Here is a 60,948-nt window from a genome sequence, read left to right on the forward strand (position 1 = left end):
TGTTGGCACTTGTACATGACAGGAGTGCAAAGTATTTGAAATACAAATAAACTAAGTATGAGGCTGGCACTTTAACTTCTTCATTTGTACCAAAAGACATAAGATTTGAGAGCTGAATCCTAAGTCTTCACTAACCCAATCAATGGCTACTGAACTGAAGAGAGACAATATTTCTTGTAATACATTCCGAGTTTACTACTCTGTGAAGAAAAATAGAATGTTGTCTCAGAAATTCTGTTAGTTTCTAAGGTCTGTTCTTATGTAAAATTATGTCTTGGACACATTGTTCAATTACAAAAAGATGCCATTTCCTTTGTAGCTTTCTTTCAGTCCCATTTTGCTTAATTTTAGATGATATGATTTTTATCTTGTCTACTGAGTAAACAATTCCAAAAATGTACAATCTTTCTGATTAATAAATCATTTCACCCTGATAATGAAAGTAATACCTTCGTTCAAGAAACAAAATAAGCAAATGAACCAAGTCTTTTCAAAGTCCTTAGGAAAGTAACATAGCTCCTCTTTTAACTCCCATCTCATTATATTAGTACGTTTTATTTCCTCTAATAGTATGCAGAAACCAGTAATACGGTAGGAAGTCATTAATACAATATAATCACAGCAGAAGATCAAGCTCATCTCTTTCTCTTTACATTGTCAAGTGTTTCAATATTTTATTTTATAATGTGATGACCAGAACTGATCATGGTAATCTAAGTGTGGATCTGACTAATGTATTGTATAATCAAAGATTTCCTCTCAGAGGAAAATTTGCTTGCATTCCCTAGCTTGTCCCATAGCAGCATTCTCAGGCCTATTAGAACAGCCACACTACAATGTTATTGATACAGAAAATCTGGTAAGTGAGCAATCAAAATAGCTCACACTACATATTCACGTACCTCAATTTCCTTGGTGTGCAAATGTCGTTGTGTATTACAAACTCAAATGATTGAAGACTGGTAATAAAAATGATCGAGTGTAAGATTTAGAAGAGGTACTAGAAACTGTTTCTGCTCTGTATAGAAAGGTAGTGAGTGGCCTCTTACTTACCTTCAGATCACTAATGACACATTAGAATGTATGTCCAACCTACTCAGAATAATCTATATCTCTAGAAGCACAGAATTTTATAGGAAATTTTTCTTCCATTTTATTGGTTTGTTTGTTTAGTTTGTTAGTTATTGTCAGTTGTAGAGCTTGAACCTAGAGTCTGGCACTGTCCTTGAATCTCTATATGCTCAAGGTTAGTGCTCTACCATTTGAGACACAGTGCCACTTCCAAGTTTTGAGTGTTTTATTGCAGATAAAAGTGTCATGTAGACTTTTTTCCTCCAGCTGGCTTCAAACTATGATCCTCAGATTCAGCCTCCTGAGAACCTAGGATTATAGGTATGAGCCACTTGCACCCAGCTATTTTTATTTTTTTATTGCATTTTAACAGTACTTTATTTATCTAGGTGCTATTGGCATGTACCTGTAATTCTAGCTACTCAGCAGTTTGAGATCTGAGAATCGTGGTTTGAAGCCAGCCAAGCAGAAAATCATGAGACTCATATGTAATCAACTACCAAAACTATTTTTTAATAAAAGGAAAAAACAGAGCTGTGGCTCAAGTAGCAAAGCACTATCCTTGAGCTCAAAATCTCAGACAGTACCTATGCCCTGAGTTTAAGCTCCAGGACTGGCACCACACACACACACACACACACACACACACACACACACACACACAAATACTTTAATGACTTGTTGAGATCGTACCATTTGAATCTATTAAAAGAGCATTTCTAGTATTACTATAATGAATATTTTATATAGTCTCATCAGCCAGCCTTAACTCTCATCCTCTTACTTCCATTTCCTCATGCTGGGATTACAGTCATTCTATACCATGCCTGGCCATTATTTATTTTAATATAGAAACTATATCAAAATTCTGAAACATTGGAGTCTACAGAACAAACAAAGCAGCCTGCAAGCAAATTCTTCACAAGGTCTGCTTTTGACTACCTTATTAGAAGTTCTCCAAGGAACCTTCCAACACTATCTTTTTGTGTTTAAAGATTGTAGGTCAGTATGGTTTTTTTAAAAGGATCAGCTGAATTAATTGTTTTTTCCAAGACCATTTACAGAAGCCACAGCAGCCTTTATCCAAAGGTACTAATTAAGTGTCAAATCTTAGAGAACAATGTTAAGGATATTTTAGAAGTTAAAAGGAATAGTCTTCTCTTTCAGGAACACACAAGTTATTCATTGGCTCAACAAATATTTATTGAGTAATGAAAGGTCAATATGAATGAAATAATTCAATTTGCTTTTCATTCTTCTTCAAACTTCTCTGTATTTTTCCACACATTGGTGCTCTAAGACCTCTGAAGAATGAGCTCTACATTTATAATTCTTCAGTCTATATTTTCAGCCTCCACTGGGGCATCTATTAGAATTCTCTATTAATTACGATCTTGGTTTGTAAAGACTTTAATTTCCACTTGCTCTTCCCCCTCCCCCAATTCAAACTATTTATAATTTGCTCTACCTGAAATCATGTCATACTCTGCACTGACCTTGTTCCCTTTCTCCCTGTCCATTTTCTCAGATAAATGAATAAGTATATTATAGGGCATTCACACTAGCAATGCTACGCAGTCTGTTGCAAGCCGTTTCCACTCTCCCGAAGATATTGAGAAGGATGGAAGGAGGGTGATTCCTGATTTCAGTGGATGAATGGAGCTCATAAAACAACCACTCTACAAAAATCAATAGGTGTGTGGTGGAACAGACACACTAGGTAAGAGCAGTAGATTTGCACTTCCTGGATTTGAAATCTTACACTGTCTTTTTCTAGTTGTGTATTTTTGTGCAGGTTACTTTACCACTCTATCTCACTTGACTTATCTAGAGAATAGTATTCATTGCATACAATTGCTATGAGGATCAAGTATATTAAAATTTACAAAGTATTTCCCTAGAATATACTGCAGCAAGCTGGACATAAATGTTCTGACAAAAATAATAACCATTTTTATTGACAAACAAAAACCTGAGGTATGCAAAGATTAAGGAACTTTCCCAGGACCCTCACAGCTAATGAGAAACAGAGCTTGAGAATGAAACCCATGTGGCAAACCCCAGCACTTTAGTCCCCCTACGTTTTTCTTCTCAATCATGTTTTGTGGCTCCAAACAAAGTAAAAAGCAATACTGTAAAAAATAAAGGTCATATCAATGACATTTTACACATCCCAAGTTAGTTATAATGAGCACAATATGATTAATTTCCAGTCTCTACCCCTTGCTCAATAGAAACTCTTTTCATGATTTCCCTCCCCAGCAGTTTCAATAAGATGCTGGAAAATTTGTTTTGGTTTGTTGCAGATAATATGCTTACTAAGAGGCATTGTTTTCTTTATGGGGCCAGTTCTCCCTCTAAATGTTCAATGCCTTTCTGATTTTATGACTCTGAGTGGCTGATTGTTGACTCTAAACTCTTCCCTCCCACTCTCTAGGTTCTGCCTTCTGCTATACAGATTTCAATATATTTATTCCCATAAAGGCAAACTTGAATCCTTAAGATAGAAAATGCTTTCAGAAACCTGTACTTAATGTACTTAGAGTGCCCTCCTACCCTTCTAAATTCCCATTTTATGTAATATTCTGTTTTTTACACAATAATATTATTTCTCCAGCAGTTTTCAGTAGCTTTGGTATAGGCAAAGGATTGAATTGGCATAAGATTTGGAATTGGCAGAAGAAAAAGGGATATGTGGGGCTGTGGTATTAAGGTGGTTAATGATACTCTGCACTAGCTCTGGTCTCAATTGACAAAGAAATGATAAATGAAATCATGAGAGATGTAGAGTTGGAAGAAGTGAAGAAGTTGAGAATGTGTTGGGTCCATTCAGGGGAAGAACTATTCAAAGGAGAATAGTGATAAATAGGAAGGCTGCAGGAACCAGGAATCAAGCTATCCAGGGTGGCTAAATGTGATTTAGGAAGTACATTGTGGGTGTGGCCCCAGCCAACCTTCATTTGCACGTGACCTCAGGGTCTTTTCATTCCAGACAGAAGAAGACTACAATTAGATGAAGTAACTTTCTCAAGTTTTGTCTTTCACTTTCTCTTTTCACTTCATTTTTACTTTTGTTTAACCTTGGATTTGGGGGCAGCGGGTTGAAGGCATTCTAGTTTAATTTTTATAGTCTCTGAAGAGTCACCTGCCATGAAGCTTGCTCATCCTGCTTCTTGCTAATATTTTGATTTATCTACTATCCTACTACTATTTACAAACTTGGTCCACACCTCCTGGTCTGAAAGGAGACATTAGACTAATGTGTGTCTTTATGTCAGTGATACACACTGGAGTTTATGACACAGAAGACATGGGAAAACAGAGGCCTCCACTGTACACAAGTGTTTTGGTTGTTTTCTGTGATAAGGTAGAGTATTGAGGAAGGTTTGAATTAAGTACCAAATGGTCAATGAATATGGATAACTAAAAAAGAGCTCTTTAGGCAGAAATAAATAAATTGGTTCAGAGTGGCTAATCTTCAAAGGAGGATGATTCATTTTTTTGGTAACTTTTTTGAATATAACTGAAGGACCATCAGCGTGTACATATAATTTCAGGATTTCATTGGAAAACATCAACACTGCCTGCTTGGGTTCTCCCTATTCATAAAGAATATTTCTCTAGTCTCCCGAAGTATCCATTGAGCATATATGTGTGTGTGTATACATATATATATAAATATATATGAACAGCATATGCCTAGCATATACTGCTAGGCTTTGAATCTGAAGAACCAACTGAAGGTTCAGTTCTCAATGAAGCAGTATTCACATCTGAATCATTTGGAAAGTGGTTAATAATAGAATCATGAGAGATTTGTCCAGTGGAACACTCCACTGAAAGGTTCATAATTTGAAATTTTGATATATTATTGGGAGGAGTTAAAAACTTATGTGGTAAGATCTATTTGAGGGAAAAAGTCCTTTAGGGTACACCCTTGGGGATCATATGTTGCTCTGACCCTAGAATTCTCACTCTCTCGGTCTTTGTCATGGTAGCTCTCTGTTTCTCTGTCTCTCGCTGTCTCTCTGTCTCTCTGTCTCTCTCTCTGTCTCTGTTTCTGTTTGTCTGTCTCTCAGTCTTTCTGTGTGTTTCCCTCTCTATCTCTCTGTCTCTGTCTCTGTCTCTCTCTCCTTCCTAAGCCATTTACAGCACCTCCTGCTACAGAATCCAAAGGAAAGTCAACCTTTCTCTCTGTGTATCATTTGTATTTCACATCTCTCATTATTGCCATGACTAGGCTTTTCTGTATTCTTTCAACCCCAAACTTCTTTTCTGCTTTTTTCTGAAATCTCACCCGTTTCTGAGCAAATATTCTTCCATATTCAGCATAGTCACTGAATCTTTATACATTTTTCAATTCCAATGAGATCCTTCCAATAATCACATCTCCCAAATATTCCTAGAAGGTGACTCACTCACCTGACATTGATAGAGCTTATTGTCTCTATAGTTCCTAAGATAATTAGTTTCCATTGATATTAAAAAATACCTGAGTGGAGCAAGGAGAAAGATTCCTGTGGGGTCATTATTTCAGAGAGATTTCTTTCCTTGATTGAATATGTCTATCACTGAGTCTGTGTTAAGGCAGAGGTCATGGTGGCTGGAGCATGAGATAGAGGCCCCAAAATATGGTCTAATGGAGTATCCATTCCTAGTGAGCAAAATAGTACTCCTTTTCAATCCACAGAAACAGACGTGACCCACAAAGAAACACTACACACAAATCAAACAGCAATTTATCAGTAGTCCCCTAAATGGCTTGAATGAATAAATGATCTTTTTGCTACCAAAGAGATTTCCTTTCCTTCTACTCTTTAAAGAGAATCCTGTATAACAAGGTGTAAATGCATTTCTGTAGGGACTGTATTCTCCATCAAATATAGTGAAACATCTACTTGGTTTTCAAACTAATATAAAGAGTTATTCTCCCAGGTTCTGGTGGGCTGTGAAAAAAGTTTCAGGCTTGATATCACCAAGCTAAGATAATGATATATATGGAAAGGCCTAAAAGAAAGCAAGAATGCCTTGAGCCAGGAAACTTTCAACAGCTATGTTCCTGGGTATGCTGCTTGAAACTTCTGAAACTCTCTTTTAATAAAATAGGATTGTCTTGCCTGTTCTGAAATTACCCTTTTAATAGCTCCCAGACTTATTTGCTGCTTTTTCACCATCCACTTCTGCAGTGTCTACTTTTGCTAGTTTCAAGAAAGTGTCCTGTTGAGGAAAGCCTAGTACCCAATTTCTTGCACCTGGACTCCCACTATAGAATGACTATTGGCCTGGTAGGGAAGCTATAGGGACCGCCTCAGCTTTCAAGCTAGCACACACCCCAAAAGTTCAGAGAAGTTAATTCCTTCTAGTATAAACTATGAACAATAAAATACACAAATATGTAAGGCAGAAAATTATTTCCTTTATTTGATCCCAGAAAAAGAGTTCTGAAATATTCCTTCCTATAATTGAGTGCCCAGTTGTCTCTGAAACAGCCAGCTGGAAGAGCATCTTTGTAATCAGCTCTTCCCGTGTCTTATGCTCTCTATCATCCTTTCTTTTTGATTCATTAGAATCATATTATCAACTGCCACAATCACATACAGACTTTTGTCTCAGGCTCTACTTCCAGGAAATCTAGGTTAACAAAAACACTGATGATATAACTTGGACAGAAAAGTCTGCAAGCTAATTAATTGAAATCTCTAATATTTTTTTTCAGGTAGGTAAATATGGAGAGGTGAAATAGTCTGATATCATCTTTAAGAGATTTGAAAGTTACAATGGATTTTATTTGATGACACCTTCTCACCAAATGAGCCAGTAGTTCTAAAGACATTTGTTTGTAATCCCCATGGCTTCATATTCCCCTAGGAGGCTGGCCTGGTCATATGGATAGAACTGCCTAAAAAGTCACAAAGGGAATTGCAATCACAATAGCTAAATTAACCCAAGTTTAACACATTGCTCTATGCCCTAAGAAAGGCTCTGAAAGCTAGGAGAGAAATGCCCACTAATGGAAAATAACCAAGAGGCTAAGGAGAGAGTTGTTATTTTTGAACTTTTAAAGAGAACATTATAAATAGCAAAGAAAATGGAAAAGCAGAAATTAAAAACAATAAAAACAAAAGCCAGTTGACAGTGCCCCTTTTAATATGACAATTTGGGTATTTCTAAAGCCCAGGCTCATGGACGTAATAGCTGAGTTCCAGCAAAATAGCCCAGGACCATAGGGTTTGAGCACTTAGTCACAATGGCATTTTAGGTTAAACAATCATTGACTCAGCAGTGAAAAATGAGATAAATTAAAATTATTTTCTTCACAACGGCCGAGGGGCTTGGCAAGTAATATATTGAAGAAATTTCCTGGACATAATAGGTTACATTAATTTTGAACTGCAAAACAATTCCTTCAGCATTATTTTTCAAGGAGAAAGAAAAAGAGGGGGGGGGAAGCCACCCTATTACTTGTACTATTTACTTCTGGCCTAAATGAGAAAGCATGTTTCAAAGGGAAGATTAAGAAAGATGTATCAAGACACAGAGCAAAATCCTGACTGTAAAGAATTCAGGTTAATTGCCTATCCATTTCTCTGTTTGATTGTGGTCAATATGAAGTCTGAAACAATAGAAGCAAACCTTATGAAAATCATCGAGAAGAAAGATGTTAAGTCTCTGGTAGCTAAAGCCCCTTTGTTTGTTTTAGTTATAAAGCTATAGTGGGAGTAATCTTTCCATCCAAATGTTTCCGGGGTTATGATACAAGAGCTCAGTGCTGGAGATTGGGGGCTTATTGTCCCTGAGAGTGAAGAAACAAGATGAATACATCAGGTTCCTACCTCTCCCGCATGTAGGACCAAGCAATCAGACTTGTTTCAGGTTGTGAGAATATCTTGCCACCAGCTAGTAACAAATAGGAAGAGAAGCCCTTCTTGCTTTTCCTGTAAATACTACAGAACTTATGGCTGCACGACTCCTGTCACAAAAACTCACTTTTGCAGTCATCTTATGTAAAGAACTGTGCTTTCTGTGTTGGTTAGTAATCATGGTAGTCTTTCAATAAAATTGTATTTATAGGCACCGAACTTTAGATTCATTATATTTTTCTCAGACTCTGGAATAGTCTTTTCATTTCTTTTAACTTCATTCTCTACCATATAAAAATATAGAAATTGTTCCAGGCTTTCAAAATATAAGAAAATATCCAGCATGTTGAATGTGGCCTGGATTCTGCTGTTTGACATTATAATTTAGGGGAAACATTCACATCATAGGAAGAAGCTACAGGAATTGAAATATCTATGTATTTGTCTTTAGATAACAAAATAGTGAAAAAAAATTATTAGCCACACTTACATGTTTTCCTGCCACCTCAAAAAACTCACCCATAGGGCTGGGAATGTGGCTTAGTGGTAGAGCGATTGCCTAGAATGCATGAGGCCCTGGGTTCAAATCTTCAGTACCATATAAATGAAAAGAATAAATTAAAAAATATGGGCCAGAAGTTTGGCCGAGGCCTAGTGATAGAGTGCTTGCCTAGCATGCACAAGGACTCGGGTTCGGTTCCTCAGTACCACGTACATAGAAAAAAGTCAGAAATGGTGCTGAGACTCTCTAACCTTGAGAAAAAGAACCCAAGGACAGTATTCAGGCCCTGAGTCCAAGTCCAGGCCTGGCAAAAAAAAAAAAAACACTTGCCCATAATTTTTTTTCCTGTATCACCTAGTTTATTTCAGATTCTTCCCTAAACTAAAGTTAAAGACACACAGATATAGCACTATTACATATATAGATGCATGTTTGCATGTTCCTTATTTATAAATACACACATAGATGCATCTATATATTTAATGTATAATCCATTTATACATATTATTTATTTATACATATATAATAACATTCTCTTGTTCTCTTTAATACACATTGTACGTGCATACATGTATAACACTTTTATACTTAGATACAGGTATCTAAGTATATATTTTTATGTAAACATATTTGTGATTTATAAATTCTCCCACATGTATAAGTTTATATACATATATATATATATCTGAGTTTGTAAAATATATTTAAATAGTTTAATGTATAGCCAAGTTAGCTTTCTCTCATATCTCCCTTATATCCTTCTCTGGAATATTCCCTCCAATGCTTTGCCTTCAGTGTAGTCCTACTTGTTCTGTATCCTAGCTCAACTTTCATCCAAGCCACAGCTCATGCAGCCCCCTTGAGCTTTTAATGCCAAAGAAGCTAAAAGCCTTCATTTTCATTCTGACATGAACTGACATTTGTGCTCGTGGACACTCTAATTCCCCTGGACTTCATTTTATCTGTACCCGCCCTTACACTCCTCGTGTTTTTGTATGATGACTGTGTAACTGGCATTCACAGCCACAAAACCATTTAGATTTCCTGGAACCAAATTGCTTTCCAGAACTCCAACGGCATGAAGCTGATGTAGATATTGATTTCTCGTTTGTTAGAGGCTAGTAATGAGGAGTCCCGGACAGGCACAGGCTGGAGGAAGGCACACCTGTTCATATTTTTGAGCTGCTGGGCCCAACCCTCCACTGACTGCCACAGCTGAGCCTCACAAAGCATGCTGTGCCCTCTCCACAGACTACTAGGCTCAGATAGAAATAGACACAGCATTGGCCCTGAGGCTTTAGTATTCACCTGTGTCTGGTGCAACCCACCAAACCCATTTTGCCCTTTGTCTGCCCAGAACCTGAGAGGAGCAAGACCCAGCAGCTCCCAGACAGATCAACGAATGTGGCATTATCTGCTGAGGCAAAACTGCATGTAATCTCTGTCTATGAATAAAAGTCTCTCCGAAAAGAAGCATGACAGATGCTCATCCAGCCAGATACAAATTATTCATCTTTATTTTCCTTTTACTAGCTAAGTTCTCACAAAATTGTCTGGCACAAATAAACTGAGTACTAGCTGGTCATTTGAAAACTTTGTTTTTCCTTTGGTTAACTTTGCTTTTCAGTTCTAGAGGGCAAGATCTGATGTCCTGGATCCTACTCATTGAGTTACAAATAAACACACCCCTTTGTAGAAAAGCCTGTTTCACCCATGGGAAATAATTAATGACAATATTGCTCTTTTTATGTATATTGTGGTGATTAGAAAGAGAGTTAGGAGAAGAGGGAGAGAGGGAGGGAGGAAAGGGAGTGTGGACATGATCAATGTGTGACATACGAATATATGGATATTTCACAATGAAACCTATTAATGTGTATATTTAATACAAACTACTTTTGCAAATGTTTCATTGAAGATGAAAATACCAATCTGTTATGATGACTACATTGTTCATAACATTTCTAGTGAGAAACCCCTTTTAAATCACTCAGAAGCACATATCATGCATTATCTGAAACACTACACTGGTTTGTTGACTTCAAGACACTTTCACATATTGGATACACATTCCTAATGTATATTGGATAAATTTCAGTGATATGTATTAGATTAACGTATTTATCTTTTGGGGATATAAGGGAAACATTACAACTTATAAGCCCTTTATGTGGGCATTCTATGCTCTTTATCCAATGTCCTTGAATAACAAAAAAGCTGAGATTAGAAAAAACATTTTTAAAATCTGACTTACCAATAGATCATGGACACCACCATTGCCTTTTAGCCTTATTTAAAGAGCTATGTTACTGGTGCTATAAAGTCCCTTAGAGTTCACCTAGGCTAACACCCTCATTTTCCAGATGAGAAGCTGCACCTGGGAGAAATTAAGTGAATTACTCAAGGTCACACAGAAAGTCACTCACAGAGACTAACCAACACTTCATGCCTTTGCCATCACTTCCCTTTCCAATACATGAAAGTGTCTAGAAGTCAACAAACTAATGTAGTGTTTCACTTATATTCAGTCAGTCATCGAATTCTAATTTTTCCCTTATTTTTTTTTGCCAGTCTTGGGCTTGGGCTCAGGGCCTGAGCACTGTCCTTGGACTTTCTCAAGGCTAGAGCTCTACCACTCGAGCCTCAGCACCACTTCCAGCTTCAATTCTTCGGAATTGAACCCGGGTATTGGTGCATGCTAGGCAAGCACTCTACCAATAGGCCAAACTTCTGGCCTCTCTTTTCTCCTTATCTATCCTGTGCTTGCTTGTCTTTGCAGAAAAATGTCCTATTGGTGAACTGACAGGGAATGATATCTTTCTAAGATGCATCAATTCTTTGTCATTTTTTTGTTTCTCTTTATTGATGAAATCTTTGGAAACTTTTCAGTAAAGACTAGTACTTTCCCTGACCTCAAGGCCATTTATGATTCATAGGGTAAACATAGTCAAACAGAGGTCAGTATCCAATGATAAAATAGAACATCTACAGGTTGATGGGTGACTGAATGAACAGATAAATGCATAGATGCAGAGAAGGTGAGGGGGTGGGAAAAAGCTTTAAATTAGAAAGAAAAGAAAGAAAAAGAAAATTCTTCTCCTAAAGGGAAGCCAGATTTTGTTAATACTAAGTATTTCCCCCAGTGAACCACATCCTTAGCCAGGGATGTTTTACTTATATTATGAAATGGTGCTATTGCAGACATGCCAAAACTTTGAAAGTGTCTAGAAGTAGATCATGTGGAAACTCAGTAGAAACTCTAGTTCTCCTTCCCATACCTCCCCAAACTAAAGTTCAACCAACAAATTTTTGCCGGTCGAGATATTTCAACCCATACAACTAACTATTGGAGAGGTTATATTTCAGGAGATGGAAGAAAGCACTGGAAAATGTAATCATGAATGTGAATATAAGTAATTGTAGCAAATTTCAAAATTTATAAATGTAGAGAAAATGAAGTACAGATACACTATAAAATACGGTAAATTTTTCCTACTGAATCAAAATTAGTTTCAGAGCTGCTGCTCATAGTATCTGGGAGACAGAATATAGGAGGAAAGAAGCAATGAGAAGAATAAACATTAAGAATAAAAAATGACATGTCTTTCTTAAACAAGAGCATCAAAAAGAATTTCCTTTCTGGCGAAACATGTTTGATAAATAAATACAGATCCAATTTTGAAGAAAAGGATGTGAGAAATTACCAAAATATTTCCCCCAAATCTATCGTTCTCTTTCATGTACATGATAGAGGCCAATTTTAAAAATATTTTACTTAATTTTTTTAACTTTAAAAATATTTAATGAAACCTTTTATTCTAATGAAAACCTCAATAGAATATGAGTATTAATTGAATGATATTCCCTTTATGGACAAACATTAAAGAAATCTACATAGACTTTTTTCCACTAATATTTTCTCTGTTGCCTTTCTTTTTGTTGTTCTCATTTCATGCCTTGAAAATCAAAAATGTAAGTACCACCCACACTTCCTTGTGTGAAACCCTCTATGCTTAGCCAGAGACTTACCCTCTATGTGTGGCAATAACATTGAGATGTAGAGGAATCTCAAACTTAAAGAGGCATTTATGAAACAAATGGCTGATTTCCACTTGGAGTTTGGAATAAGATTGCAGGTGATGCCAATATTGCTAACCAAGGGATAATTCTGAGAACCTGTGTTCTTACAGAGTCCCATGTTCTTATATGTGTCTGGATTCTCAGCTCTGCAGTGAACTCTTTTATTCTATCAGCTGCTAATATAGCATGAGGAAGGGAAAGAAAGCATATTATGTTAATCTCCATGCCATAAGTTCCATTGCTACTTTTTATGTGTGGAATAGCAGTAAGTCAGCAGCTCATACAGACAACTTTCTTATGTAACAAAAGCATACAACAAACCATGTTCTCTCATCAGAAAGTAGCATTAAAAAGGTGAATATAGTAATGAATTCCTGTGATCCAGACACAAAGTAGAAGACCTGTGGTCCATGGCTGGCTCTGGGAAAACCCAAGACCCTACCTATTAAATAACTCAGCCATAAATGATTGAGAGTATGACCCACAGATAGAGCACTAGTTTAGAAAGCACAAGGCCCTAAATTCAAACCCCAGTGCTGGAAAACCAAAGCAAACCAAACCAAACCTATAATCTTAGAGCTTTCCTCTGACTGTGTGGGATGAAAATTGAGAAAGTACAGACCCATAAACATACTGCTCTTCTGAGTTAATATTATAGTAAATATTTCTATACCATAAAATTTAATTATAGCAGTTCTCAAAGCAATGGCTTTAATACATACATTTGGCTCACGTACAAAATACACTCAAAAATAGAGCTTGTTTACAAACCTAAGCTTATTCTACAAAACACTTTATTCTGAGAAAGATTAGTATGTAGCCAAGGCTGGAGTTGAATTTGATCTCCCCCTGCCTCAGACTTTTTAGTGTTTGTTTTACAGACTGGAGTCACCAGTTCCAATTAAAAGCTACAATCTCATGAAATAATTTTAAAAACATTTTATCATCTGTTCTTTCTTTTTTCACATATATTTTTATTGTAATTAATAGAAGGGTTACATTATATTCACCAGATAGAAGGTGCATTACTTCACATACATTGATACACTTTCTCATTTGCACATAAAATCCTGTTCCAAATATCTTGGATAAAAGAGCAAGTTGTATTCATGTTAACATACTAATCTACAAGATGAAACTTTCTGGGTTGAGGCCTAGGAAGGTGATGCTAAACAGTGTCCACAATACTTTGGGGGAATTGTAAAAGTAATATCAGTGTATCCAGTACCTTTCTCTATGAATAAGCCATGATCTAATCCCTCCTCCCGCTGTATACATCTCTTTATTCTAATGGAACATAACTTATTTTATGAATGCATATCTAAGTTATTTTTATGTCTCTTTTTCTGCTAGAGTTTGAGTTTTCTATGTACAGTAATGTGACCTTTTATTTTGAACCCTCAGCTTCCTGCAGAGTTCAAGACATACAAGCCACTTATAAATATCTATAAAATGAATAAATGTATGGAGAGACATGTGACTGAATCAGGGGATGCAAAACAATGGGAAAATTTTGACCTATGCTTTATAGAAAGAGAAGGGCGGGTAAGCAAAATTAAAAGTAGTGAAATAATCCATCTAAGAATACCATATATGCATGTGTTCACAAATTGACATGCTTAGAAATGTTCACTGAAGCATAATATGAAAACTCTTAGTATGAATATGGAGGCACTTTTCTCATAACATAATCAAACAATAATAATAATAACAAATGAAACTTGGAGTTTCTGAAAGGAGATTGAATGCGTGTATATTACTTAATCTGACCAAAGATTTACCATAAACTTAAAAGTAATTGTGCAGCTCATTTTCCCACAACTGCCTTATTTTCTATGTGCATGTGTTGGGACCTATCTGACTCAAGGGTGCTATACTATCAGTTGAGTCACAGCTCTGCTTCTAGCTTTTTGCTGGTTGATTTTGTGGATAAGCATCCAATGGACTTTCTTGCCCAGATTAAGTTTGAAATACAATCCTCAGATCTTAGGTTCTGGATAACTAGGACTAAAGGCCTGAGAGACGTGTTCAGCAACAACTACTTGTTGATATTAGTGTCATGTGTTGTCTATCTCTGGACATCTTTGATTTTAACCCACTTGACTATATTGGATGTTTTCAAAAATACAAATATAATTCTCTTCATTTTGCCTTTTAAACCTGTTACCTCATCCTCTTCAAATATGCTTATAATTTACTATGGCATGCATGTTCTGAGTTTTCTGTTCTTTAAAAATACATTAATCTTTGGAGAATCTTTCTCTCTGCTATGTTTTTAAGTTTACTATTTGTAATATGCCAGACATAAGAACAACCTTTCATATCTTTTGCTATAGGACTGAAGAAACAAATTATGGTGTATTTGCAAAATGGAATGCTGTAAAACAATAAGAATGAAGTAGTGATATATACAGAGAGAAATGTAAACAGATCTCCTGAAAAATATTGACTGAAGGAAATTAGTGTATACTTACTGGATCATCCCATTTATGATGAATGCAAGAACAGGAAATAGTAATACATGATAAAATTAATGGTAAAGGAAATAGAAAAAATATATAAAATGGAAAAGAAATGAGAAAAAATTTTCAATTAAAGATTAACAAAAACTAGAACTAGTATACATCTATGATTGTCCTAGAAGAGTATCACAATAGCTCAATAGCTATGTACATGACCACAGAACATGATGCTAAACAAAATGAACTCCAAGATATGGAAAAAAGAGGTTTTTGTTGTTGTTGTTGTTGTTTGTTTGTATTTCTTAGTGTGGTGTAGCAGTGCAGGTCTATGCAATACCCACTTCAGCAACTAAGATCAGTCTAGATGTCGGAGGAGAGAGCTTTGAGTAACCTAGAATTTCCAGTCCTAGAATTACATAGCTATATTTGTTTGTTTTCCAGCTAATATACATCAATGAAGGACTATTTACGTATCAAATAAAACTATATAACATTTTTCTTTTGTCTTCCCTAACATGTATTTAAACATAAGAATTAGAACATGTGTAATAAAATGATAGACAAATAATCTGGTTAAGATGAAACACATAATAGAAATGAGATGATCCAACACCTAATAAAATAAATTCCATTAGAATTGTTGTTTCACCAAAGATCAAAGCTCTGTTACTTCTTACCATGCTGTCAAGCCCACTGCAACTGTTCTTTGTCAGAGTTACACCAGCAATGATGCTATTTAGTCACAACCAATTTTCCTTGACATTCTACAGTAGCTTTTGTCTGATATTCTCCACTCTCTCCAGACAACATAGAACTCATCTGAAAGACCTTCTTTGAACATATGTTCATTGAAAACACTATGGGGTCTAGTTTACCGCCAATAAATCAGTTTAAGTATTTACAACTCCTATTTACAACCCAGTATTTTTTGCATACTGGACTCACTCAACCTGTAATTACAACTGCTTCTATCTAATTCAGCTTGTCTATTAAATGATAACTACCTGCCCTGTAGATTATCTTTTTACTTTATTTCAAAATAAGAAAGCATTAGTAAAAATGATAAAACACAAGTTTCATTTTTCTCAATAAAAAATTTAAAACTTAATAGCTTGCATGAAACCTAATGGCAATGTACCCTGTTTTAACACAATTTTGCTACATCTGATGCATGCAGATACATATTTATATTTCTGCATATCTTAAATTATTATATGTACATACTTACTTATGAATAACATTTCCTAAGCATGCATTTCCTATTTATTTGCCAGAAAATGCTTCCTATGTATATTTTGCTTCAACGATGTAACTTTCTCATAAAATCACTATGTTATAATCCCAGTTTGAATAAAAGTCTGAATTAACAAAATTCCCTCCCCCATAATACAGGAGGAATGAATTCCTATAGTAAGCACTTAATACTTGTTTAGTGAGCTCAGCTACAAAATTCTTTAAGAGAATTTAAATTGCTATAATTTGCTGAATTAATATCTGCCATTACTCTGATAAATCTAGAAAATTTCACTATATATTGAAAGATAAAACTTTCATAATAAATAAGATAAAATATGATTATTATCTTTAAAATAACCTAATTTATGGTTTATAGAGTTAAGTGTGAAGATGCCTACATAATATTTTCTAAGTGATTAAGGACAAATAATTAAAAATACAGCTTTGGATCATTGTGTAGCACGTCGGAAGTACTTCATAAACATTTATTGATTATAAAATTTGTGTGTGCCAGTGTTTTATATGAAATTAAAACTATCTATGAAGACAAGAAACTGAAAAAATAAATAGTATTACTGATTGGTCAAAACCATAAATATTTTAAAAATCACCTTGGCCACATTGCATTAACTTAGAAATGATTTAAAGCAAGTGTGAGGGTGTATGGATTGCCTTCATTTTCCTTAAGTTCTTTTTGACTCAGTTTGATGGACTTTCCCCAACTTTGTGCAATCTATATCTTTCCACTGCTGTATGATAGATTGTATCATGTCTCATTGGTTTTCAACCAAATACAATGCTAATTTCTTAATCCCACCCTGTCTATGAACAGATAGATGCTTTTGTCTAAATAGGAGCTGCCTTCCCTGAGCATCACACACACACACACACACACACACACACACACACACACACACACAGAGGCAGATATTTCCCCATAGGCAACAGCATCCATTGATGAACTGAAGAAGATTGACTAAAATGGTCTTTTGCCTCACTGCCTCCCTAGGGAACCAGTCATGATCATTTTATAGTCCCTATAATTGTTGGACAATGAAAACAAAGCAAAGAAGAAAAGTGCTGTCTCCAAGGTTGCTGAAAAAAAGGTCCACAAAGGAAAATCTGTACTGCCCAAGTACAGAACATTTACTTTTCACATGCAGTTGACCTCTGTATCTGAAAGGAGATTCTCATGCTCTCATGTTATCTTTCTACTATGTGAAGTGTATAGAAATCTCCAAATACATAAAGTTACAAAATAGCCAGAGTTCATTTAGGAAACAGTTATGGGGCTAATAAGAAACAGGTAAGAGCGAAATCTATTCTTTTTCATTAAGTCTTTTCTGAACATATCTACTTGATTTGTGTTTACACATCTGAGTATATAAATTCAAATATATGCATATCATATGCATACAAATTTTATAAGTACATATATATATTTCTTTCTCTATTGAGTTTATCTTTCTACCTTTTCTTCTGCTTTTAAAAGCTTTCAATTTTCATTTTTTCCAACTCCTTTTTCCACATTTTTTTTGCCAGTCCTGGGCCATGAACTCAGGACCTACGCACTGTCCTTGAATTTTCTCAAGGCTAGAGTTCTACCACTTGAGCCACAGCACCACTTCCAGCTTTTTTTCTATGTATGTGGTAACAAGGAATCGAACCCGGGTCCTCATGCATGCTAGGCAAGCACTCTACCACTAGACTAAACTCCTGGTTCCCCATTTTTTTTATATTTATGATGTTTCACTGGATCTCTTTATCTTTTCATCTTTCTTGTTTTTCCATTTTCTAAGAGTTATTTTTTTAATTATTAATTCTTAAAAATGTTTAACTGGATCTTTTCTTTAACATGTTTCTCTGCTTCATTTCCATTTCCACTGCTTTAGATTTTTCCCATAGTCAACCAATTCATAGTTAACCTACAGAACTAGGTGAAAGCAGAGGCATGAATGGATAAAAAGTATCTTGAATTTGATATACAAAGATAAATGGTATCTGTAAGGACAATGGAGAAGAATGTCTAAAGGCTATAATGATTTGAGAGAACCAGGGTCAGATATAATAGTCAGCAACTTAAAATCATTCAAAGAATCTCTCATGTATCAGAGTTGGAGGGCAAACATAGTTAAAGGTCAAGCGAAGGACTTAATTTTGAGTGGAAGAACTTCAGAGTAGGGAGAATTCCCAGTGTCAGCTTTACTGTGTTAAAGATCAAGACCTAGAGAGCAGGAAATGGAATCAGAGATTAGTGATAAGGATTTACAGGCAGATTTACTTTAGACTTTTAAATTTCCTGATTCCCCTGAATGCTCCAGACCTCCTTATTGAAAAATATGGTTCCCCTGTCTTTGCCTGAAGTCTAAGCAAAATCCTCAACTAAGTAAGGCAGGTCTTGCTAGGCAAGGTTTGATATAGTGAAATAAGTTTTTGTCTTTCTTCTTTTCAATTCCATCCCCAAGTAGAATCAAATCAACTCATGGAAAATACTAAGCTTGTTATGTAGACTCTATATTGCAAAATGTCCTAAGGATGTGTCTCATGTCTATTGCTACATACCCAGTTATGCCCAAGAATATATTCTGAGAGGTTTGAGAAGAATAAAAATGAATTTAGCAGATAGTAGGGTATACTTCCACATTCTCTTGCTTCATCCCTGTGCCCATTTAGAATACTTCATGCTTATTAATCACAAAGATGTATGATGGTGTTGTAAGCTGGAAAATTATATAGGGAAGAATAAAATTCACAGATAAGTGGGAAGCTGGAATGGACTTGGCTTGCCTTATTTTTAAATATAAAATAGACCAAAAGATCTAGAACTTACCTCTATCCATTAAGAGAGATGGGAGAGAGTACACTTAACAAACTGATCAAGAAATGCTATGATTAAATGAGCATCAGTCCCTTGAGAAATTCAATACAATTCTCTAACCGGCTATAATTGATAATACAAGGCTGATTTCCAAAATATCAATAAAGCCCTAGCAATCTAGAACAGCAGAAATGAGTTGCTATCACTGGCTTCATTAGAGATAAGATGGATTTAACTTAGAATGGGCAACATGATCCATAGGGATATAACACTGGTTAATCGAATATCATGACTTTGTTTTTCACAATGCTCATCAGAAGTTCAGAAGAAGTGTGCAATCAGATTGTATAAACAGCAATATGCTTTGCCTCCAGGCTATAAAATTGTCTTTCTCTCTTATATGCTCTGAAGAACTTGGATGTCTAAAACCCTGGAGAAATTCACAGCAGCCCACTATAGTGAAGATACCATGTCAATTAAATTGGATGAGTGTGAGTCAGAATGTACATTAGGTTTGTAAAACAGACATATACACCAGATGGTGCATCCTAAATCCTATGAGGGGACCTGACACATCAAAGTCATTTTTAAGGGATCAGGAATATTGACTATATTAGGGAATCCCTTCCAATGCCGTGTGCTCTTTGAACTTGCATCTTCGACTTGGAAAAAGCAAATCCAATACTTGGCAAGATTCTTTCATGTCTGGAAGAGGCACATTTCATGCTTGGGAATCCTAGTCTCATTCATGGAATGTTGCCAGTTTTGAATAGAATAGAAAACAAGACAGAATGACACAACAGATCCAGGTTTTATAAAGCAGCCCTGAGCTTGATTAGTCCATTCAAACACCCATAACAAAATGATAGGAGGTACGTGGCTTACAAATAACAAAATGATATTTCTCTCAGTTGGGAAGTAGAAAAGTACAAAGCCAAGATCATTAGTTATCTGATGAGGACCTTCTCCCTGGTTTACACAGGCCTTCCTTCTACCTGTCACCTCAAATGCTAGAAGCGTTCAAAAAAAAGTTGATCCTGCTGAGATGCATTATTTATGCCACTCAACTTTAAATACGATTTGGTATTCTACTGGTAGGCAATCAAATAATGAAGGGAATATCCCTTAGCTATTACAAGGAAGTAGAACTATTGCTACATAAAAGGAATGAAGAAATTAATTATATAAATCACCTGCTTGAACAAATTTTTCTTTTCTCATCTTCTTTACCTATGACTCAGTACCCACTGAACATGGAAATAGGACTCAAGATTTCCCAAGATGAGCATTTAGATCATTTTATTAGGTAACCTATCTGCAACACAGCATTGTCTGAGGTTATAAACTAAATAAGTGGTGGAAATAATGAACATTGTTACAACTTCAGGAAATAAACATGAAGTTTATACTCCTATAAGTCTCCCAAGAAATAGCAATAGCAATCTGTCAGGACTCCATATACATTGTTCCTAACTAATGTTTGTACCTACTATGATAGTAAACACACTGAATGTTTTAAAAACATGTGCACACACATACACATGCAAACACACATACACACACACAAACTGGGATATGATACATTATATAGGGTTCTAGATGTTCAGAGGAGGATATATACAGGAAAGATTAAAAAAGGTTCAATAGCTATATGCATATGATCATATAAAATAATGTTTTTGAATTAAACTTCTTCAAGAAAAGGAAACAAGATATCTTTTAATTGCTGCTGTTGCTGTTTTTTTCACTTTTCCTTTGGTCTTGTTTGTTTATTTGCATTTGGGAGGGTAAAGGGACACATACTAGGTGGAACAAAAGGTGAACAAATACGACAGTGGTACTCACTGGACACTATGCAGAAAATAAACTGTACACCTCCCGGGTGAGGGTTGGAGGGAACACCAAGCAGAGATGGGGGAAGGTGAGGCCTGGTTTAAAAAGTACTATACTCATTACCTGAGTCCTAAAGCTATAACCCTCTCTCTATTTCAATACTAAAGTAAAAAAAAATTAAAAAAAGAAACAGAGAAAGAAAACCACTCTGATGCAGCAAATGTGTGATGTCATCTTCCTAAGCTGACATGCTGATGAAGCCAGTCTCCAATAAAGAGAACATGCCTTGTTAGCTTCTTCCCTTTGCCTGTCCTCTGGCTCATAGCCCTCTTCTCCTGCAAGCCTGCCCTCCATAAATCTCCTCCAGTAGAGGGGTTTGGGTTCTTGAGAATCCAAGATGCATTTCTAAACATATACACACACAGACACAGACACACACACACAGACACACACAGACACACACACACACACACACACACACACACACACACACACACACACACACACAGTAAAGCCGGGCGTGGTAGTGGCTCACATCTGTAATCCTAGCTACTCAGGAGGAGGAGATCTAGGACCAATGTTCAAAACCAGCAAGGGCATAGGACCTGAGACTCTTATCTCCAATTAACCTCTAGAAAATGGAAAGTGGAGCTAAGCTCAAGGATAGAGTGGTAGCCTTGAGCTGAAGAGCTCAGGGACAGCACACAGGCTGAATTCAAGTCCGATGACCCTCCTCGCCCTCCCCCACATAAACACAGTGAGCCAGTGAGTGTTGATTAACTTATTCTTTCTAACTGATTTTAGTATTTCTCTGCACCAAAATATGTAAGTTCAAATCTATTTTAATATAAAAAAGCAGCAATTACAGCACATACATGGAAAATAATACACCCAGAAACATTTCCTTTGTCCAGGAGAAACATACCGTCTAGTTAATTATCTAAAACTTAGGCTTAAAATTACTAAGATTAATGAATATAGTTTAAATAAGCCTTTAAATAAGCCAGATATGCATTATCTGAAGTCTAGAAATTGTATTTTCTAGATTAGAGAGTTTATGCATGAAACATTAACATTAGAATCGTAACCACTTTGGATGCGAGTCTATAAATTTCTATTATGGTTTGCATGCTTTCTTACACAGAGGATATTAGATATAATTTTGACTTTTCTGATGACCCCCAGTCATTGTTATTAACAGCTATCACTGCTAGAATGTAGTATAATAGTGATGCCTGTGATCATGCTTGATATATTAGGATCTGCATCAGATTAATAGTGATAGCTTCGCTTTGTGTTCTTGTTCAGGTTTTGTTCATGTTGCTAGCTCTTCCATTCTCTTATTGTTTTTATTTTGGGCATACCCACTCATGATAGTTCCTCTTTGTTGTCCATTTGTTGTTAGTATTTTATTGGCATGAGAATTAAATAGTATTAATAATTATTGAATGGGTACTGTATACTAAGGAAATAATAGTCATTATTTCACTAGATTTTAAAAACAGTTGAGAGAATGTTTTCAAAAATTAGACTGAATTTCATTCTAAAAACTGTCATACATTTTTTCATGGATGGTGAATATAGTGCTTACTGCATGAAATCACAAACATTATTTTATTGCTCAGAAGCATAATTATTGTATCCTCTTACATTTTCAGCTAAGTAAGAAAGTTAAGATCCTTGAAAGTAGTTTAGTTCTCTGCCTATAAATATGGGAAATTGTGGGAAAGAGACTTAGAATTCAAGGAAGTTGAAGTATAAATTATATCCAGTGAGGTGCTGGAGATTTGCCTATGCAAAGAGGGAATGAAGGGTATTCTGTATAAGAGAAATCATTTTTAGGCTGTTACATACAAAGCTGTAGGTTTACATAGCAAACTACTTAATAACAAAGATATTCAAATATCTCTTTTTCACAAGAAACATGGAAAAGGCCAACCTAGAGTTATTGACTTTTCTTCCTCATCAATGTTCCAGTAAAAGTACAGCACATCTATATTATCTAATAAAATGTATTGTTTTCTCTCTAGTTGTGTCTTATCACTTCCTTCTGGGGATGTTGAATTAGTGTCTTCTTGCCCTCCCATTAATTGAAGACATTCCTTTCAAACATGTGTATAATATTCCCCAAAGTATTATTGGTTATAAATTATACTTGTTGTTTCAGGGCAATAAATGGAATGATAAATGTATGCTTTGTTCAATCACCTTTTTATTCATGAAAAGCAAAACAAATACTCTAAAAACATTTATCACATCAGGAATAAGCTATAAACCTTTCAAAAATGCTCCAAGTAATCCAGAAAGAAACCACTAATTACTGTCATAACCAAATGTATTCAACTGCTGTGAATGTTCATGGAAGCTTACAGAAATGGAAAAATGTAGCCCAATACATTGCTTTTACAAATGGGGAAGGTTTAAAGTATAGATGTGAAGTGACGCCTATAAATGCAGAAATCATCCAAAGAATATGCATGTACATGTATATTTACATACATATCTACATACATACATACATTTGGTTGAGTCTTCGCTTCTAAACAATGTACTTATTGTTTCATTCATTAATATGTATATCAATGAACAGATGAATTTCTGTGATATGGAAAAAAGAGGTTTATCTTTGTGATTGTTGTTCTTAATGTACTATATGGAGTTATTTCTTTTGCCTCCCCCCCCATGATTAATCTCATGTGGTTACTGTATCTGACTCCATTACCTGGTATATTGCATATATGTTTATTTGTTTATTTGAAAGAGGGAAGGGAAGGGAAAATAAGATGATTGGGATGGGGTGGGGGCAAAGGTTTCAAGTTTCAAGAAATAATGCACCTGATGAATATAACTGCAATCTCTCTATACATTATTCTGACAATAAAATACAATTTTAAAAAATCTTAAAAATTTTTTAAAATAAAACCTCATTTTCTTCTGATATTCATATGATGCTTATCTGGCCAAAAGAACTTTAATTTTAAAGTTCTACCAAGTGCTTATTTTTTTGAATACTCCTAGATTGCGGAAGCAAAATGATATTCCAAACTCATCTTATGCTTTCACTTGAGCAGCCATGACTTCAAACATTCCTTCAAGTCGCTCTAGTTGTTTTAGGTAGAAAAGTGCACTGCCTCTGTTAGTTCTGCTCATTGGCACTGAGCTGTAATTCCATCTAGGTTTTCTCAACAGAGAGAGCTGGAAAGATCATACATTAGCCCATATATACACATGTATATCAAATAACCATATGTGTCTACTTGTTTACTAGTGTTTCTCTCCATACCAAAATCTTTTTATGTTCTTTTGATGGTTTATTCTGCTTTTGACTGACATTACAGTGGATAACAGAGATAAAAATACATAGCTTAGGGGGACGAACCATGACATAACACAAAATTTCAACAAGGATGATATACTTGTGAATAAAAAAAGAACAATGGAAGGATTCATTAGTTGGTGGGAGACAGATTAGCAGTTATTAGGAATTAACAGTGGAAAAGAAAGAATTATTCCAAGTACTTTATTTTTCATCACTGGATATGCCATTTTCATAATTGTGAATTTATTTTGTTCCTAGTATGAATGGGTTATATTGGTAAGTATTCCCACGATATAAGTTTCCTTGATCTGCCTCCATCAACATATATTTTTTTCAAAATATGGTAGTGAAAAAAGATATTATCTTCGTACTTGGAAAATAGAGGCAGGAAGATCACAGGGTTAAGGCAAATCTGAATTACAAAGCAAGACTCTGTCTCCACAATACAAAATATAACAACAAAGTTGTTTTCTTCATTTGGTTGAATGGTACATTTTTAGTGTCTTTTCTTTTTCATTTTTTGCCAGTCCTAGGCCTTGAGCTCAGGGCCTGAGCACTGTCCTTGGACTTTCTCACATCTAGAGCTCTACCACTTGAGCCTCAGCAGCATTTCTGGCTTTTTTTATGTATGTGGTACCGAAGAATCAAACCCAAGTCTTCATACATGCTTGGCAAGCACTCTACCATCAAGCCAAACTCCTGGCCTGAATGGTACATTTTTATAACAGAGAAGAACTCTATTTATTGGGTAATTCTTATGTGTCAAGTAATTTCAGATCCCTTAAACATGCTTCACTATTGATCACCAAACAGCTCTTGGTTTTATCCTAATTTTAAAGTTGAGAGTCAGAATGAAAAATGTCACATTCTATTTGGCCTAAACTCAACATCACCTGTCAAGGAAATGGCATTCTTCTCAATTTCCTAAAAGTAATTATGAATTTCAGAAGTTTTTTATTTGTCAAAAGCACATACACATGATGTGGTAGAACCATAAATTGAAAGTATATAATACTTCAAATCCTTGAGTTCCTTAAAAAAGTCTAAAGTAATAATTTATCAGGAATATTGAATTGATATATGTTATAAAAATTTCTTGGTTAGTTTACTAAGGCATTTAAACATTCATTACCAGCAGTTTATATTTCTGAGTAAAGATAAAATATTACTAATATCATTAATATCTCTCAGAGATGCTATATCTGAATTCTCTTTGTTTGAGATTAAATTTAAATAAACTATAGATAAAACTATGAAGTACACACATAGCCTAAAAATCTTATATATATATGGAAAGAGTTGATTCTGGACAACTTACAGGATTCATTCAACCTGAGGACTCGGGGTACATTGATAACCCCAAAATAAGAAAGTAAGAGTGACAAAGGCTACACTTTAAAATTCTCTCAAGATGAATTTTAACTGAATGCTCTGCCACATAAGACTCAATAAAGTCCTTTTGAGGCTGATATTGAACAACATCATTTAACTTTTCCATGTATCTTTAAAGGTGAAAACACATTAATAAATTGAAAGTTTCATGAATAAAACTGTCTGTGGAATTACCTACCTTATTTGTGTGAATACACTCAGTGAATTTACGATGATTAATGGTAATACGATGAACACCACAGCGCATAATAATGATTTGCAACTTATTATAAAACATTGCCAATATTTTGTACACCCAAGCAAGCAGCAGAGCTTACAAGAAATTCAATGAAACCTTTTTAAACAAGCCATGGGGAAAGGAAAGAGCAGATGAAGCCACATACACTATCTCCGGGGACAGAGGCCTCTCTTCCATCATAAATAGATTGCTCTGGCACCCATGAAAGACAGCAGGGGCAGTTAGAGGACTGTGTGAGGAGATATGACTGTCACAAAGGAAATGGTGACAGAAGACTGCCTCAAAGGAATGCGCTGTTTTTGAACCTGGGAATACACAAAGACAAAACTTCCTTCAAAATTAATAACTTTAAAATTCTAGATAGCTGAAAATAATACAAAAAATAGTAGCAGCGTCAAAACCCTCTGCACTTTCAAGAAAACTGGAAGGTGTGGAATGCTGTAATTGAAAAAATAAGTATCCTTTTTCATGAACGCACCAAATCTCACCCAGAAACCTCACATTCTAAGAAAAACCAGAGTTAGGCAAAGAGAGGTAGTCAAGGGAATATTATTGACATAAAAGCACTGGAGGAAAGCTTTAGTTTTCTTTAGTTCACCTTAAGTAGAGAGAACATTAAATATATCACTTAAAATGCATCATGGGAAATCAGAAAGTACTCAAACAGCCTATAGAAAAGAGGCTAGAAGATGGACATGATTTGAAACGGCAGACTTCAAAATATTTAATTTCTCAGAGGTTAATAAAAGCAAAAGGGAAGAGAGAGCCGCTCCTTGGAAATTGAACCGTGAAGCAGAGGAGTTGCAAATTGGGGGGATGTAAAGATCAAGAGCAACAAAAAATCAGGGGACATATAAATCTTTCCCCATCTCACAGACATGGGAAATCTATTAAGGATATGGACTTTAATACAGCATAAATACTGTAGTGTAATAAAGAATCTCACAAGATGCTTTAATACACAAATGTGAAAAGGAAAAATTAAATATAGACATCAAGTTTCTTATTTAAAAACAGAAAACAAGATTCAGCACAATATTCCTCCTGAATCATGTCAAAAGAAACTAGGAAAAAACAATTTAATTACACTGAATGAACTCAAACATTTGTGGCTAAAAAACCAATTTGAGTAAAAGATTCAAAATAAATATTTAAAATTTGTGAATGAGATAGAAAAGAGAAGCTGAGAAGATGGGAAAAAAAACAAGACTACAGAAAACAGTTACTTCAGCTGAGATATGTAAGGGACAAATTGATCTCCATTCCCCTGAATACTAATTTCCAAGATTAAGAAAAAAGAAAAATCATTCAAGAAAACTAGTTAGGGGAAAATGCAAGAAAAATTATATAAAAGTAATATTAAGATCCAATGAAAACTAGTAAAAATGAAATATAGATAAGGGAAAATCACAATTGTATCTTTGAAGCATTAATTTTTAAAATAAACTAAAACTATCTAAAATTAAAATGCAATGAAAATAATATATAAATGTACTAATATTTAAATATAACATAATCTAAGAATATTTTTCCATAATGAAATACATTAATTAACATAAATTGTCTTTGGATCCAGACTCTGGAGATAAGAACAATGGTACAAATATAGTGTGAAGTATTGCATCATTAGAAAAAGGAATTAATATTATTGTTAGAGTGAAATGAAGTTATAGCCAGGCTATAATGTTAAAAAAGAAAGTCAAAGCACTTAACCCTTTACACAAATATAAAATAAACTATAAATATATCCATTACTTATAGAAAAAATAGGGAACAGAGTTGACAGAAGAAATGGGGTTGATGTAAAAGACATATAAAGTGGGTGATATTTTTCCAGTTCTACCTTTTTGTGATTAATTTTCACAGAGTAATTTCAAAAAATTGTGGAAAGAGATAATTGAATTATCAAGATGGACACGAATGAATCGAAAATGTTATATACACAATCTGTGACAAATAATCTAATTTTATTAATAATAACCCAACTATAATGAATAGAAAATAAAATAACCTAACTTTAGAAATTACATTTTCATATAAAATTGTAAATACTGTTTGCTATAAAAAATGTAATCATTAAGACCAAAGGAATGTTACGCAAATATTACTCTTTCATTTTTAAATTAGTGTCTCACAATTGTGTAGGCTAAAATTTAGATTTAATTATGTTCATTAAAGCATTGCAATCATAAGAAAATATATTGTAGGTATTAAATCCAGAAGTGGGGAATTTGGCCTAGTGGTTGAGTGCTTGCCTAGCATGCACGAAAGACCAGGGTTCAATTCCTAGGTACCACATACAAGAAAAAAAAAGCTGGAAGTGGTGCTGAGGCTCAAGCAGTAGAATTCTAGCCTTGAGAAAATCCAAGGACAGTGCTCAGGCCCTGAGCTCAAGGACTGGCTAATAATAATAATAATAATAATATAAAATCCAGCCTTCTCCCTATTAAGATGTAGGTGGGGAGTTTGACCTAGTGGTAGAGTGCTTTCCTAGCAAACACTCAATTCCTCCTTACCACATTCAGAGAAAAAAGCCAAAAGCGGTGCTGTGGCTCATGTGGTAGAGCTCTAGCCTTGAGACCCTAGAACAGTGCTCATGCCCTGAGCCCAAGCCTAGGATTGGCAAAAAACAAAACAGAAAAAAGAGTAACTACAGAATCATTGCTGTCCAGTCATGAAAAAAAATCCAAATTTGTCAATGTTATATAAAGCCTGAGGAACATTACTTGATTGAAAGAGACGATGGATATAAGACAATTAATTTAGTGTGTCACCTTGGATTTGATCCTGGAAGAGGAAAACAACATAAGTGGGATAATTGATAAATTTTGAGTAAGGTTTATATGAGGAGTAAATAGTATGGAATCATTGTGCATTTTCTGACATCGTCAATTTAAGTAGAGTTATGGAGGACATTAACATTTTAAGAGCTAGGGAAATCACACATAAATATTGGTTGCAGCATTTTATAACACTGGGTTCCAGTGGCTCACATTTGTAATCCTAGCTATTCTGGAGGCTAGGATCTGAGAATTAGAGTTTAAATTCTTCCTGAGCAGGAAAGTACATGAGACTCTTATCTCTAATAAACTACTCAAAGAAACAGCCAGAAGTGGCATTGTGGTTCAAGTGGTAGAGCTCTAGCCTGTAACAAACAGAACAAAACAAAAAAAGCTCAAGTATAGTTCCCAGGCCCTGAATTCAGGCCCTAGTACTGGCAAAAAAAAAAAAAAATTACAGGCAAAAAAAAGAAGAAAAGAAGAAAGAAAGAGGAGGAAAGAAGGAAGGAAGGAAGGAAGGAAGAAAGGAAGGAAGGAAGGGAGGAAGGGAGGAAAAAGAAACAGCTAGGTGGCTTACATCTACAATACTAGCTTTCAGAAGTCAGAAATGAGGATCAAAGCTCAAACCAGCACAGGCAGAAAAGTCTATGTATGAAACTTATCTCTAATTAACCAGCAGAAAGCCAGAAGTGGAAATTAGGGTCAAGTAATGAGTGCCAGCAGTATGGCATTTCCTCAAAAGGCTAAACATAAAACTCCCCTATGACCCAGCAATTCCACTACTTGGCATTTACCCAATTGTCCAGAAACAAGGACAAACTAAATCCGCTAGCACAACGATGTTCAATGCAGTACTATTTACCATAGCAAAGATATGGAACCAACCCAGATGCCCCAGTTGATGAGTGGATCAAGTGGGTATTTAGACACAATGGAATTCTACCCTGCTGTCAGAAATAATGACCTTGCCCCATTTGTTAGGAAATGGAAAGACTTAGAAAAATTCATATTAAATGAAATAAGCCAGACTCAAAGGAACAGAGGCTCAATGGTTTCCCTCATTTGTCATAATCAGTAGAAACCTTGGGCTCTCCTAGCTGAGATTTACAATAGAACAAAACCTAGATACATCTGGCCATATTGGATGATGCTAAATGAAAGGACATACAGGATATAGAAACAAAAGCCATGTAATGAGTGATTGTTGTCCTTGATGTACTATGTTATTTTTCATCTCTTTTGTTGTCCCTTGGTTATCTCATATGGTTACAATATTTCACCTTGTTATCTAATATATTGTATATATGTGTTTTGGGTTATCTGAAATCAGGTAGGGAAGGGGGGATCAAGATGAGGGGCGGTGGTCTGGGGGGGAAATGGGGATCAAGACATGAAAAAGGTTATCAATGTTTGTGAAGTAATGCACCTTCTATCTGGTGAATATAATGTAACCCTTCTTTAAATTACAATAAAAAATATATGAAAAAATGTGCCAGCCTTGAGTGTGAGAATCTAGAGAAAGTGGGGAACCCTAAATTCAAGCCCCATTACTGCCTTCCACACAGAGAGAAAAAAAGAAAGAAATGCCATGTGAAAGAAACTGCAAGTCAGTTGGCATAGTTGACATAAAATCCAGTGCTAGAATTTGGACCTTAAGTGTCTCCAAACACCCATGCAACAAAAGTACTGATCCATAGCACAACAATATAGTAGTGAGAAGTTTAACTTACAGTTACAGGGCCCAGTGAAAGACCTTAGGTTACTGGAGTTGGTTCTGGAAGGGGATTGTGAGACTTCGGTTACTCTTCTTATGTGTTCCTGTCCATGGTGCGAGAGGGGCAGATGTCTCTCCCCTATCCTCATTTTCTTGTTGTGGTGAGATAAAATATAGCTTTCCTATTTTTTTCATATATTTTTATTGTAATTAATAGAAGGGTTAAATTATATTTGCCAGATAGGAGGTGCATTAATTTACATACATTGATACCCTTTCTCATGTCTTGGTCCCCATTTCCCTTCCCCCCCCACCTCTAACCTCATCTTGTTTTCCCCACTTCCCTATCCAATTTCAAATAACCAAATACAAATATATCCAATATATCAGATAACAAAGTGAGATACCGTAACAATATGAGATAACCAAGGGACAGCAAAAGAGATGAGAGAGATAACATAGTACATTAAGGATAACAATCACTCATTATATGGCTTTTGTTTCTATATCTTAGAGGTCCTTTCATTTAGCGTCCTACTATATGGCCTTATGTATCTAGGTTTTGCTCTATTGCAAATCTCTCCTAGGAGAGCCCAAGGTTTCTACTGGTTATGACAAATGAGGGAAACCATTGAGCCTATGGAAAGCAGTATGGCAGTACCTTAAAAGACTAAACATAGAGCTCCCCTATGACCCAGCAATTCCACTACTTGGCATTTATCCAATCGTCCAGAAACAAGGACAGACTAAATCCACTAGTACAGCAATGTTCATTGCAGCACTATTTACCACAGCAAAGATATGGAACCAACCCAGATGTCCCTCAGTTGATGAGTGGATCAACAAGATGTGGTATTTGTACACAATGGAATTCTATGCGGCTGTCAGAAAGAATGACATCGCCCCATTTGTTAGGAAATGGAAAGGCTTAGAAAAATCATATTAGCTTTCCTATTTTTAACGGAGATTTTCATGGAGTCTAAGTTTAAATGATAGCTGATTTGCTGGACCTGGGTTACTTGCACAGTCCAGTAGCAAGATGATAGGAGAGCACTGTCAAGGTCAGGGTGAGTGAGAGAAGAGATGGAGGAGGGAAGAAGCCCTGTGACCATGCTGTGGAATATGTCATGTGGACGTTGGGGAGAAAGCTAACCCACTCAGCCAATCTCAAGAGCCTGATGGCAACTGTGATAGATAGCCCAACTGCCTCCCATAGAAAGAGATGAAAAACGTTTCTCACCAAACAGGAGTGAGAAGGTTATTATATCTGTGCAAAGTAGGAATTGAAGTTGGCCAGAAATTCTGCAAGTGATAGGGCTGGAACTTGAAGCAAGTCCTCCAGCAGCTGGTAGGGACATCAACCTGCTGGAATCTTAGGCACATACAAAATCACTGTGTTGGATGAACAACCCTGTACAGACTACTTTGAATCCCTACTTCCCCATTCTTCCTTAGCCATTTTATATTCCTTTGTCTTACCTAATATTTACTTGCTCTTGTTTTCAAACAAATGTGGAAAACGGTAACAGTAACCAGTCCAGGGAATTTTCACAATGCATTTGGGTAAAGTTTGTGTATTTCTGAAACCAAAGGTTTTAGGAACTTTTATTTACAATGGGGAAAGGATTCCTATAAAAGTTTTAAAACTTGAATAGGCTTTCTAAGAAACTATTCGGGAAGAGAATATAAATAGTGATCAGAAAACAGCACATTCATATATTCAAAATGGAAATTTGAAAACATTCATAGTTGGTAGTTTACAAACTTAATTGCAGTGGCTTCACACTTTCTTTGACTGTAACTTAAAAACATCTAACTTAACTCCTTCAAGCCTTTGAAAAGTATTTTGATCAAATATGTATTTTTATTTGTTTCTTGGCCCATAAAAGCTAGCTTGGCTTCAGTCCAGGCAATTCCTGGTTACCTGACTTTAAAGGGAAAGGGTCTGTATCAAAGTTCACAGCATTTATCCATATTGATATCCACCAACATGAACTATCTGCCTCTCCCTATCCATAGTCCCTTTTCCTGTTTAACCAGCATTGATTGAGGCCTGCCCTTCCTTCTTACCTTTTTGTCCTCTGTCCATGGCACTCTGCACCCTTCACTTCTTCCACCAAGACACTTTATCCACCTGCTCAGTCTTATATTCTCAGAGGCGTATGGAAAGGTTGATTTTCTATTCTAGCTTTCATCTGCACAAAGCTTAGGAATGTTCTCAGGCCATCTATCTTCCACACTATTCCATAGCTTCATGGCACAGTTACCAAAGGGATTCCATATACCTCTAGTCTCTGAGGAGTTCAGTGAGGAACTGGATCAGTGTGTCCTATACTGTCAGATTATGAAACACACTGTCATATACCTCATGCAAGGTCACCTGATTCTGAAAACATTGGATGGCTGTGCATACCTTCTTTGTTTTTCCTTCAATTCATTTTATCAGTGTCAAAGCAATAGGTCACCATCAGCTTCTCCTCTATAGGCCAACTGGCTCAACCAAAGTCATTGCGTACTATTACCAAGTGTGCTAATTATGTAAAGAGCTTTGGGTTTCGTTCTCAGAGCAACCCTTTTGATCTTTCAATGTCCTTTCCTAGCTAATGTCAATGCCAGGATAAGACGAACTTGATTTCCATCAGACACTCTATTATTTGCAACTTGAAATGGTAGAAAGTACCCTAGTTACCTGGAAATAGAAACAATATCACAATATGTGTGACAAGTGCAAATTCTGATTACTTACACCTTTCCTTAAGATGATAATTGTCATTATTCTTTAATGTGAAAAAATGGGATATCTTCAGAAAGCCTCTTACAAGGATGAAGAGACCAAGAAATACAAACTTCATATGCCTATTGGAGATTCAGATAAGTACACAGGATAGTAATTCACAGTATTGGTCATAATAGGAAATGGCCAGGTAACAGGGGAGACACAATTCCTTAGAGTGTAAACAGAGCAAGGCCAGGGAATTAGAGAAGAGAAATGGCTACTGAATTCTTGGCTGAAAGGCAATCTTTGACAACCAAGAATTGAGGATTGCCATTAATGTTGAGTTACAGAACTATAAATTGGGTTTCCTTAGAGATTCTCAGCCCAAGGCCTTCGTTTATCCCTAAATTTAATTCAGGTCCAACTTACAACATACCATTATTTTATGAAATCTCTAGATTACGAAAATATCCTCTACAATGCCTAAATTCTTGTCAGGCAACAAATAATTTCCTCTTGCAACTAAGAGATTGCATTAAATTGGAAATCCTTTAACAAAGAACACAGAGGATCATTGCACACTTAAGTAAATTTTCTCTCAACCATTTTTAAGAGATAATAAAATTTATTATAATGTAACAAATATATAATTTGCTTCACCTACCAGTCTATTTTGTGGATTTTAGTAAATTTCATCAATCAACTTAGCATCTATAGAGTTAAACACTACTAAAGAGAATTTTTAGAATATTTTTATTAAAATAAAATTTCAAGACCTTTTTTCATCATCTCTTCATTTTCTTATTCTCTCAGACCTAGACAGATATCAATATGTTTTGTGTAGTTATATTATTGTTTACATCTGAGACAAATGGTATCATATACTATGGACTTATGTTTTCATTTATTTTTGAGATAAGTTTTTTTTTGTAGTTCATTAGTAAGATCAAAATGTAAGTTCAAGATTGGAACATACAACCATTCTGCCTCAGCTTAGCTTCCAGATGTTGAGATTGCAGGAGTGTGATATCATGCCTAGCTATGTGGTATTTCTTACTTAGTTTCTTTCACCCCACAATGTTTTCAAGTTCCTTCATATTGTAGCACTTCATTGGGTTTTTTGGGGGGTAGCCAATATTTGATTTAGTTTATATATATATATATGTTATATATTATAATTTATTTCATTACTAGTAAATTTTTTCTTTAGGCAATTAAATTATAAAATTAAAGAGAGAGAATATCATAATGATGTTAGCCAGTTTTTTATTATTGGACAAAATAGTAAGGAAATAAGGGTTAATTTGGCTCACAATTTCAGAGGTTCCAATTTATGACCCCCAGCTGCCCAGCTTTTGGGATGTGGCTGCAAAGAATTTTACTGTGGGTGCCCACATGATGAAAAAGCCCATTTATCTCATATCCTCATGTAAAACAATCCAGAAAGAGGTAAAGGATTAGAGCTTCAGCATCTCCTACAAGGCATGCCCTCATAACAGAGAGATCACCTGCAAAGCCTCGCATCTTCCATTTTCTACCACCTCACTGGAAACTAAGCTTTTTAACACAAAGCACTCTGAGCTCCTGAGATCCAAACTGCCACTATAATGAATCTCTAAAATTTCAGTAAAAGTTTCAACTGAAAGCCATCAATAATCTTCTGTTTCAGTCTTGGGCTCAGCTAGATTGTTTATTGCTCTAACAAAACTGAACACATATCTACATTGCTTTTTCCAGGTCTCTTTTCAATAGCCTGTGTGCTGAATACTGCAATGTATGGCATTGAAAGGCACAAGGACAACTTTGAAGGCCACCTGTTCCTATCTGAGACTCTGAGACACTTTCCTTACCATGAAATGTTGGTGATTACCCCTAGGTGGACCATGCCTGAACACCAGACAAATACCCTGTCCTTCTCTCTTGTCATTTTGCATAGATGTCTTCTTCTGTCTATCCCCAGTCCTTGACTTCATTCCCTGTTATCCTCAACATCTTTGTTGCCCCATCAGAACTTGTAGGAAAGACTTTCAAGATGGGATAGCTTCAAATATTTGGAGAGTTGTACATTTCACAGGCAATTATAACAATATTTTTTTGCTTCCTATTTTTCATTTTCTTTGCATCTGTTGTGGATTAATCTTCTTGATATATTTATCATAAATACCAATTCAAATATTAGAATGAGTGCCTCCATTGATCATTGTCTTTTAGTCTTACTATGTACAATGGGTAACTGAGTGACAGGAAAAGGAAGATTAAGGTTGACTTTGCACTTGTGGTCAAGGAGAGAAGTCAAAGGCAAGGAGAATCTGAATAATGTTCATGCATGAACAGATGAATAAGTTTATTCAAAGAATATTTATTAAGCATCTACCATGAAGTTTCTAACACATCGGTCACATATTTCTGACAGAAAATTCAGTCCTCTTTTCATAGAGCATGCATATTCTTGATGAAGCAAAAAATTGTCAAATTATTGAGACATTTCCAAGCTTACAGTTGCCATGGAAGAAGTTCCATTGCATTATTAAAGCATACTAGGAAGAACTGACCAGATCTAGAGGCTCACTGAAGGTGTACAAAAAATAAAGAAATGATCAAAGATATATTATAGCACTAGATAATGATCAGTGATATGAAAAATATTGAGCAATGGAAGAGAGAAAGATGATGTAGAAGGAACTTTAGTTATATGACCAGGAAACTCTTCTTTGAGGAGACAGTTGAGGGGAAAAAAGAATTGGATGCTAAAAGGGTGAGCCATAAAATGATGAAAGGCCCAATTACTGCATATTCTTGACCACAGTAGATGATGTTGCCATGTCAGAGTGCCCTTAGTATTGCTGTTATTTATCCTAGTAGAAATATGCTGATATTTCACACTTTTTAACTTGTATTCTAACGGCATTTGTGTGTGAATATCATTTAATTTGGTTATTATTGGTTATTACTCATCTGTATTTTTATTATCTTGAGGTATCTGTTCAAAGCTTTACAAATTTTTTTTTCTTCAGTGGGTTGTATTTCATTGGTGAATACTGTGAGGTCTTTAAATATTCTGATCAAAATCTCTTAAGATTAAAAAAGAAGATATTCTAGGCAAGGGAATTAAAAGCAGTAAAAAGTCCTTGAAGTGGGAAAGAGTTATTAACCCTTAGGACTGGATAAAAAGATCTATCCTAATGGTACAAAAAAAATCAAAGAATTCCACACAGATAATACATTTATATCATGATAGTGATTTTGATTTTTTTTGTTTAAAAAGAACAAAAAATCATCAAGCTTCTTACCTTAGTCTATAAGTATACACAATAAGAAAAGAAAGGAAATAGTTATAAATTTCATTTAGGACAATAAATAGCTACTAGACTAAAATATAGGTATATATGTATAATCTCTACATAGTAGAGGATGATAATTTCATATAGGAAGCCAGCCAGAGTAATATATAAGATAAATTTATCTCAAAACAATACATGAAAGAATGAATGAGAGAAGAAGAGGAAGAGACATAGAAGAGAAAAAGAAAGGAGAGAAGGAGAAATAGGGAGAGAGGCAATTGAATCACAGTATTTTAGTAGTAGCAGAAGAAAGATAAATCAAGAGTCCTTGCAATACTCTAACTTGGAAACAATTACTTTCATTAAAGAATATCAGAGGACTTAGGAAAATGTGGATAGTCTTCACAGATATACAGGAAATATGAGGTAAATATTTATTGATTTATCAAAAATTGTAGGAGAGGGAAAATTGTTCAAAGGTAACTTTCAGGTTTTATTTTGTCTAAATCAATCCGTGCAGGTTCTATTTAACAAGACAGAGAACAATGAAAATGTGATATTGAATTAGATAACAGAAATATGGTAAGACAATGAGCTTTACTCCTTTTGGCATGATGAGTTAAAAATATCTTTGATATATTCAGTAAAAACTGTCAATAGACCTCTTTATGTATGGAGCCACTCAAGGGAAAGTTCACAGCAAAGGAAGAAATGTATGAAATTGGTTGTTAAAGAGCAGAAGCATGGAAAAGAAGAAACATGTCAGCTCAGAATCCATTAAGCTACAGCATAGATAGATCAGGTAGAGAATGAGGAACGTAAGGTGAGACAAAAAATGAGTGGCCAAAATGAGAGAAGAAGGCAGTTAATGCAGATTTGCCACAGCTATTGGAAGTTTGTTTCCAAAAAGCATGAAAGAGACGCATGTGAAACTTTACAGATTTCATGGATGAAAAGACTGTACACTAAATATTATCCTCTAGATTTAACACCATGAAGGGGTTTTGGATGTTTTGTTTTATGTTATATTTGCTAATTTTCCAATCATTGATACAGCAGAGCTCTCCCTTAAGAGAAACAAGGCACTGGGAAAAGTCCTTGAGTTAGAAATTTTCATCTAGGTTTGGCAACATAAAGCTAGACAAAGGGAACTCAATTACCTGGATTGGCATAGTCAGCCCAGCAGGTAAAGTATACTTTATGCCAAAAGGGAAAAAAAAGTTTTATTGAATTCCAACATGGTGTGGTTGTGAAATTTCACTATACTTAAGCTGCTTTACAGCATTCCAGATCCAACAACGAATCATAGAACTTCTGATTTAAGGTGTGGATGGGGAGCTCCAGAAGCTATATTTTAAAATAAATAGATCCAAGTACTTTTAAATAGGGGGCTATATTCACCTTCCTTCTTTTCCTTCTTCTCTCTTTCTCCTCCCTCTCCTTCCTTCCTCTTTCTTTCTTTTCTTTTTCTTTCTTCCTTTCCTTCTTTCCTTCTTTCTTTCTTTCTTTCTATTTTCTTTCCTTTCTTTCTTCCTTTCTTTTCTTTCTTTCTTTCCTTCCTTCCTTCCTTTCTTTCTTTCTTTCTTTCTTTCTTTCTTTCTTTCTTTCTTTCTTTCTTTCTTTCTTTTTTGCCTGCTTGCCTTCCTTCCTTTCTTCCTTCCTTCCTTCCTTCCTTCCTTCCTTCCTTCCTTCCTTCCTTCCTTCCTGCCTTCTTTCCTTCCTTCTTTCCTTTCTTCCTTCCTTCCTTCCTTCCTTCCTTCCTTCCTTCCTTCCTTCCTTCCTTCCTTCCTTCCTTCCTTCCTTCCTTCTTTCCTTCTTTCCCCATCCCTCCCTCCTTCCTTGCTCCCTTCTGTCTTCTATTTTTTTCCCTATAAAAAAGAGAAACTGGACCTGGGTGTGGTGGTTCACACCTGTAATCCTAGCTATTCAGGAGGCTGAGATCTGAGGATCAAGGTTCAGAGCCAGTCCAGACACAAAAGGACCTGAGACTCTTATCTCCAATTAACCTCTAGAAAACAGGAGGTGGGGCTTGGCTCAAGGGGTAGAGTGGTAGCCTTGAGCTGAAGAGATCAGGGATAGCGCCCAGGCCAAGTTCAAGCCCCATGACCCACGAAAAAAAGAAAGAAAGAAAGAAAGAAAGAAAGAAAGAAAGAAAGAAAGAAAGAAAGAAACAACTTATGGCATGTACTTTAATCCCTGTATTAAGGAAAATAAGGCATTAGGATCTTAATTACAAGACTAGTCTTGGATAGCCAATACTTGTCTCAAAAACCTAAAGGCAAAAAGAAAGAGGAAAGAAAAAGAAAGAAACCCTCCAAGTTCCCTTCCTTCTTCCTCTTTCCTTTTTCCTTTCTTCCTATTCATAATTCTCATTATTACATTATCGATCCACACAAAAGATCAATGATTCACATGTAAGAAAGAATTAGGCAGGTGCTAGTGGCTAACACCTGTAATCCTAACTTCTCATGAGGCTGAGATCTGAGGATCATGGCTCAAAGCCAGCCCCAACAGAAAAGTCCTCATGAGACTCTTATCCCTAATTAACCACTAAAAATTTGTAAGTGGCACTGTGGCCCAAAGTGTATTAGGCTTTAACCAAAGAACTCAGGGACAGTGCCCCAGCCCTGGGCTGAAGCCCCATGACCAACCATAGCTACAACAACAACAATATATATATATACATATATATGTATATATATATTTAATTAAGTTTATCCAGGTTGTTAACATTACCAATGGTTGGAACAATACTAACTCTCTTTTATTTCCTTTACATTTGAAACCAAACCTCTCTACTCAAAGTTACCCACAGCATTACTTACTTTGATACTTACTCTTTCTTTCCTATTTCATGTTTAATAAGGTATTTCGTTGAAGTTAAAAACACTACAAGTGGCAAGAAGTCAGCGTGATAAAAATATCATTCAACATTTCTTCCCAAGTCTCTGTATGTATCTGTATGTTTTTTCCTTTATCATTTGAATTTTCTTTTTGTATCCTTTGGAATAAAAAAGGCAAGAATTATTCCCTCTTATTCTTAAGTTCTTCACTGTTTATTTCCTAAGTATTGGACTGTAGATGTGGCTTTCGTATTAGAATGTAAACTGTGAGCAGAGTAATCAAGAGAGTTCTAGGTACTGAGCTCAATCCCTGGTATGGATGCCCCAAAAGTAAAAGTATTTCCTAAGTAATATAAAAAAGAACTCTTATAAAATCAGAAAACTCACTATTAATTTTATTATCTCATCCAAAATATATGGTTATAGTTCATCCATTATCTTTAAAAACACTCTTTACTATTCATTTATGGCTTTAATCTGCACTCAATTTGGAATCACCTTATGTGTAGTTGTCTTGTTTCCTTTTTCTTTTTCCGGACCCTCTCCTGGGCCTGTCTTAGTCTGTAAAAATCTCAATATTTAGACTCACCTGTCTATCTGTTTTGTGGACAGATCATCAGTGTATTGTTCTGCACATAGCTCCTAATTCATCACTGGCAGGGAAACAGTAGCAATGAGATTATCTTCATCTCAGAGAATCATGTCAGGAAGCACATGCTTTGTACCTGTCCCACTGTTGGCAATTGGCGTTCCAGTAAAAGAGGTTCACAATGAGGGAGGAGTTGGATGTGAGACATTCTCCCTCCTTCTGACAATGAAGGCAACATGACAGGTAAAAGGGGGCCTCTAGAAAATCTGAGTCACCCCCAGGCACAAAACAAAAAAACCTCAGGTTTCCATTTGCCAGGATCTGTATCCTTCCAACACTACCAGTGTCAATGGTTGTGGATTCTATATGTATGTAGTATCTTCTACATTAAGAGCTTCCTGGCCAACATCTGAATGTGGGACCTTGATGTCCAAGTTAGCTTGGACATCTTCTGTATATAACACAACTGAGAGATGAAGTTATGAACTTGGAAGCCCATGGAAAGTTTTAAGCTCAGTTTTGAAAATTTGCTGTACTCGCATTTGGTCAGTGGAAATACCATGAAGTAAATTATATGTCTTTTAGATTTCAACTATCATTCATATAAACATTTTTATTTCTAGTACATGTATGCACACATGTACATGGGTATGCTGTCACATACTCTGAAAGAACGTTTCAATTTTGTTTCAGACTTTATCTGCAATAACTATCCAAATTTTACTCCACTAAAATATTTCTTTTTCCCATAGAAAATGTTTAAAAGCTACTAATCTGTCTTGACAGTCATAATCCCAACACACACAATGATATCCATACATAAGAATATTGAATATTCAACATTGTATGATTGAGTGTCTGAGATTTTAGTAAATAGCATTGTATTATATATACATATATTTATGTGTACGTGCACATAGTTATGTCTTATGTAAACAGCATTGTATTCATCTTACATTCACACCAATACTATTCACCTATGTTGATATATACTGATCTAGATCAGGTTTTCTTTGCTGTGTACCAGTCACTCAAAACGTGTTCCACAGTTTCTCAATACAGATGGACATTTGGGACATTTAATTTTTTTTAATCTGTTACAGATTTGGGGGTAGATATTATTGACCCTTCATGAAGGACGTGTGAGCATCAAGTTTTCTGGAGAGCCATGTGCCAGAGTGATATTTATGCTGTTCCCTAACTTTGTCAATACTGCTGATGCCAAATTTTAATCTTTATGCATTATGTGGATATAAACTATCTACTTTTGATGTAGTTATATTTATTGGAGTTCCAATTGAATTGCAAATGTTTTAATAATTTAACTATCCATTTTTTGTTTTCTGTGCAAATATGTTCAAGACACTTTCAGAATTTCTATTGTCTTACAAACTGATGTTATTTGTACATTCTAATTTGGATTGATCAATCATATATGTGACAAGTATGTTTTCATATTTTACATTTGAAAACATTATTATTAATTTTAGTCTTGCTGTCTTTAACTTAGGGCTTTAGATTCACTAAGCTGGTGCTCTGCTTTTGGTGCCACACCTACAGCCCACTGTTTGGTTAACTGGAGATCGAGCTTCACAAACTTTCTACATAGGCTAGCTTGAAATCATGATCCCACAAATCTCAGCCTTTTCAATAGTTAGCCTTAAAGATTTGAGCTACAAGTGCTTAGCTAAAACGATTCTTTCCATGTATCTTCTGAGGACTGAACTGTGTTCCACAAAGTTTATATGTTGAAGCCTAAAGCCTGAGTGTTACAGAAATTGTAGGAAGAGCCACGAAGGAGGACATAATAAAGGATAAATGAGACCATAGGGACAGAAACTGTTGTCCCTGTGAGATTAAAAGATTAAGAGATAGCAGTGTTTACTCTCAGTATAAGAAGAAAAATATGCAAGAGGAACAGCTAGGCATCACCAGACACTAAACTCTGCTGGCACTCTAATCTTGAACTTCTGGACTCAATGACTGTAGGAAGATACAATTGCTTAGGTGCCTAGTCTATGTTTTCTTTCTTTTTTTTCCTTCTTCTTTTTTTGCTAGTTCTGGGGCTAGAACTCAGGGCCTGAGCACAGTCGTTGAGCTTTCTCAAGGCTAGAGCTCTACCACATGGCCACAGTACCACTTCTGACTTTTTCTGTGTATGGTACCAAGGAATTGAACCCAGGGCTTCATGCATGCTACTTAAGCACTCTACCACTAGGCCAAACTCCCAGCCCATAGTCTATGTTCTCTTGTCATAGCAGGCCATACTACTCAGACTAATATCTCATTTCTTATTGAAAGGATATTTTGAATTTAAGTTAGTAAACTTCTCAAATTCATCTATAATTTTGACTTTATTAGTAGTTTGTGTTTTAGTTGTTATAATTTTGCATACTTTATTTCATACAGTTACTGTTCTACTCTCTGAATCATTTAATATTTACCTTTTATTTAATTTTTATATTATATGATAAATAATAGTAGGTATGTAGGTGTTTTATTTAATACATGTAAAATTCACATAATGCATAGTACAATATTTTTGTGTGGGGGGTCATGGGGATTGAACTTGGCCTGGGCGTTGTCCCTGATCTCTTCATCTTAAGGCCACCACCCTACCCATTAAGCCAAGCCCCACTTCCCATTTTCTAGAGGTTAATTGGAGGTAAGAGTCTCAGGTCCTTTTGTGTGCAGGCTGGCTCTGAACCTTGATCCTCAGATCTCAGCCTCCTGTGAAGGATTACAGGTGTGAGCCACCCCACCTGGCTTTAAATGACTTTTGAATTTAATTTTTTGGTTTTACTTCTGGAATCAAATATTTGACATAATATAGGTTTTAAATAATACCAGACACAGTTGCCTTATTTCTTATTTTTAAAAAGTATTCTAATGCAATTATCTAAAGGTGGAATGTTTCTCTAGGCTTGTTTTTGTTTTCACCTTCTTTCCTTCTCTTTACCTTGTTAATGTTTCACTCTGTTTCTTTTATATTGAAACATTTTTATCATTTATTGATATTACATTTTACCAGATACATGCTCTGTGTCTACTGAGATATTATTTTTATGTCTGTTTTCTTTTCAGTCTGCATATGTAACAAATTACCTTAAATAACACTATATTTCTGTGATGAATCTAAATTAATGGATTGCTGAATTGTAATTTTCTTTCACTAATTTAGGATTGTTTTCAGTTTGAGAAGGTTTCTTCCTGATTTTTTTTTCTTTTTAAAAGCATAGATAAGATGAGGAGTTTGGAATCATCTGTTCATTATATATTTTTAAGTTTTAGCTTGCAGTGATAATACCCAAACCTCAATATTCACAGTCCTTGACACACAGATGATTTATTGCTTTATTTATTTACTTTTAGAATATAAGTATCTAATATTATTTTTCTATATGATTGTTTATTTCACAAATATTTTGGAGGTACTGGAGTTTTGAACTTAGAGCCAAGCTGGCTATGTAAAGGCTCTATATTTGAACCATTTCAGATGAGCTCTTGTGATTTTACATGGATAGGCAGAAGTCACAGTAGTCTTTCCTTTACCTCAGAGTAAACAAGCTCCAGTTGTGTTACCTCATACCTGGCTTATCTTTTGAGATACAATCTCACTTTTTTTTCTTTTTTCTTTCTCCTGCTCCCACCCCCCGAATAGTCTCAGACCATAATCCTTTTACCTCTGAGTTACTGAAATAAGAGGTATGGAGCACCATTCCTACTCCAGAACTGTATTTACTTTGAAATTGTAAAAAAAAATATATGTATCTATGATATTTTTCATACCTACACACACACAGACACACACACACACATACAAACACACATGCACACACATTTTATAAATTATAATCATTAAAAATAAATTCTGTCAGCCAAACAAAAATTAGAGACCACATTCTTATATTTATGTGAGATAAAATCTAATTATATGAATAAGGTCTATGTGACAAAGTACTTTTATTTTTATCTATTTGGTATTTTATAATAAAATTGCATGCCATCATCCATTTGAAATAAATTATCACCACTTCTGGACCTTTAAACATATTTGATAATCAACTCTGTCAATTTAAGAAAAAAATCTCATTTTGGTATTCTTAATTAAACATACATCTGGAGTTTAAATGTCACTCTTCAAGTGGTCCACTAAATCTCCTATTTTATAAACAGAGATAATTATGTTTGCGATCTTCCAAAATATAAGCATAGATGAGTTTCAGAATAAGATAAAAATCAGTTGCAAACTTCCTCCTTGCTTAGTTTCTTCTGCTCTCTCTTGCCCCTCCAGCTACCTCAGAGGAGTATATCTCATCACCAGGCCTACATATGTGACAGTGATAAAAAGGTGTGTGCTGGGAACAATATAGTGGGTAATAAATCAAAGCTGGAGGAGGGCCATCGAGCAAATGGGAGGAGTGGTGATGGCATTGTGAATAATCAATGCAACAGGCTCGGTAAAGACATGGCAAAACATCTTACTTAATGTGCTTAATAAAGCCAGAGAGGAGGAACAAGCAGTGATGATATGGGAACTGGCTATGGAATGGCTGGAGAAAACTCTGCCCCCAGCCAAGACAACCAACAGGAAAGGAAGGGGGTTATTCCTACTGTGCTGGGGCTCAGTTCTGATCGCCTACCCCACACTGTGTTCAATATCCCCTGCCTCTCTCTGTCTCTGCAAGTTTATGGATGAATAAATAAATTATGAAAAGTTTCTCCATGCGGTTAAATGAATGAACCGGTGACAGAGCAGTGGGTCCCTGTTTTCACTTGTTGAAGTGAGATACTACCAGTATCCAAAAGGATGATAGATGCCTAATCTGATGCCTGGCTGGATCTTGTTCTCCAATAGTGCCACGAAGAAGGATTTCCAGAATGTTTTACTGCAGCCCTCTTGTTTTCGTAAGGGAGGGAATGCTGGGAATTTCAGGGAGGGACAAGTAACATAGATTATCCGTGTCAGGGTGCAGACTAGAGTTTAGGAATCCAGTTCAGGGCATTGAATTAGGCAGAGAGAAACATGCCTATAATTGAGTACAAGGGAGGCAGAGATAGAAGCAATGTTGTTTAAGGACTGCTAGGACAAAAGCATGAAGCCCTTTCTGAAAAAAGATAAAAGTGAAAAGTCCAACAGCCATAGCTCCAGGAGTAGAGGACCTTGCCTAGCAGTGTGAGTGGGTCCCTGTGTTCAAATTCCAGCACCATTGAGAGATGGGGGGGTGAGGGGAAGTGTCAGAAAGAGAGAGAGAGAGAGAGAGAGAGAGAGAGAGAGAGAGAGAGAGAGAGAGAGAGAGAGAGAGAGAGAGAGAGAGAGACAGACAGACAGACAGACAGACAGACAGACAGACAAAGACAGAGAGATTAAATTGCATAAAATGTCTTCTTTTCAAGACACTATCAATAAACTCGGAATTACACCTTCCTCAGTCTGAACCTTTTCTTTCTTATTCTCAGTGTTGAAAGGGAGAATGAAATATAAGCTCTCCACTAGAAGCCCACACCACTGATTTGAAACTGGTTCTTTTAGAAACTAGTATAATTTGGGACAAATCACTGATTTTGTTGTTCCTTAAATTTCTTCCACTTCTAAATTGAAAAGTTAGTTTTATATGCCTTGACGTTCCTTTATAGGTCTAACATTGTTAATTTGAACCCTTCCCATTTTAAAATTTAGCATGCGTTGTCTGTACAGTAAATAGAGAAGAAACACACAGAAAAAAAAAGCCAGGTCTAATCTACTATAATAGCATCTTCTTCTTTGGCAGTTTTGGAATAAGTGTGTTGTTGTTAAACTTGGTAGCAAAGTCTTAACAAGGCAAACAGAAATGTAATGTTTGCTAATTGTACTATAAGAATAATAATTACCTTTGCAGTAGAGGAATGCAGCATCACTTTGCAGTGAGCTCTGATTATGGAAGCAGTTACCATCAGAGCCCAAACCACAGTGGAAGGGAATCATCTCGACAGTGACCACATGAGCTCCTTCAGTGCATACGGGGATCGCTTAGTGGAGAAACAGGAGAACTCATTCCCCTAAGTGGTGTGGGTGTGTATAGAAGGCTGCAATGGAATTAACCAATCTCAAAGCCCACAGAGAGGAGTGACATTGGGATAAGATGATATCCAGGAGATTTCCTTATCAAATCCATGAGGGCAATCTGCAATGCAGTGCCTGGTATGTTGATCTCACTTTCAAATTTGTTTCCAGAAATCCACCTTTGGGATGTAAACATGCTGAGAGTTAGAGCATAGTCAGTTCCTACCATCCGGCCCAAGCATGGTGGACAGAGATAGTGGAATGATTAGGACATCTCCAGATACTGATGCCATCCTTGTTTTGTAGAGTGACTCTGGAGTGACCTTGTCATATATCCTGTGGAGCTAGCAGAGCATGAGATACACCAGAGTCATGGCTTCTCCCCAAATGCTGGGTCTGAATATTTGGATCCCTCCAAAAAACCTAATAAAACCTAATCATCAGTATGCCAATTGGAAGAAGGGGCCTTTGAAAGATGAATGGTAAGGAAATGAATGCTCTGATAAAAGAAACCCTTTTTATTATATTTTATTGTCGGGAAAATGTGTAGAGGGGATACAATTACATTTGTCAGGTAATGGGTGCATTACTTCTCGAACCTTGAAACCTGCCTTTCCTTCCACCATTTGTGGATTCAGGGGGAAGTAACTATTTTTAGGCAGGAGAAAAAAAAATCCCCTTTCAATCTGCAAATCCCTTGAACTTTGACTTCTAGGCTAAAATGTGAGAAATAAGTTTTTGTGGTTTATAAATCAGCACTTTTAAGTGTGTGTGTGTGTGTGTGTGTGTGTGCGTGTGTGTATAAGATTTCTAATCTACATGAAGGTGAGAAATTCATTCAAAAATAAATAGGTTTACTTTAGATGAACCTCTGGATCAACTGGCTAAAATGTGGCTCACTGGCTTACTGCTGTGTGAGTATCATCGCCATTTCCCATTTGTGTCCTGCACTGTCTCTGGACATTCTTGAGCTATTTCTGTTTACTAGCTTGTTTATTTGTTTTCTTCCTGACATCTCTTCAAGCCTAACACTTATCAGGACAAAAATTGGTGCTCAGGAGATGATTGCTGATTGAGGGATTAGACTGAAGGATTTGATTGCTTGACTGATTTAAAATAACTTGTCTAAATCCAGTTTACCACAGATTCTCACAGAAAGTTCTAGGAGAGAAACCATTTTGTCATCTAAACTAAGATCTGTGAGAATTTTGCTAGGCCTCCTTGTCAGAATGTTTTCAATGAGTATTTTATTATACAACAAATTTTCTTTGGAGACCCCCTTCCTCCTACTTACTGCTTTCAGTTGGCTTCTAATTTTAGATCAAGCTGTGCCTCTACCAGCGTCTGTATGAGTTTTATTTCCCATCTCTCACTAGCCCCCTCCCCAACCAAATCATACGCATATTTTTTTCTAGAATGCAAAATATAGAAACAAGCATCTGTTTGGACAAAATCAGTTTTCACTTGTGAAAAGTGGATGCTTTCTGAAATCACAAGCAACAAGAAAAAAATGTCAGAGAATGGAAGCAACTGTTCCAGAGATAATGAAACCTTCATTCCAAACTTGGTGGAACCGAGGAAGAATTTTACTCAGAGGATGAAGTCATCAGGGCAGGTTTTGACTTCAACTGATCACTGAGTTTCAGCATCTTTATCAGGATTCAGAACTTTGAACCATGTGGCTTGATTTATCAGAGCAAAAAGAAGGCTAGATGATGTCTGTCTCTACTGATGCTTTGAAATTAATGGAGTGCAAAAGGACCTGTTTTTTTTTTCAAAGTGAAAGTTGAAATGATGTCATCTTGTCAATTAAAAGAAAATGTTAACCAGGCCCTCATTACCAACTAGGAAGATAACTGAAAAGTTCCTAACTTGTTTAAAGGTAATTGTGTCTGCGTCTTAAAAGGGTGTTAGATAAGCACTTGGCTCTTTTGTTCCTGGATTCCTCCATCATTTTTTATTAAGTAGTTGTACTTTTACTATAAAGGTGATCTAGAGAGAGCTTAGAATTTCATAAGTCAGGTAATAAGAATATTTCCTTTTGCAATATTAACTTTCTTTCATTCTGCCCCAGTTCTCCTTCCTGGTTTCATTCACAAGTTGTCTAATTCATTTTCAACAGAGTGGCTACTGAAGATATCTGTCCTCATTATGCTATTTTGACTACATGAAGCTCTTGATCTCCATTGGGAGATCTAGGATTCATATTTTTGTATCTGTTATTAGAAATGATTGGAGGGTAATATTTGGCACAGTTCAATTGTGGTCAACAAACTTTTATTGGTTGCCACTTTTAAAGACTTAAGTTCCAGGCAAGATAGGAAAAGATACTAACTTCTCTGAACAGCTGTAGTCTAGGAAAGGCAGGAAATATCATAGACAGTAGCAAGTGCTTAAAGAGAATGTGCAGGGGACCGTTGGAACAAGAACAGAGCCTGCTCAGGTTTCCAAGACTCTGAAGTCTTTGTATACATCATCACACTTCCCATGGCATCTAGCCCAGTACCCTCACATAAGTAGAGTCTCAATTCATGTTGAACAAATAATCAAATTTCCAAAAGTCTGGGCACTTTTTGCCAAAGCTGTGAATTATTCTACACACTTTGAATTCATAAAACTCAACTTTGAGTCTTAAGAGAATGGTTTTGAAATATCCCAGAGTATTTTCAGCTTTGCTTTTAAAAGTAATCTCAGAGATAAAGTGTGTCATATTCTACCATGCATTTCATTTTATTCACCAGTCTGAAAGTAAAAATTGAATAATAGAAACTGTACATGATTTAAAAACTATATTGTTTTCAGTTGCCAGAGTTATATTCCAGCAAATTTATTGGTTTTTGAAACAGTACCTTTTCTTTACTAACTACCTTTCTTCCATCTAAGTCCTCATAATTATCCTAACCATGAATTCTGGCATTCACTTTGAAAAAATAAAGATAATAGGTATGTTATTTTGACCTTATGAAGTTACATTTGACTAATGTTTATGATGTGCAAAGTTATATGATTTAAACAAGCATAACAGAACATTATAGAAATATATCCAATCAAACATGTAAGTGGAAGATTATGGGATTTGTGCATAATTGCTGCATAACTTGAGGATGCTTTCATTGGAGCACTGGGAGTTTGCATCAAGCCCTGAAACTTAGAAAGGAAAGGTATGAATTAAATTAGAAATCAAAGACCAGAATGCAAATAATGTTACTATAATACCAAAAAGATAGGATATAATTTAAAGGTACCTTGAAGAGTGTCTCTTAATTGTATAAGACATAGACGAATTCTCTTCCCAGGAGACCTAAAACCCTAAAATTTTGGGTCTGCCCTGCCTTTTCCTGTTTATTTCTCCATGCTTCTTAATAACTAGCCAGTATCCTTTAGGCCTGTGTGGGAATTTCCAAATTTTAGGTATTTTCTTATTATTTAACTTATTTTTCCATATATTATTTATTATAATTGTAATTGATAGAAGGGTTACATTATATTCACCAGATAGAATGTGCATTACTTCACAAATATTCATACCCTTTCTCATGTCTTGGTCCCCATTCCCCTCTCGCCACCCCCACACCCCATCTTGTTTGCTTCCCTTCCCTATCCGATTTGAAATAACCCAAAACACACATATACAATATATCAAATAACAAGGTGAAATATTGTAACCAAATGAGATAACCAAGAGACAGCAAAAGAGATGAGAGATAACAGTACATTAAGGACAACAATCACTCATTATATGGCTTTTGTTTCTATATCCTGGAGGTCATTTCATTTAGCATCATCCAATATGACCTGATGTATCTAGGTTTTTCTCTATTGTAAATCTCTGCTAAGAGAGACCAAGGTTTGTACTGATTATGACAAATGAGGGAAACCATTGAGCCTATGTTCCTTTGAGTCTGGCTTACTTCACTTAATATGATTTTTTTTAAGTCTTTCCATTTCCTTACAAATGGGGCAATGTCTTTCTTTCTCAAAGCAGCACAGAATTCCATTGTGTATAAATACGACATCTTGTTGATCCGCTCATCAACTGAGGGCCATCTGGTTTGGTTCCATATCTTTGCTATGGTAAATAGTGTTGCAATGAACATCATTGTGCTAGTGGATTTAGTATGTCCTTTTTTCTGGACAATTGGATAAATGCCAAGTAGTGGAATTGCTGGGTCATAGGGGAGTTCTATGTTTAGTCTTTTGAGGAACTGCCATACTGCTTTCCATAGTGGTTGAATGAGTTTGCACTCCCACCGACAGTATAGTAGTGATCTCTCCTGGTCACATCCCCATCAGCATCTATTGTTATTAGATTTCTTGATCCTGGCCATTCTAATTGGAGTGAGGTGGAATCTTAGAGTTGTTTTGATTTGCATTTCTTTTATGGCCAGAGATGTCCAGCATTTCTTCATGTGTCTATAGGCCATTTTTGTTTCTTCTTCAGAGAAGACTCTCTTTAAGTCTTTGGTCCATCTTTTAATGGGATGCTTGTTTCTTTGGAAATTAGTTTTGGAGTGATTCAATTTTTTGAGCTGTTGATATATTTTAGATATGAGGTCATTGTCTGTTGTATGGTTAGTGAAGATCTTCTCCCACTCTGTAGGCTTTCTAGTTAATTTGCTAGCTATGTCCTTTGCTAGCTCTGCAGTTTAATGCAGTCCCATTTATCCAGACTTTCTCTGATTTGTTGTGTTCCTTGGTCCTTATTAAGAAAGTTTCGATCTGTGCCAAGGAGACCCAGTGTGTCTCCTATTCCTTCTCTTAAAGTTTTCAGTGTATCTGGTTTTTCATCGAGGTTTTTGATTCATTTGGAGTTAATGCTGGTGCAGGGTGACAAAGAAGGATCCAACTTTAGGTTTTTCTCAGGTACTTAACCGGTTCTGCCAGCACCACTTGTTGAAGAGGCTGTCTTTTTTCCATTCTATTTTTTTGGCTCCCTTATCAAAGATTATGTGGCCTTAGGTCTGTGGGTTAATATCTGGGTCCTTAGTTCTATTCCATTGATCTTCAGGCCTGTTCTTGTGCCAGTACCAAGCTGTTTTGGTCACTATAGCTCTGTAATAACGTCTAAAGTTTGGTATTGAAATTCCTGCTGTGCTGTTCTTTCTGCTAAGAATTGTTTTTGCTCTACAGAGTCTTTTATTATTCCATATGAAATATTGGATTGCCTCTTCTATTTCTTTAAAGAATGACATTGGGATATTGATGGGCATTGTGTTGAATTTGTAGATAGCCCTTAGCAATACTGCCATTTTCATGATGTTAATTTTTTCCATCTAGGAGCATGGGAGTTTTTTTTCCATTTCCTTTATTTAACTTATTTTATAATGATGAACTTCTCTCAACTTTCCATTTATTTCCTAAACCAATAATAATTTATCTGTGATTGCACTTGCTTGAAGGATTCTTTTCCACCAGAGTCTAGTAATCATTTATTGCCTATCAATTAGTTCACCTAGTCATATATAGTACAATGAATTTCTAAAATATTTATTTTTATTAAATAGTTGTAAAGGATTTTCAATTCTAGATGTCAGATTATGAGTACAATACATCTTGATCAATGTCACTTCCATTTCTCCCTCATCTTTCCTATAACATCCCTAACTTCAAGATACGTAATACAATTTTTACATAGCACCCATTTAATGAAATGACTGTATTTGCTCCCCCTTGCTCTTCCCATTTCAATACACTTAAATTTTCACCACTCAAATAAAACTCCTATTTGAAAAATATATATATATATGCCAAGTTCATCATGCACATTTTAATATCGCCAATCCTTAGCTGTATATTTCTATACATTATGAATTCTCAAGTATCATGGCAAATAACTAGCAGGCAGAAAACTGTGGGAATAGACATCTTTTCTCTGTACTTTCACCACATTCTTTTTGAAGCTACGTAAGGTCCCATGTTAGTCTTTCTCTATGTCTCTCTCTAACTATAAGACCTCCAATAATGACTTAAAGTTCTTGATCCTCCAGAGTCCTAATGAAATAGAAATTTCATTAAATTTGCTTAAAGGAATACATCTTTAAAAGTATCTGTAGCATGTTCTGACCTATATTACTTAAGATTTTTCTCTTTAAGCTTTCCAAAGCCAGCAGTGTGGGCAAGAAGTACAGATCCTTTTGATGCAAATATACAGAGACAAGAGAATTGAGCAAATGGACAATAGCAAGAGAGCGAGCAATGACAAGAAGAAGACAATCTTACATGAAACATTAAGTGCCTGCAATATTGTTCCTTTGGGCATTTGGATCTTGATGCAACTGAGTAATGTTGAAGGCTACTTTACTTAAAATAATTCCTCCTCTACAGCAAACATGATCTTTCAGAGCAGACCTCATTTTTTTCAGTGTCTTAGGGAGTGAATTTGGACAGGGTTCATCCCAAGAATTTCTAGTCCCTTTTCATTATTGTAAAGCTGTTGTGATCATCTTCTTATGAGACCCGGACTGAGAATTCTCACAACCATGGAAGTGGATCAGCATCTGCGTCCAGGAGATAACTGAGTTCAACTGAGGAAATGAAGTTTGCATCCCACCACTTGGATCAAACTTTTTTTTTCTTCTCATGCCTGTGGCTTACTGCGGACATAAGTGCCCCATGCCAAGACAGCATTTAAATACCAAGAGATGAGATACATCACTGCACAGGCGTGCTGCCTGGCACCCACACTCTCTCCAGATGGCTTGATGTGCAGAAATAGCCTTTGGGATCAAACTCAGTGTGGCGAAGTCCAAACTCGTGATCTGTCCCTCAGGGCTTCTCTTTCGAACAACTCTCCTCCGCTACTTAGAAGCATAGCTCACAGTCTGTTAGGGTGCAGTTAAAAACCAGTAATGATCCTCTTTACCAACAACACAGACATTTTTTTTGAGCTCCTCCCACCTACAGGGCACTGAACCAAGCCTTTCCATATAGAAGAGAATGCATGATCTACACCTTTGAATACTTCCAGTCTAGTAGAGGAGGAAAAACATGCCCAAGAAAACATACTCATCTCTGTGGTTTTGCTTGGTAATGCCATATGCTTTAAATATGGAAAAAATGATACGAGATTTCATAACAAGATGCTACATCTTGAATTCTGTAGTGAAACACTCAAAACAAAAACATCAGAGATACCTACCCCAGAAGTTGTCATTTAGTACTGGGTTATGTCTAAGGGGATTTTCTATATGGATAAAATATCCTGTTAAACAGTGTCCAATGCAATGACACTTTGCCCACATGTAGTAAATTGCCCTTGAAATATGGCGAATAAGGCTGATTTTTTAAATTGTATGATCACTAATGTGATATACTTTATTTTTTTCATATATTTTTTATTGTAATTAATAGAAGGGTTACATGATATTTGCCAGGTAGATGGTGCATTAATTCCCATACATTGATACCCTTTCACATGTCTTGATCCCCTTTTCCATCCCCCCACCCCCACCTCTTACCTTGTTTTCCCCCGTTCCCTATCCAATTTCAAATAACCAAATACAAATATATCTGATATATCAGGTAACAAAGTGAGATTAAATAGATACTTGAAGCTGCCAGTTTTTATATTGCAGGGTGCAGCTTTTGAATATCTCACACACATCTGATATATAAAAAATAGAGGCACAGAGTTGTTGAGATGCAGGGCCTAGTCCACGTGAGCCCTGAGCTTTCACTAACCCAGAAAAAGAGCACTATTTTCACTAGATTAGATAGGCACAGTCACAATGAATATTAAAATATTAAATTCCTTAAAATGAGATAAAAACTACTTAAATACAATAAAGCTTTTAAAAATGAGACCAAGCTTGAAGGCCTATACACTACAATCTTCAAGATGATAGGAAATTCTTTGATCTTGTTTATTAATGTGTCCAAAAGTTTATATCATAGGTAAGGAGAAATGAATGAATTAAGTTGTAAGCAGATAATAGGTAAACACTCTATATATTGCATAAATTCCTCTGTTGGGAAGGTGAGCTGGCATTTTATAACAATTCAGTTATCTAGATGAAGTTCACTGTTCTACATGATAACCATGAGTCAGGTTGATTCTAGCCTGTAGCTGACCACATTCAAGTACTGAAACCATATTAATTGAAGAAACCCATTCTATTTATTTCTGTATTAATTTCTCAGAGTTAATTATTTGCAACATGGAGTTTACACACATATTTTATTTTTCTTATGTCATAAGATGTTTATTGTAGGAACTCATGGATTCTTCCAAACCTCTGTTAATTGAATTACCTGAGAGGGCAAAAGAAAAAAAAATTAAAGAAATTCCTAGTCTTTCCAGGGAGTATGCTAGAAGGAAATAGAATGCATTTGCTTTCTTTTCCTGTCTTGCTGATTTATCAGACATAGCTTTACAATATAAGTTGAAGATCGCTTTACAGAAATACTTCCAACCTGAAGTGTTTGAGATTTTAGAATATTTGCGTATATATAATGAGATGTCTTGGGACAGACACAATTTTAAATATGAAATTCACTTTTTTTGTCTTAGCCTTTTTTTAAAGAATTTATTAATGTTGATTTTTACATCATATTTTAAATGACAAGTTTAACATACAAGCGTATAAGGAGGGAATCTATTTACAATCACTGGGACTTAGTATTTAGAACTTAATCACAATTAGGCTAAGGGTTTGTATGTCATAGAAACATATTAATTAATGAAATAAAACATTATGTCTATAGAGTCATAGGTTTTATGTCTATATAGTTATGTTTGTATTTCCATTACCATGTCCATAGCTTTGTGTATGCAGTTATTGAATCCTTGCTCTTTTACTCTTTGGATTTAATAGCCACATATTAAGGATACTCATACTCCTTTTGATCCTTAGGTCTTGACTTGTCTCACTCAACATGATTCGCTCTAGATTCATCCACTTCCCTGCGAATGCCATTATTTTATCTTGCCTGTTGGCTACGTAGAATTCCATTGTGCATATATACCACATTTTCTGTATCCATTCATCTGCAGTAGGGCATCTGGGTTGTTTCCATCACCTGGCTATTGTGAATAGTGCAGAGATGAACATAGCTGAGCAGGTGTCCTTATAATATCTTGGGTCATGATGTTTAGGATAGATGCCCAGAAGTGGTATGGCGGGATCATAGGGAAGGTCTATTTTCAGTTCTTTAGGAAACCTCCACACTGCTTTCCAGAGTGGCTGAACTAGTCTGCATTTCCACACCCAGTGTAGTAGGGTTTCTTTTTCTCCACAACCCCGCCAGCAACTGTCATTGTCTGAGTTCAAAATCTTGGCCATTCTTGTTGGGGTAAGGTGGTATCTTAGGGTTGTTTTTATTTGCATTTCCTTTATGACTATAGATCATGAACATTTTCTCATATGCTTTTCTGCCATTTTAATCTCTTATCACTTTTGATGCTTATGCACATTACATACCCAAGCTGAAAGTAATTTTAAATTATATTTTCAGTTGCCTGCATTTTGATGGTGACCCGTCACAGTCAAAGGTAAAAGTTTCCACTTATGATGTCACCTCACTACACAGAAGGATTTGAGGCCATTTCTGTTGGCCTGCTTCCAACTACGGATCATCGATATATATAGAGAATAAAATTATTCACCTCAAATATTAAGTTTTTGAGAGAAAGCAGTATAGAGTATATGTGTCTGTTTTTTTTGAAAATCAAAAAGTGCTATTTTATCTACTCTCCTGACTTTCTATCTATTCTATGTTAATTTAATATCTTACAACTTTGATAGAAACACAAAAATATAACCTCATGAAAACTCATGAGTAGGAAGGAGAAGCTTTCTGCATCCCTGTCATGTGGTACGAACACACATCAATTCACTTGATCTTTCTCAGTGGAATGGGCATAGGAATTAACCCACACACTGGCATGTGAACTTTTTGTTTCTGCCAAACATGTCAGCTGAGATGGGGTTGCTAATTTATTTATGGGGACATATGTCAATGTCATTCTTGGAAAATGGTTCCAGGACACACACACACATCACACACATACACACACACACACACACACACACACACACACACACACACACACACACGGGGGGGGGAGAGAGAGAGAGAGAGAGAGAGAGAGAGAGAGAGAGAGAGAGAGAGAGAGAGAGAGAAAGAGAGAGGAGAGGCTGAATGCTCTCAGAGTTGAGTCCATGTGTAAATGTAATATCTACCTACATGATATCTTTGGGGAAGATTAGTAGATCCAGTAAGCCCTGTCTCATCTTTATTCTTTCTCACAGAATCTTGGTGTCATGTAAAGTAAAGTTTGATCCCGTAGGAAGGATGAATTTTCTATTCAACTACATAACCATTCCCCATTAAATGAATTACATAGAAGACTCAAGCAGGATACAGAAGCAGGGTTATATGTATGTATAAGAGGGCAATTCTTCATACTGAGCCATAGAGGAAGGGAGAGGTATAAAATAATGAATCTGGAGTCCATAACACTTCACTGATCTAGAAAGTTCTTTGGAAGTTTATGAATAGATGGCTCTATGCATATCTGAAACACAAGATGCAGTCATATCAATCAGTGTAAGAGTTAGTACCATTAATGGAAAGCAGAAGGGTGAGCAAATACAGTCATTGTATTTAGTGTATGTTATGAAATAAAGAGGAACTACATAACTTGTGGTTATGGATAGGAGGGCAGAAATGGGGGAAATCAAAGTAGTGACATTGTCAAGAAGCTCTATATTCATAACCTGACTGATGGAATTGTAACACCTTTCTACAACCACTTAACAATTTTTAAAGACTACAAAAAATGCTTAGTCCTTTTGCCAACTGCTAACATTAAAACAACTTACACATTAATGTTTTATATTCCACAAGGGAAACAGTTTTTTGCAGGTATTTGAGATCCTTCAAAGTTTGTTTAGCACTTAGTATCCAGAGCTGTTCACACTCAGCAGGCAATAAAAGAAGGCCTACCTTAGGACTTTTTCTTGCCTTCATATATCCTATTCAATTGAACCATTGTCCCTGCCTCTGTGAACACTGAGTCTCTGAACCATAACTTTTTGAGCTTCTGATATCTACCTGCCTATCTGACTTCCCTGGAAAGTGGCCTTTGACCTGTCAACTTTCTATATCTTCTAGCCCATACTTGTGTGACCAAGTTCCCAGTCTGGTCTCCTCTGACTCTACTTAAGACAGTGGTTGTGCATTTCCTCAGTATGGAACCCAAAGTCCTATTTTGAACAGCAAAATGACATGAACGCTATGCTACAGGGCTGACACAATGGTCCTAATTGCAGTGTTGGTTGACAGTCTGATGGCAGTGGTCTTTGCAGGCAAGGGGGTAGAAAGAAAGCTTCTATAAGGAACAGTGGGAAGGGCAGAATCAAGTCTTTGCCATTGTCAGCTGCATGACCTTGTGTGATAAACTGTCTGAGCTTCAGTTTCCCCATCTATAATTGGGTGACACTAATATCCACCTTCATGGCTCTTGGGAGAATTAAATGTTTGAAATTGTCCAGGGCAAGTCTTGGCACATAGTAGGCAATCAATACGGAGGGGATTCTTTTCTTTCTTCCTTAAAATAACTGAGCCTGAATCACAGGTGAAGGTTGAGATTAATTGGTGTCTATTTACCCCCCTTGGGCTAGGACTCCCACTTCTTGCACCATGACTCCATAATCACTACCCTTTTATGTCAGTACGCTAATCATTCTTGTGACAACAATTAAATGTGAGATTTAACTTCCCTGACATTGACTTTTCCCATCTGAAAAACAGAATGGATCCATCTAACTCTTTACCCTCGAATTTATATTGGTTGAGTAATTAATTGTTATGACATTTAAGATATTCAAATCGTTCAAATCATCTGGTTTTAGCTACAGTATGGCAACAGTGGAATCTAGTATATACATCTTTTTTTTTCTGCCAGTCCTGGAGCTTGAACTCAGTCCTTGAGCTTTCTCAAGACTAGAGCTCTGCCACTTGAGCCAAAGCACTACTTCCAGTTTTTTTCTGTGTAGGTGGTACTGAGGAATCTAACCTAGGTCTTTGTGCATGGTAGGCAAGCACTCTCCCATGAGGTCAAACTTCCAGGCTTATCTACATCTTTTTGAATCCACAGCCTTGTGTAACTCATGAGAAATAGCAAAGCTCAGACTCGAATCCTGATCTTAGTCAAGTCCAATTTATATTATATCACAACTGTGTTATCAGGAAAGCATATAATGAAATAAAGGGCTCTTTATGTGCGTTATTTGTTTATGTGTATGTGTAATTTTTTCCATCAAGCAGTCATACATAGGCAGGGAGTAAGAGAAGGAGGAAGTGAGAGAGGAAGGCAGTGAGGAAGGAAGGAGGGAGGGGAAGAAAAAGAGAATGTTTATAACTACAAAATTGTTTCAGGGGATTAGGAGGAGGAGGAGGAAGAAAAAAGCAGGTTAGAAGGTAAACAATGCCAAAATTGTATTATGTCTGTGAATGAAGATAGAAAAACCAAACTCACTGCCAGCTGTTAAAAAATCAGGGATTTTAGGGATGGAGAAAATGAGAGTGAGTGAGGAGTCCTAGACAAAGCTTTCTCTTGGCACACCAGGCTCTTGAAATAGTTCCTAAAATCATTCAATATGTGTCTTAAAGGATGCATCAATGTCCAAGCAAAGAGCCAATCAATATCTAGTATGATTTATGAAACACTTCCTGCATAGACCCCATGTTGGTCTAGATTCTTGGAAGGTACAGAGGGCATGTATTCATTGATTCAGATAGTTGTACATCCACAAAGGGAGCATGCAAAAGAAACATAAAGAAGGAAAATAAAAAGGTTAAGTAGGTATTGACCCCAAAACTTTTATTTTAGTTTAAATGTAATTTCTATTTTAGAAATTATTATTATTTTAAAATGGTAATACAAATGGAATTGCCATTTAACAAATCAGTTTATGAATAAAATCTATCTTGATCTATGTTCATAAAAATAATTTGTAAAGTGAGATCTTGTCATTAAACTATGAGTAGCTATAACCTCCATAGTCTTATTGGAGATTCCTGTAATTTCTCAGATCACTATATTCTTTCTACTCCCCTTCCCCCAGGCACCTCTTTCTTTCTCTTTTTTCCCTTTATTCTCATGGATTTCAATACCTTACAACTTCCCATATTTTATGTTTCTCATTATCTTCTTTTTTTCCCCCCAACTATTCATACCTCCCCTTCTCTGATACAATTGTTCGCTAATACATGCTTCCCGGCAGGAGTTCCTGAACTCCAAAGAGGGATTGGGAGAGGAAATGTTGGCTTGCCTAAGCATCAGAGAAGGTTGTGGTTATTCAGCCTCACATAGTGCTCAGTGTACCAGAAGCCTGATCCAGGTATGATTCTAACTAGCTGTATCCACTACTTTGGGGATAGTCATTTTGCAATTTGAGCATGTCCAAATTCTAGCAGCTTCCTGAAAAAAAAGGATAACCAAGATGCCCCACAACTGGCAATAAATAGATAAATAAAGTAAAATAAAAATGTATTTCCATCAACTCTAATATGAATTTACTCTGCCTCTGTGTAATGTCAATATCTGCCCCTTTAGGAGACTATCTTACCAAATTTCCATTGTGTACACATTTGTCTTAACTTGCAGAGTGGGATTAGATTAGATTCAAGGAAAATTCTTGGTATAATAGGACATCCTTTTAAGAAATGTTGACTCATTGATGCTCCTCATGGCACAGAGACTTTATATATATATATATATGTATATATATATATATATACATATATATATGCCTCAATGTTGAGGTAGAAATGCACTTTAGAAAACTTACCAGAAAACTTACCACTTAGGATCTTCAAAAGCAGTGTCTGTTTTTTATATTTTCATCTCTACATAACACCACAGAATTTTTCACACAAAAAATAATCCATGTAGTCTCAAAAAGTTCTGGGAATAGGTCAAAATCAAAATCAAATAGTTTCTACATTTTTGCTTATTTATTAATATGTCCAAATAAAAACAAGTAGCTTTTATGCTTTTGCTTATTCATTCTTAAAAATAATCGTCTTGTAATTTTTCAAGATTTTATGATTTATGATATCTTTTGGCAGTCTTACCTGTTCCTCTAAATGCTACTTTGCACACAAGCTCTTCTTGTTTTATTTATGTTTTCTTTTTTGTTGCTGTTCATGCCATGTATAGAGCTGTTACAGTTACATTTGTCAGGTAGTGGGTACATTACTTCTTGAACATTATACCCCTTCCTATGATTTTCTCCCATTCTCCCTTCTCCACCTCCTCTGAACCATCTTTGGTTTTTCCTCCTTTCTTCCCTATTTCAAGCACACAAGCGAATCAAGTGAATATATATATACAATATATCAGGTTTATCTACAAATATGATGCCTGTGTCTTCTATAACCTAGGAATAAACCCTTTTTGGTCATATCTTTGAATTACAAGATATCTAATTAGATTAGATCTCTGTCCCAGGGTGGGGTAATTTAGACAAATTGAACACAAAATGTATTTCCTTTTTTAAATGTTAGAATTTGAAGCCATTATACAGAGGAAAATACATTAGAGGTAGATGATTTAGACTTTTTATGACATAAATTGCCTTTAAAATATGTGTATTAGGGCCAAGAGTTTGGCCTAGTGGTAGAGTGCTTGCCTAGCATGCATGAAGACCAGGGTTCAATTCCTTGGTACCACATACATAGAAAAAAGCCAGAAGTGGTGGTGATGCCCAGTTGGTAGAGCTCTAGCCTTGAGAAAGTCCAAGGACAGTGCTCAAACCCTGAGCTCAAGCCCAGGACTGGCAAAAAAAAAAACAAAAACTGTGTATTAAATGTAGTCCATGCTGAAAGATTTTGTAGACTACTATATTTGACTTATGTATTATTTTTGCCTGTTTGTCTAAAGATACTTTTGCTAAAAATTAGCACAACAAATTGAGATCAGAAAACTTTAAAGTCAGTTCAACTAAATCAAATGAAGTAAAGGATAACCAGGCAAGGTGCCTTTGACTAAATGGGAAGCTAGAAGGAAAACACATCCATGTTCTATGGAAAACACAGCTTCGCAGATTCCATGTTTGAGTAACCACAATCTCATATAAGTGGGAACCAACTCCATTTGAACTTATAAGGACCAAGGAGAAAGGCAACTCAAAATCTCAGTCATGGGCTGCCAGGATTCTGAAA

At 35.8% G+C, this 60,948-nt stretch overlaps 1 long non-coding RNA gene across 1 annotated transcript; it reads left to right on the forward strand.

Moving 5' to 3' along the window:
* The first annotated feature begins 39,172 nt into the window (after positions 1–39,172).
* On the forward strand, positions 39,173–47,450 carry LOC150049741 (uncharacterized). Its single transcript, XR_016538877.1, has 4 exons — positions 39,173–39,252; positions 44,029–44,085; positions 46,084–46,259; positions 47,193–47,450. It is a non-coding gene; the product is annotated as an uncharacterized LOC150049741 (long non-coding RNA).
* The last annotated feature ends 13,498 nt before the right edge of the window (positions 47,451–60,948 follow it).

The sequence above is a fragment of the Megascapheus bottae genome, chromosome 19 (genome assembly GCF_031878675.1).
Source record: "Megascapheus bottae isolate mThoBot1 chromosome 19, mThoBot2.hap1, whole genome shotgun sequence".
Taxonomy (NCBI): Eukaryota; Metazoa; Chordata; class Mammalia; order Rodentia; family Geomyidae; genus Megascapheus; species Megascapheus bottae.